This window comes from Cuculus canorus, chromosome Z (assembly GCF_017976375.1).
Source record: "Cuculus canorus isolate bCucCan1 chromosome Z, bCucCan1.pri, whole genome shotgun sequence".
NCBI lineage: Eukaryota > Metazoa > Chordata > Aves > Cuculiformes > Cuculidae > Cuculus > Cuculus canorus.
The window spans coordinates 22,062,170-22,134,258 of NC_071441.1; the positions used below are offsets into that span (position 1 = coordinate 22,062,170).

General features: G+C 38.0%; 1 protein-coding gene and 1 long non-coding RNA gene across 2 annotated transcripts; one reads left to right on the plus strand and one right to left on the minus strand.

Annotated features, from left to right (window-relative positions):
* The first annotated feature begins 3,043 nt into the window (after nucleotides 1-3,043).
* Nucleotides 3,044-32,605, plus strand: LURAP1L (leucine rich adaptor protein 1 like). The gene is made up of 2 exons (XM_054055425.1): nucleotides 3,044-3,534; nucleotides 25,895-32,605. The coding sequence occupies exons 1-2, from the start codon at nucleotides 3,352-3,354 to the stop codon at nucleotides 26,267-26,269; spliced, it is 558 nt and encodes a 185-aa protein (XP_053911400.1). The 5' UTR covers nucleotides 3,044-3,351; the 3' UTR covers nucleotides 26,270-32,605.
* A 28,990-nt stretch (nucleotides 32,606-61,595) lies between these two features.
* LOC128850432 (uncharacterized) lies at nucleotides 61,596-67,706 on the minus strand. The gene is made up of 6 exons (XR_008447868.1): nucleotides 67,538-67,706; nucleotides 65,541-65,611; nucleotides 62,994-63,090; nucleotides 62,368-62,485; nucleotides 62,185-62,265; nucleotides 61,596-61,740 (listed from the first exon to the last, which is right to left on the minus strand). It is a non-coding gene; the product is annotated as an uncharacterized LOC128850432 (long non-coding RNA).
* Nucleotides 67,707-72,089: the final 4,383 nt, after the last annotated feature.

Consider the following 72,089-nt stretch of genomic DNA (forward strand, 5'->3'; position numbering starts at 1 on the left):
TAGGAGGAGCTGTGGACTCCCTCAAGAGTAGAGAGGCCTTACAGACAGATCTGGGTAGACTAAAGAGCTGAGCAATTACCAGCTGTGTGGAATTTAACAAGAGCAAGTGTTGGATTCTCCACTTGGAACAGTTTAATCCTGGTTATGTGTAAAAACTGGGACACAAGTGGCTGGAAAGAAGTGCCAAGGAAAGAGATCTGGGGATTTAGGTTGATGGCAATTTGAATATGAGTCAACAGCGTTCCCTGGCAGTCAAAAGGGCCAACTGTGTCCTGGGGAGCATCAAACACAGCATCACTGTTGAGAGAAGTGGTTGTCCTGATCTACACTGCACTGGTGCAGCCCCACCTTGGGCATTGTGTGTGGTTGTGGGTGCCTCAATAGAAGAATGACATCTAATTATTAGGGCAACTTCAGAGGAGGGTGACCAAAATGTTGAAAGGCCTTGAGGGGAAGATTTACAATGAGCAGATGAGGTCACTTTATCTGTTCACCTTGGAGAAGTATGAGGGGTGCACTCATTGCCATCTACAACTTCTTCAAAGGTCGGCAGCAGAGGAGGAGGTGCTGATCTCCTCTCTCTGTGACCAGCGACAGGACATGGGGAACTGGATGAAACTGTATCAGAAGAAATTCAGGTCAGACATTAGGAAATTTTTTTCTTCAATGAGAGGGTGGTTGGTCACTGAAACAGGGTCCTCAGGGAAGTGGTCATCGCGCCAAGACCATCAGAATTCAAGGAGTGTCTTGACTATGCTCCTAGTCATATGGTTTATTTCTAGGTAGTCCTGGGAGGAGTAAGGAGTTGGACTCAGTGATCCTTATGAGTTCCTTCCAACTTGATATATTCTATGATTCCATAATGAAGATAGAGGATCTGTCCCACAGGATGACAATAAAATTTAGATACTGTTGGTTGTACAGTTTTTTGTTTACATTAAGATAAATTTATTTCCTTGAAATGCAGATTAGTCTACCAAATCTGGTAACCCTGAAGATTTGACAGAGTGGCTTTAACATAGGTGTATCTTTTTATCTTTGCAATTCAAGAATAAACACATTGACTTACTTGCCATTATACTGATGCAAAGCCTGTGGGAGGTGAGAATTCGGCTATCAGATAGTAAAGCATAAATTTATGAATGCATAGGTTACCTTATATTGATTAAATTCTGAATGTTGGATCAAAAGAAATAACTTATTTTCATTATTTTCAGATTATTTACAGTAGGGTTCAAGAAGCTCTTTTATCAATAGGAATGCTGGTTTTTAAACTTTGAAACTTTGGATTATGTCTTCTTACATTTTCATTTTAAAAAGCTTGATAATTCAGGTAAAAAATCTTAAAAAAAAATTCTTTCAGATCTCTTAAAAAAGAAAGTTTGAATACAGTTGAATCATAACTCTTTTCTTAAGGTGGTGATTGTATAGCAAAGAACCCTCCTTTCATAGTTCAATATTGTAGCAACAGTAATATAAATTTAAACTTCTACTTAACAAGATGTTCATAGTCACATAGGAAGAAGTTTGACATGATCTTTGCTAATTTATGGAATGGTACAGATCAATATTAATTTGAGGTTATATAGAAGCTGTTTGCCAAATACCTGTATATTAAAATAGAACTGTAGGAAACATTTGAGTGTGGTCGCAGTAAGAAGGAAGATTCTGATTCTGTGTATGTGGCTGCTTTTGACCTTCTTTTCTGTGAAAAATATCAGGGTTTTTTGGTCATTTGATTTAAACAACCCCAGCAAATGCGAGAGACATAGAAGTTTTTGCACGCATCTCAAGCAAAGGATTTCCAGATGGCCTGATTATATCGATGCAATAACAGCCCTGGCCTAATATCAATGCATTTATAAGACTTTCACACACATCTGTGGGATTTTTGCTTGACTATAATAAACCCTTGCAAAGTTATCTGATTAAAGATGCTTAGATTTTAAAACACTGATGAAATTATTTCACAGAGAACATCCAAGTTTGCTGTGACAGTATTTTGTTTTCCCAAGCTCACCACACAACTTCTTGTGATTCTAATTGCTATAAAAGACCTGGTACGCCTAACATAGCAGTTGTCCTCACTGTCTCAACACCTCTGACACATGTCAGCTGCAGCTCTATGGATTGGGCAATTCACACCCGAAGCTTCACGTCTAAAAAGTTCTTCAGCACTGTGAAAGGTGTGTGCAGCAAGACATGGGCCCAAGGAGCAACAAGGCACTTCCAGCGCTGCTGTCTGCACGGGCAGCTTGTGCTTTGCTATCAGAGTTTCAGCAACTGGCTCAGATAGAAAACTCCACCTTTTAAAGAGGAGGAAGACGTGATTAAGAATAATAGAATAAGAATAAAGCCTGGAGAAGAGAAGGCTCCAAGGAGACCTTATAGTGACCTTCCAGTACCTGAAGGAGACTACAAGAAAGCTGGGGAGGGAGTTTTTACAAAGGCTTCTGGTGATAGGACGAAGGGCAATAGCTTTAAACTGGAGAGGGGCAGACCTAGACTAGACATAAGGAGGAACTTCTTCACCATGAGGGTGGTGAGGCACCAGCACAGGTTGCTCAGGGAAGCTGTGGCTGCCCCATCCCTGGAGGTGTTCAAGGCCAGGTTGGATGGGGCATTGAGCAGCCTGATCCAGTGGGATGTGTCCCTGCCTATTGCATGGGCGTTGGAATTATATGATCTTTAAGATCCCCTCCAAGCCAAACTATTCTATGATTCTACGATGCCAGGAATATGCTTGCCTGCAATAAAACCCGATTGACAGTGGAAACAACATTCACACCGTACATATGCTCCTGTCCCTGTTAGAATCATAGAATCGTAGAATAGTTTGGGTTGGAAAGGACCGTAAAGATCACCTAGAGTCTATTTTATTCCCTCTCTTCTCCCTTTCCCCCCTCCCTCTCCCCTAACACCTCGGCCCCGCGCCCTGCCCGTGACCTGCCGGAGCGGGACGAGGGTTGCGCACTCCCAGCCGTGCGGGGGCGCCCCGACGCTGAGGTGCGGCTGCGCCTCTTCTCCAGGCACTACGGTAGGAGGGCCGCGCCGCGCGCCTTCCACCTGCCAGCGGGGCTTTAAAGTTGCGGCCGGCCGGGGCGCGCGATGACTCGCCTCCCGGTGCCCGGCGCGGGCGGCGGGGCGCTTAGCTGAGGGGAAGCTTTGCTTTTCTCTGTCCACCCCAGTGGCAAAGGGCAGCGGGGTGGGGGTGCGTGTTCGCCCGGGACACCCCCATGCCCGCCGCGGGTCTCCCGCGCGGCGCGGCCGCCGGCCCCGCTGCTGCCGCGGGTCCCCGGCAGTGCCCGGGCGGCCGCGGGTAGAGCCGTGCCGGTGGGTCCTCGAGGAGCCATGGAGCCCGCTGCCCCGCCGGATCTCCGCGACGTCGAGCAAAAACTGGGTCGCAAAGTGCCCGAGAGCCTGGCGCGGCCGCTGCGCGGGGAGGAGCCGCCCGCACGCCCCGCAGCGCCCCGGCGCCGCCGCCCCGCGCCCGCGCGGCTGGAGGCCAAGCTGCACCTCCTGCGGCAGGAGATGGTGAGTGGCCGCCCCGCGGGGTCGCGCGGGGACACGCGGGGTCGGGGCTGCGGTTGGCTTCGGCCCCTCCGTCAGCGCGGTAACGCTGCGTCCGTAAGGAAAACAGCGCGCTGGGCTCGCTCTGTTGTAACTTCGTTTCCTGCGTCGCACCTGTTTTCCTAAAACGTAGGGACGCTGGGTGTTTTGGAGCTGAAAATTTGACGTGGTATTCAGTGTTTTTAGAGACTTATTGAGTTCCAGACAAACTGTGCAGAAGCCGGCCAGAATTTTTGAACAAACAAGTGTTTATAACTTGGCTGAGAGAGTTTTTTGGTCAATTTTCTGTTGCGGGACTGTGACATCTTTAGCTCAAACTTAGAACCATAGAATCATAGAACAGTTTGAGTTGGAAGGGACCTCAAAGGTCGTGTAATTCCATTCCCCCCCCCCGCCACGGGCAGGGATGTCCCACTAAATCAGGCTGTCCAAGGCCCCATCCAGCCTGGCCTTGAACACCTCCAGGGATGGAGCAGCCACAACTTCCCTGGGCAACCTGTGCCAGTGCCTCATCGCTCTCATGGTGAAGAATTTTTTCCATGTCTAGTCTAGATCTGCCCCTCTCCAGTTTATAGCCATTGCCCTTAGTCCTAGCACTACAAGTTTTTGTAAACAGTCCCTCCCCTGCTGTCCTGTTTTTCTTACATGTTTTCTGTCACAGGGCAAGTGCTCGTCCTACTTTTTATGTCGCCATCTCAATTAATTTATTTTCTGATGATGCCATAAAACTGGCTTCATTTTGTTTTAAGGCAAGTGGAAAAAACGCTCTTTGTAAGCAAGCGAGCAAGCAGCAAGTGAATATTCAGCAGATCTGATTCTGACATTGCAGAGTACTTCAGATGCGGAAGCATAGTTGGCTTCCATTTTTGTTAGAGTATAATTGTTAGGTGAGGTCCCAAAGGGCTCTTTTATGTTGCAGTTCTTTCAGACTGATAGAATGACCTGCAGGTAGCCTATAATGTAAAACTGTTATGGATGACGGACTGTAAAGGAAACAAATAGGGTATCTGGAGTTCTTGGCATGACTGTCTAGACGTGTCATGACAATTTGGCCTGTTAAGGTGCAGGGGGAAACAAGTGACTTGCCCTTATAACCTTTTACTTTTGATTTGGTCTATTCACCTACTTGACACTTGTAAGTTTTGTGTCACAATCTTCAATTTGCCTCTTCCTCCTGGCACCCGGTTTTCTTTCTTTTGCCTCCTCATCTTCAGCATGAAAATGTTTTGGTTTCAACATCCTTGACCTCTCCTTCTCTGTGTCATCTAAAATGACTGACTTTCACATCTGAACCAGTTGTTCATGCTAAGTAAGGGGAACTCTGTTACACACCTCTTCCCGTTAAACCACCTAATGCCCATTAAACCACCTAATTAAGGTATTTATAAATGATGAGTTATTGCTACTCTGTCTATGTCTTTCATGTTCTTGGATGTCTTTTGTAATCCAGACCATGAAAGTGAACTATCTTCCTAGGGTTTTCCTCTATCCTTAAGGTTTATTCAGATTCTTAATTTGTCATTTTCCTCTCTGCGCTTTTATTTATGACATTGTACAGATATGGTCAACTTAAGAACAGTATCAGTTAAAAATCACGGCTTCTTTCTGTGTTTCTGTCTTTTTGGGGTTTTTTTTTGCACATTGTTCCAAAAACAAAGCCAAAACTGCTATCTGGCTTCTTATCTCACACTTTGTAGCACATTAGTCGTTGGCTTCACTGCAAGGTCTAAGAGGTCTTGAACATGTAGAAAAGTATTTTATAGCTGCTGCAGTGGTAAACATGCAAAAATTGGAAAATACTAGAAGTTTAGAAAAACAAGTGTCATCCATCACACTATCTCTTTCAAGTTGCAGTATGGTAGCAGCTTCTGCTATAGGAGCCCTCTCATTGAACTTTGGATAGGCACAACTATGCTTTTTTGTGCTTGCTTGCTTCAGGCTTGAGACAAACTTTTTGTAAGCATTTACAAAACAGGGTTATTCAGGCTCTTCTGGTCACATGTAGTAAAACTTGAAACTGGTCACTGTCTGACACCTTGATCTTTGATGCTGACCTGTAGTGTCTCATTATCAACTTGTATTCTTGTTTTTATTAATAAAGATATTTTGGACAGATGTGGCGGTTTGTGGTTTGTTTGTTTGTTTGTTTTTTAGCTTGGCTTTATACAAGTTGTGCAATTTGGTCATCACAAAGCTCTTGACTGTGGTAAGGATATATTTTACTGTTAACTACATTTTCTTGTCACTTGCCAACTTGTAGCTACTATAAAATACTTCTGTGTTTCCCTGACATCCTATTGCTTGACCCTTGGCAGTAAAGAACAAGGATAGCATACTTGAACCTGTTTATAATGTTTGGGAGTAGACACCAAGCCTTAACTTAGGCAGTATATATTTCTTCCAGTGACCAGAAAGAATTCAAATAAACAGGACTGGAAGTAGATGGAAGTTTTTATTCGTTACAACTAGAGGGCCTTTACTTTTATGTCAGTGTATACTTTGTCATTCTAAAGAAACTGAACTTCTGTTCTTCTGTCCGTCTTGCCTTTAAGAAAACAGTACTTATCTTTCTTCAGAATAAAGTAGCAATATCTATGGGACTGGAGACTACTGAGGAAGAGATTTATGGTGGAAGCTGTGAGGACTCTTTCATAGAGTTGCCACATCTTTGCACTGGAAAAGCATAAATAAAGTCATGGAAGTGATTACCTCTCCTATATCATCTGCTGCAGGGGAATGGTAAGAGATAAGCATATTATCGTGTTTTGACTGTGAGTTAAAGCACCTGACAGATTAGTGATGTGTGTGGCAACTAAACATATGCTGGCTAAAGTCCTCAAGGCTTGTATCTCGGTTCCTCAGATGCTTTTACTGTTTCCAGTGTACAGTACTTCTCCCCTCAAGCCTAGTTTTGTTAGTAATTCCAGTCACTGGAATTGCATATGGAGCACCACAGAGTATTTTTTCCTGAAATGTGGACCTGCTAGGCCAGGCCTCCTTCACCTTCTGTACCTTCAGTTTTCCCCATCAAGGCCGTGATGGAGACTGTATTGGATTCTTTGAGGCCTATGGCCATCGAGGAACAGTAGAAGCGAGATGTGATTGCCAGTATGGGTCAAAATGCTGTCCTCTGGTCAGCCTAGGGTGTGATGAGTCCCTTCTACCTGTTGCTGTGTTCTTGATTCAGTATATCACAGTGCTAATGTTAAACTCTTTCCTCCTGTGAAATTTTTAGGTGGAATCTTCCATTGAAGATTAATAATAAGCCTTTATAGCTGCAGCCCTGTAATATGCTCCTGAGGTCACCGTTCAATACATATGACTTCAACAGCTACACACTGCAGTAAATAATCAATGAGCTTCATTATGAAGCCTGGCTGGTTCAAAAGCTTCATATCTCCTTCACAGGTTCTGGGGTTACTCAAAGGGAGCTTTTCCTTAACACATGAACAAAGAAAGTGGAGAAAGTGGAGGGGCTTTTTTTTTTTTTTTTTTCATTCAGGAGTTTCCTAAATAAGCTTTTTATTGCATCTTTGAAAGCTAAAAAAGTTAAGTGGAGTATAGTCTGCATTGCATGCAATAAAAAAAATAGCATGCTTTATAAAAAATAGAAAAGGTAACGTGTGTCTATGAAGTGAGGGGTAAATGGCAGTGCTTGGACTTTTAGATGAGATTCCTTCCAGCGAACGCTGTTGAGGATCAAACACTGTTAGTGAGTTTGAAGGCCGAAATGAGTATTCTGATTCCAGCAGTTTTTAGTGTGGAAAGGTGGAGCAATGGAAACAACCCTCTTGCCAGGAAGCTGAGTGTGTCAGATTTAGGCTAATGCTATTTGAGATAGAGGCATGTTCCTATGATCTCTCATTAGTTGAATTTCCTCTTCCTTTGCTCTCCTAGTTCCATTTTCCTATAAGTATTTCTAAAAGACTAATTAACATGGAGCCCTGACAAAATTAAATGGAGCTAAAAGTACTTGTTACCATTTGGAATTAAGGCAAATATGACTACTGCAATACAATCTTTCTCTTATTCTTTTCTTTCTTTCTTTTTTTCTTTTTTTAACATGTCCCTAGCATGTAGATGAAGGTGCAGGTCGGAGGGCAGAGATGCTGTATCTCTATTCTACAAGCTCTTAAGATTTTAAACAAGTTCAGATTTGCTTAGATTTATTAGAGCCACAGTTGTTAGGGGACTGTCTTTATCACTTTCTTTAAAGGACCATTTAAAAACATCAACTACTGCGACTTGAAATATTATTTTAAGGCGTACTGTAGGTACAGCCTTCCATGCTCACTGTTTTGTATGATGACATCAACTGATTTAATTGAAGCCCAGATTTGTTTCACTGTATCTAGTCAGCAGTACAAAGCTGTGTATCAGGTGCTGGTTTTCTATTAGATTAATTGATTTTTTTGCTGAAAAACTCGATTGAAGATAAAATCTTAAATTAAAGAAATCGCTTGTGGCTAAGCCTCAAGCCTGTGTAGGAGGGTTTGATTAACCTTGGTTTCTTAGTGAGCAGTTATTCAGTGAATCTCTAAGGTGAGGCTTTTCCTAGAAGTAAAAGTAAGGCATGCAGAAATATATATGAATTTACTTCCCCAGGTCCTCCTGAAGTTCACTGAAAAATCTGGTAATCTTGGTTCTAGCTAATGAGTTCTGTCCTTCATGCCTTCCTATTTGCATGATGTGGTAGAGGAGTTTTTGTAATTTTCATATGTAATGCAGATTGGGCAGTGACATCAGGATACTTGGGTTAAAAGGGATTTTTTTAGTTTGGGAAAATCTGGAGAAAGGAAGACTGTCCCTTGGTTGTTGAAGGATTCAAGTCCGCAGAAGGTACAGGCAAATGTATGCTTGCATCATTGGCTACTGCTTGACCAAGAGTCTATGAAAAATTGCTCATACCTTACTTAGCAGTGTCAGTGTGAAATGTCTTAGTAGAAGTGTTGTCTCATGCACTGATCATGACAACGATGTTTGGGATATTCACTCAAGACTTCCAGCTAGACTGCTTGTGTACACATACGACTTTTGCCAGGCTTTACTTCAGACAATATATATTATCATTTTATAATGTTTGCTTCCTGATTAGTTTGTTTCAAGGGTAGAAGCAGCATTTCAGCTTTGAAGTTGCTTTTTAAATACCGATTGCTGATAATTTGTAGTGGAAAAAAATGTAGACTAAACCCTTTCTGCACAGAGCTCTGTAGTTTAAGTGGCTTACAAAAGTTTTTAGCAATCAGACTACAAACTTTCTCATTAAAAATGCAGAATACCATGAGTTTCATATAATGTGCTGAGTTAGAAGGGTCCTCAGTAGATAATCTGATCCAGCCATTCATGTGAAAGGAAGCCTGGATGAGATTATCGAAAACTCTGTCCAGTCACGTCCTGAAAACCTCTGGCAACGAGGACTCCACCACATCACTGGGGAAGCTATTGTAGAGATGATTGTCATCACTCTAAAAAAATTATTTATTATATCAGTATGGAACCTTTCCTGGTGCAACTTATACTGGTTGCCTCTTATCTTCTCCATGTGGCTCTGAACAGAAAATTTTGGTCAATCTCAGAATAAAAGCGGGAATGTTCTGTTACAAAGGCAGACTTATAGCCTTTGTTTTCCAGCTCTCACTCCCCTAGGTGGGGCTGCTAATTATGACTCTACTCGTGGTGGACTACTTTTTTGCTTTTATGTCAGTTTTTCCCAGTGCTGCATTTTGGCTTCAGCCACCCATTTATCCTTGTAGGTGTGGAATGGCAGCTGGTATCTAGTAAGGCAACTGGAAGCTGAGATGGCATCAGTTTGTTTTAGTTGCTTAATTTGAGAAGTCTTTAACTAATTGGATAGCAATGCTCAGGCCACCTCAGATCAGAGGACTGTTCCCCACACAGTCAGTAACTTTCTGTATAGATTTTTTTTTAAATTCTTACTGAAGCACAGGTAACAGGCAGTGCTTGAAACTTCAGCATGGTTTTTGTGAACGCAAAACTTCTGGACTGAAGATATATGGGAAAGTAATGAGTTTGTAAGCTGTGGTGACTCAGAAATACCTTCACCAAATATTTCTCTAAAATAAGTGCAAAAAAAAAAAAAAGCCTTTTTGTGGGCTAGGCAGAAAGCTATTACAGGACAATGGAACAGATCCTCCTAGAAGCTATCCTAAAGCACATGAAGGACAGGGGGGTGATTAGTGGCAGCCAGCATGGGTTCTCCAGTGGCAAGTCCTGTATGACCAATGTAGTGGCTTTCTATGATGGGGTAACCGCAGCACTGGACATGGGAAGACCAATGGATGTGATCTTTCTGGACTACCGTAAAGCCTTTGACACCGTCCCCCACAACATCCTCCTCTCCAAATTGGAGAGGTATGGATTTGATGGGTGAACTGTTCAGTGGACATGAAATTGGATGGATGGTCATATTCAGAGAGTAGTGGTCAATGGCTCGAAGTCCAGATGGAGATCCGTGACAAGTGGTGTCCCTCAGGGGTCCGTACTGGGATCAGTACTGTTTAATATTTTCATCAATGATATAGACAGCGAGATTCAGTGCACCCTCAGCAAGTTTGCAGATGACACCAAGCTGAGTGGTACAGTTGCCACACTGGAAGGATGGAATGTCATCCAGAGAGACCTGGACAAGCTGGAGAAGTGAGGCTGTGTGAAACTCATAAGGTTCAACAAGGCCAAGTACAAGATCCTACACCTGGGTCAGGGCAGTCCACGGTTTCAATACAGGACAGGGGGTGATGTCATTGAGAGCAGCCCTGTGGAGAAGGACTGGGGAGTGCTGATTGATGAGAAGCTTGATATGAGCTGGCAATGTCTGCTCACAGTGCAGAAGGCCAACTGTGTTTTGGCCTGCATCTAGAGAAGTGTGGTCAGCAAGTCAAGCAAGGTGATTCTGCCCCTCTATTCCTCTCTTGTGAGACCTCATCTGGAGCATAGTGTCCAGTTGTGGAATCCTCAACATAAGAAAGATATGGAGCTGTTGGAACAGGTCCAGAAGAGGGCTACAAAGATGATCAGAGGGCTGGAGCGCCTCTGCTATGAGGACAGGCTGAGAGAGTTGGGCTTGTTCAGCCTGGAGAAGTCTCCGAGGAGATCTTATAGCAACCTTCCAGTACCCGAAGGTAGACCTACAAGAAAGCAGGGGCTTGTTTGCAAAGGCTTGTAGTGATAGGACTAGGGGCAATTGGTAAAAACTGGAGGGGCAGATTTAGACTAGACATAAGGAGAAATTTCCTCACCATGAGAGTGGTGAGGCACTGGCACAGGTTGCCCAGGGAAGCTGTGGATGCCCCATCGCTGGAGGTGTTCAAGGCCAGGCTGAGTGGGACCTTGGGCAGCCTGGTCTAGTGGGAAGTGTCCCTACCAATAGCAGGGAGGTTGGAACTGGATGATCTTTAAGGTCTCTTCCAACCCAAACTATTCTATGATTCTGTGATATACAATGCTCAAAAAAATCCAAACCAACCTGTTAATTGCAGCTGTGAAAGCTAACTAAAGAAGGAGGTAGGAGAAACTTGAATTTGGACTGAAGCTGAGGATATCCATCAGCAAGCAGTTCAGGAGACCAAGGTTATGACTTCTGGCCTGTTAGTTTAGTGAATGCTTTGGGGTTGGGCTGAGGGCTGAATGCTTTGGGGGTGGGCTGAGGGGTGAATGCTTTGGGGGCTTGGGGAGGTGTCTGCAAACAAACCAAAATCACAAATTCTGTAAGGCTTTCATATGTTCAGCTGTCTTATTTGGAAAGCCTTGATGTATTTTGGTCACTTAAGAAGTTCTGTCTTGCTGTCCTGTGGCCTTGTATGTACTGTAGTCATTTTCAAACACAGTTTTGAAATGTCATCCTTATTGGCTAACTTCAGTTAATGTCAAAATGGAATTATAGTACTAAGAATTTTAAAGCTGTGAAAGTTGGTCTTTTCAGCCACTTCAGAAAAATATTACATGTTTTTGTGACAAACAGGGTAAGTGATTCAAGGACTGGAGAAGGATTGGAGAGAGAACTGGATAGGAATGACTGTTATAGAGTTTGAGGAAGAGGTTGAAATCTTTGTTCTGAAATGTATGGCTGCAGTAAAAGCCAAGGAGGATATTAATTATTAAAAAAAAATGTTTCTTTAATGTAAAAGATAAAATGTTCTTGCACATCTGTACTTTGCAGTTAAGGATATGACTGTGAGGGGCTATGCCTTTATCATATGAATAGATATAAACCAGATCTAGCTGGGAAATATTCTGTGCCTGCACTCACCATAGTAATGCTGATTATGAACTAGCAAGTTGCTTTCTGAGCTTGAGTTTACTCTCTACCACGATACACCGAGCCATGTGGATATACAAATGACCTTGGTATCTCTAGAGTCAAGTATGCTCTTTTTGTATGCATCCTTTGAAACAGTTGCATTATAAAACAGGTGTAGGAGACAGGAGTCTGACTAGGATAGTTAATTCAGTAGTTGTTGAATTCACAGCTATGTAGTGGCTTCTGTCAAATTAAAACTTTGTAAGGATTGTGTCTGCAACATGTAACCTCTGATTTGTAACCAGTATTGGAGAATGTGGTTTGGGGAGAGATTTTTACTATACTTCTTGAAGTAATCTTCCTTCTTTTTCACAGCTTCTAACACACTTTGTCTTTATCATCAGTCTTTTACAGGTTAGCTGTTAGTGGATGACTTTGTCTCTAGTGAGATCTGTCTTGTGTCTAAAGTGACCAGTGGGCCTGGTAGGTACGTCCTGGGAAATTCTCTTCAATGAGTTCTGAAAAGCTGTTCAGCCATGTCCCTGAGCAGTTTACAAGCTTCAAGAGATGCTTGACTGCATCAGGGAGGTCTTCATAATAACCACCTGAAAGGAACCTTAGCCTGGAGGGTGACCAAAATATATCCTGAGGATCTGTAGGCCACCTTTTATTGCAGCTTTGAAAGGTAGAAACTAGACAGCTCTAGTTTTTTTAAATGTAGACACATATTTGGATGGTCAGTTATTTCAGAAATATCCTGTGCTGCATTCCAGAAGTAAGTCCCTCTAGCTGGCTACCTGTGGATGAGTATGTGAAATAAAATGTGTCTGAGGATTCTGCCCTCAAAGTTGCTCCAAAGGAGGTTTCTCTCCTTGCATAAGAAGACATAAGGAGGAGACATTAGAGAGTATCATGTGTTAAATTTAGCTGCTCTCTTTTGTCAGAACATCCAACATCTCCCCAGGCTTCCATAAACATGGAGAAGAGCAACAGTGGCACAGCTGTGCAACCCTGCTCTCAGCAGTCTAATCCTTCTCCTCTGTCCCCACCAACTTAATACTTATATTTTGTTGAGGGAATGGTATGGCACATTTGTTAATTAACAGGAAACATGAATTAGCTAAAATGCTAGGAGAAGTTACCTGAATCTTTCATTTGCTGTGCTGTAAAATACATTCCACGCACTAGAGTATAGCCCTGTTAGATGCAGTGCAATGTGAAGTACAAGCATTTTGTGCCTGTGAAGCAATACTAAATTGTTATTTAACTACTCTACATTTCAGGATTTTATAAACGCTTTACTGGATTAATTTGTAATTTTGTTCACTCTTGTTACATACCAGCTGCATTCATGACTAAAATGCTTCCAGGAGAGTCATTTTACTGCATTGCTGGTTTGGCCATGAAACCTCCCTCCCTCTAGATACAGCAGGAAGCACACATCGAAGAATTATAATCTAACAAATGTGTGGTCTTCAGCTCCCACATTTCTACCCCAAGGTAGAAAGAAAGGTAGAACAGCTCTGTTGCTTTGTGTATTTCGGTGTTGTTTTTCTATTTCTGTCTTCCTGTGGAATTTCCTGCATTTTAAGCGTATTCTATTTCAAATGGCTGCGGTGCTTTCTTTTAACTCAGATGTGCACTTATGAGACACAGGAAACATTGGACACAACTCGCTTAATACTGTGTGTTTGCTGAAAAGATTTTTTAATTTACAATGCTTCATATTCTAAACTTGACCCTTCCAATAATTATAAATTACTAGGAAAAATAGTCCTGGCGGCAAGGAGGAAACTGTGAAGCATTTTTATGTAAGCTGAAATAAAATCTGCACTGGTTTGCCACCTCTTCAGAAAACTAGTGAAGTGACTATATAGCATCCTTCCTCAGATCAGACCAGCATGTGAGTTTGGAAGGGTGCCTGAAGAAGGCCTGTTCCAGTCCCATCGCAAACCTGAATTTGTTCTCTGAGTTTGGCTGCTAATACAGACCATTTTGGCTGTTGGGTGAAGTCAGATGATGTATGTTTATAACAAAGTACATCATAGAATCACTAGATTGGAAAAGACCTTTGAGATCATCAAGCCCAACCAGACCTGTCCCCAATTAAATCATATCCCTAAGCATTTCATCTACCAGTCTTTTAAATACCTCCAGGGATGGTGACTTGACCACCTCCTTGGGCAGCCTATACCAGTGCCTAATAACCCTTTTGGTGAAGATTTTTTTCCCTAATGTCCAATCTGAACCTGCCTTGGTGCAGCTTGAGGCCATTCCCTCTTGTCCTATCACCCATCACTTGAGCAAAGAGATCAACACCCACCTCTCTACAACCTCCTTTCAGGTAGTTGTAGACAGTGATAAAGTCTCCCTTCAGCCTCCTTTTCTCCAGGCTAAACAACCCCGGTCCCCTCAGCCCATCCTCTTCAGATTTGTTTTCCAGCCCCTTCACCAGCTTCATTGCTCTTCTCTGGACACCCTCCAGCACATCAGTGTCCTTATTGTAATGAGGGGCCCTAAACTGAACACACTGTTCAAGGTGTGGCCTCACCAGGGCTGAGTACAGAGCACAATCACTTCCCTGGTCCTGCTTGCTATACCCTTTTGATACAAGCCAAGATGCCATTGGCATTCTTGGCCACCTTGGCACACTGCTGACTCATATTCAGCAGCCTGTCAACCAACACCCCCACATCCTTCTCTGCCAGGCAGCTTTCTAGCCACTTTTCCCCAAGCCTGTAGCTGTGCACAGGGTTGTTGTGCCCTGAATGCAGGGCTCTACACTTGGCCTTGCTCAACCTCATCCTGTTGGCCTCAGCCCATTGATCCAGCCTGTCCAGATCCCTTTGCAGAGCCTCCCTACCTTTGCACAGATTGACACTTCCTTGCAGCTTAGCGTTATCCACAGACTTAGTAAGGGTACATTAAGTCCCTTCATCCAGATCATTCATAAAGATATTGAACAGGGCTGGACTCAGCACTGAGCCCTGGGGGACACCACTTGTGACCAGCCTCCAGCTGTATTTAACTCTATTTACCACAACTCTATGGGCCTTTCATAAGTCCATGCTGCCTGCGTGTGCTGTGTGATAGCACTCAAGATGACCTGTTTCGTGATCTTCTTCTGAGGCCAGACTGACAGGCCTGTAGTTCCCTGGATCCTCACTGTAGACTTTCTTGTAAATAGATGTAATATCTGCTGTCCTCCAGTCAAGTGGAACTTCCCCAGTGAGCCAGGACTGCTGGTAGGTGATGGGAGTTTGGCAAGCACCTCTGCCAGCTAGCTTAATCCCCTCGAGTGAATCCCGTCCAGCCCCGAAGACTTATGAATGTCTAATTAGCTGAGCAGGTCTCTTAATCATTTCCTCATGGATAATGGGAGCTTTGTTATGGTCTTCTTCCTGGTCTTCTGGCTTGTGAGGCTGAATGCCCAGGGAACATCTTGCCTTACTATTAAAGACTGAGGAAAAGAACATGATGATACAGTGTTCTTAAGCAGTTTGGTACTGAAGAATCCTTTCCATGGGCAGGAAGGTTTTCTGACTAATGTAATGATAGGTCTGTACAAAACCACAATTTTGAGGAGTCATTTGAAGACTCAATGTGAACTCCTACTTTAGACTATTTTTCTAGTCTTCTTGAAATTATATAGTTCAGTGAGGAGGGAAAGTGAAGCCAGAGTAATAACTTTTAGAGGACTTTTCCTCATCTGTGACTACAAGTGCATTTACGGGGCCATTTCAACCACTTTAACCATTAATGGGCTGTGGGGGTTTCCAGAGCAAGCTCAAATATGTTGATGGAGCTACAGCGGCCGTGTTAGAAGGGCACTGTTATGCTTGATGGAACAAAACCATGGCATGAGAAAGCAAGAATTCAGTACACGCAATGAATTGCATAGAGCATTGTGACTTTGTTAAATAAGCGTTTCAAAATATTTTACTGCTGGCTTTTGCCAACAGGTTCCTGTCACAGGTTCCTAGTGCTATAGGTTTGTAGGAGAAAACTCTAACTCCTGCAACAGTAGAGGAGACGGTCTCTTTGCAAGAGAAGAACAATACTGTTAACATGCCAAAGCAGGAGTGATTTTTTCCAACTTCAAATGCCCATGGAATTTTCCTACTCCTTTGTTAGCACCTAGTGCTAGTTGCTGTGACTGGAGTGAGGTAGTGTAAGCAGCATTGTGATTTTCACCATAGGCAGGAGAGGTAGATCACAGTAACCATGCTTTCACCAGTGCAGAGCATCAGTCCTCCTGTTTCAGAGGAAGAAGATATGCGGCACCAACAACAATATGATGTTTAAGGTTCTGTCATTTCACTTTCTGGGTTTTATTGATTTGTACTCTGTTGAAGTTTAATGATAAAATTACTTCAGAAAAGCCTTAATCATCCCTTTTCATACTTCTCCGGTCCAACTCTGTTGTGTCCCAAATTTCCTTGTCTTGTTTTCCCACCTTCCAAGTCACTCTAGATTATTGGCCATATTTGTCATCTGGTAAAAGCCTTGCACCTTATTTCAGCTCCCCAGCTAGCTTAGTAGTTAGTATTTCCTCAGTAGAAGGAGAAATGGGAGATGCAATCAATGGCTTTGATTTCTGCCCTCTCTACTCTTACCTCAAATAACAACATTGATGGTTATGATGAATATTCGTAGCTGAACTAGAATTAAGCCACGGTGCCCAAATCTTTGCTAAGAGCAGGTGTAGGTATTAAAAGAACACTTCGACATGAGCTAGTGCAATGTAGGAGAAGCTGAGATCTGCACCACATGGTGTAGGTGATGGTTATTAGTCAAAGGAGGAATCAAATAATATGGAAAGACTGGTACCTAGAGTGCCTGGTTTTGCCCTGAGGTTTATAGTTCATGACTCATTACTGCTGCTACATTCTCATGAGATGTCTTTGGCTAGAAGTATAGTATTCCTGTTTATTTAATTTTTAATGTATGTATGTGCTGTGTTACATAGATAGTCATGCCTTGTGATCTCCAGAACATATTGCTGCACTGTGTTCCCTAGGAGATAAAAGGGCTTTTGGCTTTTTACACCAAAAGTTGTGTTGGCCAAATTCAGCATTTCAGCTTGCTAAAAATGGTATCAGCCTCTTGTTTGCTTCTAACTTTTTAACCTAGAGATCCTGCTGGATGCTGGTTGGCTGCCAGCTGCCATTAGTTAACTATGTATAAGATATACTGAAGTTTGGAAGTGTATTTTTTTTGGTTGAAAGACTCAAAATAGGAAACTTGGTTTCATTCTGTCTGAAAGATCTCAAATTTGCTAGTACAGTCAGATGGGCGCAAAGCGTATGTATGAACTGTGTTTTATTAGTATGGTGATTACATCAATGAGGTGATTTGGATGAAGTTTTTAATTTAAAGGAAAAAATAAGGCTGAATCTGAAAGACATGTGACCTCAAATAGTGTACACTTTACAGTTAAGGAAAAAAAGCTAAATCTTAACTGATAGATGTTGACTCATTTTCAAACTTATTGAATAAAAATATTTTCCCCTGAATCACAATGTTCATAACTCTTTCATAGGGGAAAAAAAATTAAAAAGCATTTCACTTTCTAGCTTTCTTAGAGCTGTTCTAAGAGGACGTGGTCACTTGTAATTACAAGGCTGTCTTGAAGTTCCTTTTGATTCTTATTTAGGTAAACCTTCAGCAAATAGGATAGGAGGTTGTTGTTTGTAAAGATTTGGTTTTTAGATTAAAAATATGCTTTTAATAGGACCCAGCCTATCTCCAGGGCCACAGAATTATCATAAGTGGGATCCCACTTTGAACTCTGTGGAGAGAGATTCAGTGAAAGATTTGAAATTTTTTTTTTATTTTTTTTTAAATCTTATATGTTGCTGCAGTGGTATTGTGAAAGCAGGCTTGAATTTCAAGAACAGACTTGTTTCCAGTAGTAATATTGTCATGTCTCTGTTCTGACTTAACAAAACACTCCCAGTTTCATTTATTTATTTATTTATTTATTTTCTTCCTTTTAAAGTTAATAATGAGGTAGGGATCAGTGTTGTCTCAATAGAAGCAACATTTTCATACTTTGGATATACCTGTAAGCAAAACCTGATATTCTTTCACTTCTAGTTCTGTGCTGTTAGGAATACTTACACAGTCCCATTATTAAAACTAATTCATTTTAAAGGGGTGAGCAGGTCTGGAGTGCTCACTAACCAAGCCTGATTCAGAAATGAACAGATATTTTTTCTGGGTTTTGCATTGTGTTTTTAAGAGCATGTTTTGATGAAGATAAAATCTGTGGCGGGGCTGGAAATCTAGATGTGCTATGGAGCTCCAGCGCTGTCTCATATTGGTTGGGAAGACACTTACAGTCTTGTATTGTGGCTGGTGTCCAAAACCGTTACAATGATGCTGTGATCGTCCATCTGCTGTAACACTTCCTGACACCCACAGCTGATTGTTACTGCTGCATATTGACCTCAATGTTAGCCATGGTATTATCTTCTCTGTCAACATATCTGGGTCCATAGTATGGATTTTTCTGGACATTTTCACCTCTGTCTTAGTAGATACATTTCTAAGGTCAGATGCTGCCTATACAGCAGCAGTATGCACTATTTGGAAGCATTCAGCAGAAATTTCCTGTAGTAGTCAAAGATTTTTGTTTTTCTAAGACCCCTGCGTTTCTTCACTGCTTCCTTTCACATCTATTCCACTAAGCTTTAAAATAATCAATACCTTCCTTTTATGTAATTCATCCTTCTGATTCTGGATGTTCCTTCCTCTGAATTCTTTAGTGCTTCTATATTTAAATAACTAATTTAGCATTTTATTTGAGTAGGAGGTGAGATCATAGGGACTTAACTAAATTAACTGTTTTTTCTTGCTACTTGCTTTCTGACATACAGTATGTTTCTGTCTGATAATCATCATCGTATCAATTTCATAAGTTTTAAGTTGTTTCTTCCTTTTCACAGTAAAATAAATAGATGCCCAAAAAACTGAAACAAACAGGCAAAAAAAGATTTTTTCCCCTGAGAATTTTCTGTTACACTCAATCATACAAGATATCTCAAATGCAAATGTTAAAAAAAAAATATCATAGGATAGTTTGGGTTGGAAAGGACTTTAAAGATCATCTAGTTCACCACCTCTGTGATGTGCAGGGACACATCCCACTAGATCAGGCTGCCCGATGCCCCATCCAACCTGGCCTTGAACACCTCCAGGAATGGGGCATCAACAACTTCCCTGCACAACCTGTTCCAGTGCTTCACCACTCTCATGGTGAAGAAGTTCCTCCTTATGTCTAGTCTAGATCTGCCCCTCTCCAGTTTGTAGCCATTGCCCCTAGTCCTATTACTACAAGCCTTTGTAAACAGCCCCTCCCCTGCTTTCTTGTAGCCCCTTCAGGTACTGGAAGGTTGCTATAAGATCTCCTCTGAGCCTTCTCTTCTCCAGGCTGAACAAGCCCAATTCTCTCAGCCTGTCATCAAATGGGAGATGCTCCAGCCCCACTGATCACCCTTGTAGCCCTCCTCTGGATCTGTTCCAACAGCTCCATATCCTTCTTATGTTTGGGATTCCAGGACTGAAGGCAATACTCCAGATGAGTTCTCACAAGAGAGGAATAGAGGGCCAGAATCACCTTGCTTAACCTGCTGGCCATGCTTCTTTCTATGCAGCCCAGGATCCGGTTGGTCTTCTGGGCTGCAAGCACACGTTGCTGGCTCATGTTGAGCTTCTTACCAACCAGCACCCCCAAGTCCTTCTCTGCAGGGCTGCTCTCAATAACATCATCCTCTCTCCTGTATTGAAATTGTGGACTGCTCTGACCCAGGTGTAGGGCATTGCACTTGACTTTGTTGAACCTCATGAGGTTCTCACATGTACCCTATTGAGTGAATTGTTCATCCAAATAATTGAGATTTTACTAGGTATTAATGCAAGTGGCAGGCTGCCTGCAGATACTCCACAGAAAAGGATCATGCACAATTCAGGGGGGTGGAAAAAGGCCTTAAGATCCACTTTTCTTACTACAGGCATAATGTAATTAAACAATTGCACAGCTTGGTGATGTGTATTTTCATGTGAAGTCTGAGGGCAATCAATTAGTGTGTATTAAATGAACATATTGAAACAGGGTCTTGTAAGAGAAACATAAATTACCAATACTGTAATTTCCTATACCAGGTGATAGCCATACTATAATAATATTTTATTCATAAATTTGCAAGAAATATCCTTGAACCTTCATTAAATAATTTGCTGTCATTCCTTGTGAGCTAACTTGTTCCCTTCTGAAGTTGTCCTGCCTCCTGATTACTCTTGTGGTTGATCTACATATATCACTGTTGACTGAAATTTAATTTACCTAAATTCAAACACACATGGCATAATAATGAACACTGGAGTACCTACCTCGATTCACTGTCAGTCTCATCTCTGCCAGAGTTTGGTCACCACATCCATTGTTTCTTCATATGAAGAAATTGAAGAAATGAGAGCGCTCACATACAGTGCCCAGTTGATTGGGTTAGCTTTAATTATTTTAGTACCTCAATTGATCCAAGCTAGACTTTGCAGTGGAGTAAATGTTGAACATTCCCAAACAAGGATAGTAGACCTGTGTTCTTTCATTCCATCACATGAAAACTCCTTGTCTTTTTGACAAGTGATGCTGAAGATTGCATTCAAGTTCAAAAGTAAATCTAGGCATTCTGCTTTTTCATCTTGATTCTGAAATGCCGTTGTCCAAAGTGGCTTAATTATATGAAGAGATGAATGCAAACATTCTGAATCAGTGGGAATTTTGAGGTAGGCAAGAGATCTAAAGTCATAAACATGCACATTGCTAATTAAAGTAGAGCAGAGCTCATGAACAGTCTTTAATCATCCTGGGTGTTTAAGGAGGAGACATTTGTCCCTTATCTGTTATTTGTGGTTTTATTTTAGATGTGTTAAATGGAAAAAAAATATTTCTGTTACTCACTAGTGTTGAGACGCTATTGTAATATCATTCTGAGCTTGCTTACCTTCAAATCGCATCCCTCATGCTTTTTGGTGGTTGCTTAATTACAAAGCCTGTATGTGTGACCACACTCATCCCTGTTATAAACCTGTTACCTCAGTGATTTCAGTTAGATAATGCTTGCATTCAAGTATCCTGAATTCTGGACTTTGATTAAGCTGCTCATGGTTGGTTTTCTGTTTTTTTTTAACTTGTTGTGTATATTCTCTCACTGAATTGGTTGATGAGGTTTCATTGATGAGTTTCATATCCTTTTATACGAGTTTCATAAATTTCTATCTTCTTATGAGTCAAATAACTCAGCATTGCCCACAAATGTTTATTTTATTTTACACTCGCCTTTCTCTTTGGAAATTAATTTTATTAGTTGCTTTAAAAATATTTACTCGATGTTTTTAATAGGAAAAGTAGCACTAAGAGAAGGTGGAATAAAGTTAGCTTTTGCAAAGCAAGTGACTTCTCTGAATTCAAAACAAATTATTATTTGGATATTGATTGTTAGGTTTTAAAAAATTTTGTTGTTACATCTCAAAGAATTAATGGGATTCATTATTGCATGGAAAAATGAGGTAATCTGCCTTTCAAAAAAAAAAGTAAGGAGGGGTAGGCATACATGGATTACCATAAAGGTGTTTATCTTGTCTGACATGGGGAAGCAGAAGAAACTGAATTCGAAAGTGGAAAGCTGTCCCTGGCACACCCTAAGAAAACAAAAACAGCAGTAGCACGAATAATGCTAAACTGTGGTGTACACACACACCTGTTTGGCATGGAAAGATTCTAGTGGTTTGAAATTCTGTTTGTATAGAGGTGTGATGGAGATGGGTATGGCAGTGCTTAACAACAGTTGGAATGGCTCCAGTACCCATTTCATGTAGCCTCTTCATGTGCTATTTCTCTTCTGCAAGACTGTTCTGCAACTTCTGAGGGGCTTTCAGTGTAGTACTATATTTTGCTACTGTTGACATTCAACTTCCATTTATTGTGGAATATCTGTCCAAAATTATACTGCTTTAGAAACACAGATTCCAAGTAGCCAGCCCTGGGTTGATATTTGAGTTGTGCTTAAGAATTTATGTAGAGCAGAGCTTCTGAACTGAGTGACTTAAATAGCTTCTGAATCCACTAGCCTGTAAGGTTAACATTTTGTCTTGTAGTGACTTATTTCATGGTACTCTAGCTAAAAGATTTATCTTAAAAGAAAGACCATGTTGTTCAGGCTCACTTATTTCCTTTCCCTTTACTAGCGGTCTCTTTATGGCACACAACGTAAAGGTGTTGAGGGAAAAATAAAACTATTATCTTCTAAATAAATTTAGGAGTATCTTTTCCTCAGACCACATTTTATACTCACCATTAATATCGCTGCAGACTTCCTGTAGTTAAAGGAACTAACAGCAGCATGTGTTCCCAGGAATCTAAAAGAAAGTAATCTGCAAAAAGGAGCTGTAGACAGATTTGATACATTAAAATGATACTAAAGGAACAGAATTTTTGGCATTGTCGTTTTAGGAGGAGAAAGGGACCCACTATGTTTGGAGCTGACTGGAAGCTATGTCTGTAGGACACGCAGCAGGAAAATATAAGTCCATTCTACCCATGATCTGAGTGCAAGTGCGACTTTGATCCACAAGCAAAGACACATGCTTAGACACAATTTCCCTGTGGTGATGCTGTGGTGATACCTTTAACTCTAAAAGCAGCTGTAGAAACTGTTCTGAAATACCTGTTAGATGTGATATGCTCTTCTTAGATTATTTCTGAAATGCACCCATTACTGTGTATAACAAATGGAGCTATCAAACATGATGACATTTTATTGTGCCTAGTCATTTTTGTTTAGCCGTCTTGTAACTTATTTCCTTACTCCAACAGTTACCTGGGTTGCAGCTATATAAAGTGAGTGGTTTTGTGTTATCAAGCAGATGATGAAGTAAACCATGTTAAAGATGACACTTAGTGGACTATTTTTTAATGTTTGCTTTAGGAAACACACACTCTTGATATGGGAGACTTGGAATGAAATAGTGGCTTGTAAGAGGAAGACTCGGGTGTGCAGGAATGCGAAGAATTACTCCCAGTAAGGCTGTTCCACAGAAATGCTGAAGCTGTGGACATGTGTGTAGAGAAAAACAATGATTTCCTGTGCACTGACCCTGAAATATATGAGATATCTACTTTATCTAAAAGGGACTGTTTCATTAGAGGCGTATTGGTGCTGTCTCTGTTAAACAAATCCTTAATCAGCCTTTTGGGAAATTTGCTGTCTCCAAGCTCGCTTATATTCAGCAAGTTGCTGAAGTCTGTAGTTGCACTTGAGAATTCAGGTAATTTGCTGCTTTCATGACAGCCTAGTTGCTGAGAAAATGGTTTGTAGTGATACATGTGTAGGAGTGGAGGAACTGGCTTGAGTAGGAGGGCTGCGAAATGGTCAGTTTCCGGAACCTCACATCTGAAGCAATTATAAATGGCCAGTGTTGCTAAAACTGTGAATGGTAAAGCTGTTTTGCACAGTATGTTAAATCCTGTCGTATTGGTTTGAGGATAAGTCATTCTGTGGACTGGGAAAGAAGATTGGGAATACATATGAGAGTTACATAGACAGTATGTTGCTAGCAAAGTTTGAAATATGCTTGTGTTGGGTTGATCCTGGACAGTAACTAAACATCAACAAGCTGCTTACTCACTTCAATGTCCTCCATCCAGTGGGATGGGGAGGAGAATTGGAAGAATAAAAGTGAGAAAAATTCATGGGTTTAGTAAGGGAAGAAAAGAAAGAAAAAAAACAAGTCATGCAAAGTCAGTCACTCACTATCTCCTACCAGTAGAACCATGCCCAGCCAGTCTCCAAGCAGTGACTGCATTGGGAAGACCAAACCCGCGTGTTTTATTCATAAAGCCAACATTATTTGGAAGTGAATATCCCTTTGGTCACTTCTTAGCTGTCCCAGCCCTATCCTCTCCAAACATCTTTCCTAACCTATTCGCTTAAGAATGCTTTCACAAAGCCTTGTAAAAAGGTTTTGATGGTGTGGAATCATTGTTCAGGAACAGCTGGAACAGTGGTATGTTATCAACACTTTTTTAATCACGGTTATAGAACACAGCACCGTATTGGCTGCTATAAAGCATGCCAGCCAGAGCCAGTACAATCTTCTGCAGGATCTTATAAAAATACATTACAGTATCTTTTTGAACAACTGTACCAGATCAGTGTCGTTTAGGATATTGAGAAGATGACACTTCAGTACAGAAAGAACTGTGTCCAATTGTACTTTTGGTAAAACAAGATACAGTCTTTGCGTCCTGAGAATACTGATTCCATTCTGGTTCATTATGGATGAAAATACAGGTGCTATATTTCTGTGTAATAATTGTGGACTTGGTGAATAGCATAGAATGTCTGTTGTCTGCTGTAACAGATCTTCATTGTTTTCTTATTTCTGAATTGAGTGAAGACGTTCAGTTTTTCTGTATACTTTATTGTCTTTTCTGAATTAATAATTTGAAAGTTAAGATGTTAGTGCCCTATGGAAGAACAGCATGTATTATATATGTATATATCAGACATTATGGCACACACATTTTTGTAGAGTACCACACTCAGATTATATACCAGGAAAAGTATTTTCCAGATGCATGCATTCAAAGCAGTGATATACCTGCATGTAGTATACTTAGTTATTACAATAAAAGGATGTAAGATAGGTGATAAAATATGACACAAATTACATGCTAGATAAGGTATCCTTATGTGTTAAGCTGAAATTACTGGTGTCTTTTTTTCTGGTGGTTTTAAGCATGCGTGCCCTATGTTGGCAGTATGGGAAAAGTTTATCTAGGCAGAGATCTTATTCTGGAGCTGACTAAACTTGAAGTGTCTGTTGTGATGTCAAACATTTAGTGGTGCCAAGGAGCTGCTGGAAAGGTCTGGAGAGTTGATTAGGTCACAAACTAGAGTTGCTTTCTCAGTGTATGCGTGGAAGTAGTTTCTGGCTCCCCAAATTTGATACTATGGTCAACCTAGAATCATCTTCAGTTTGTCAGACTACCTCTCAGTGTTTTTGCTTGTTTCATGTGATGAATAGGAAGTCAAACAGATTTTTTTATTTATTTATTTTTGCTAACACTTGTGATGTTTCAAATGAAAAGAACACAGCAGCCAATAAAACCCTTAGACCTTATGTGTCATTCATTGTGGAAATATGGATAAAACAGTAGCTTATAAAGTTTGTTAAAGAGAGAATGAAGTTAGTTAACTTAAATATGTCTGTGAAATGTAGCACTGTAATATTCCACTGTGCTTTACCATTAACACTTGTGTGTATGTGTCCACCACCAGAACTAAAATGGAAAGTAGGACTTTGTGCTTAATGTGTTTTGGGCTTTTTTTAGATATTTTTTCAAATTGTTGCTTTTATGTTAATCTGTAGTAAGGGGTTGACTGTGAACTTCATCTAGTATGGGTTTAAATAATTTGAAATACACAGTTACAGTACAATATTTCAACCCTCGGATACTTGTACAGCAACTTGCAACATAAACTGAAGTGTAGTGTTGAATAAAAGTTAAAATTCCACAAGCCTTCCACATCGGAAGATTTTAGATTACCCAAGTGACAATAATAAGGATAATCTAGAGTGAATGCCTAGCTGCCTGGATTTGCTGAGTAGCTTGGAGTAATTGTAAATAGAAATGAGTTTGTGTCTTGCTTTTCTGAATAATAAAAAGATGTACGCAAGAGTTGTCATAGCAGCTATGTTTCTCATCTAAATAGCATCGTACTAGCACGAAGACATGCCTTGTCATTGACTAGCATTCCCGTTAGTGGACTGCTTATGTAACCTGATCGGATTCCCACTTGAATTTCATTGAAAGTATTAGTATAGTAACACACTGTTGTTGGTGGTTTTTTTGCTGATTTCTAAAATAAATTAGTCCTAGATGTGAAGGGTGGACCTTTCAGTGTGGGACTTTTTAGCTCATTCTTTGCCTCTAGCCTGCTATTGGAGTTGGGTCCTGGAGAAAATGAGTAATTTTTTTTAACCACTTTTGCCTTGTAGGTTAATCTCAGAGCCACTGATGTGAAGCTTATGCGCCAGCTACTTATCATCAATGAAAGTATTGAATCAATCAAATGGATGATAGAAGAGAAGGCCGTTGCCAGCAGAGGTAGCAGTTTGAGTGGCAGCCTGTGCAGCCTGCTGGAAAGTCAGGAGACATCCCTTCATGGCAGCTGTAACAGTTTACAAGACTGTAGTGATGGACTGGATGGAATATCAGTGGGGAGTTATTTGGACACCTTAGTGGATGATGTCCCTGGTCACCAGACCCCTTCAGATATGGACCAGTTCAGTGATTCTTCTAATACGGAGGACTTACAGCCTCTGCATAAGCATCCCGAACTTGATTCTGATGAGTACTACTGTTTTGGTTAATAAAAACAAGTTCCAGTGGGACATAAATGCATATACTTATCCTTTTTCTTTTCTGTCACTTTATTTCACATGTAAAATCCCCAGACTCCTCTAGGAAGGAAAGCATAATATGATACTTTTGATTCCACTTCATAACTTTTTGTTACTTCTAATATGTTTTTTCCTTGGTGTGTTGGGCTTTCCTGTTCCTCACTTTTCTTTTTCTTAATTTATTGTTCCAATTTTTCTTTTTTTTGTTTTAATATTTTAAAATGCTGTATTTACAGGTCCTCAGAAGTGGTAAAGGAAAAGCTTTATCTTAAAAATGAGACTTCAGGGAATGACAGCAACAATTTTGTATTTGTTGGCAATAAAATATCGTCTGATAAATATATGTTGTGGTAAATTTTCTTGAGTACCAGGTTGGACCTTTCCAAAGACACTGTTCTTATTGAGCCTTAAATCTGAAGCTTGAAAATACCTCTACAGAACAATTTTCTTTTTGAAAGTAATTATATTAGATTTCATTAAGCTGTCTTCACTTCGAATATAAAGTATCATGAACTTTTCTGTGTGGGCTTTCTTCTTGAATGTTCTCATGTTCTCATCGTTGTCTAATTATGATTTCAGATTCTGGGCTTCTTTTGTGTCTTTCAGTGATGCATTCCAGTATTAGAAGCTCTGCGTAAGAGTATATCCCATTTTTATGCTTCATACCTTTCATTTTCATTGAACCTGCTATTTTATAGGCACAGTCTATATAAAAGTGAAAGAAGCATCCCACATTAAAAGTATCCAGTTCTAATAGTTTGGATACTGAGCCAAAATTTCCTCACAGAATTATTTAAAAGATGTAATTTAAAGTCTTGAAAATTTTTACCTTGAAATTTTGTGGGATTTAGAGGGCATTGGTGAAACATTTTGCTGGAGGCAATGCACTAGAAGGCATGTCCTGTTTTGATTTTGTTTGTGCACCTTCATTCTTTACAAGTGTACCTTGTTTTTACTAAAGAGTATTACTAAGAGAAAGTGTTGCCCTGCTGTCTTTTTCCTTCTTGTTTTATCAATAAAAGTTTGCTTTAACCTTTTTGTGCCTACTGGTACAGTTGAGGGCTATGGCTCGTCATTTATATTGGTAACATCTGAGAAGAAAAACAGAAACGCAGTGCTGTGCGGAAAGTCTCTGGCATTGAGATTCTACTTGCCCATGCTTTTGTGGACTAGTTTAGGAGACAAATTCTTCTTTTAATTGCTTTGGAATTGTAAAGAAACAACATTTTATCCTTCTACAGTAAAGAACAGAAAAGAAATTGAACTGGAGACTTGAACACCTTAATCATAAACTCATAGAATCACTAAGTTGGAAAAGATCTTTGAGATCACCAAGCCCAACTGTACCTGTCCACTACTAAATCATATTCCTGAACACTTAATCTACCCATCTTTTAAATATCTTCGGCGTGGTGACTCAACCACCTCCCTGGGCAGCCTGTTCCAGTGCCCGATAATCCTTTTGGTGAAGAAATTTTTCCTAATGTCCAACCTGAATCTCCCCTGGCACAGTTTGAGGCCATTCCCTCTCATCCTATCACTTGGACAAAGACACCAACACCCGCTTCTCTACAACCTCCTTTTATGTAGTTGTAGACAGTGGTAAATGCTAAGCTGCCTCTAGGCTCAGCCACTCCTCATAAGACTTACCGAATACAGGGGCAGAATCACTTCCCTGGTCCTGCTGGCCACACTGTTCCTGATACAAGCCAAGATGCCATTGGCCTTCTTGGCCACCTTGGCACACTGCTGACTCACATTCAGCAGCCTGTCAACCACCACCTCCAGGTAACTTTCCACTAGGCAGTTTTCTAGCCACTCTTCCCCACGCCTGTAGCACTGCATGGTGTTGTGTCCCAAGTGCAGGGCTCTACACTTGGCCTTCAACCTCCTTCAGTTGGCCTCAGCCTATCGGTCCAGCCTGTCCAGATCCATTTGCAGAGCCCTTCTGGCTTTAAGAAGATTGATGCTTCCTTCCAGCTTAGTGTCATCCACAAACTTAGTAAGGGTACATTTGGTCCGTTCATGCAGATCATTCATAAAGATATTGAACAGGACTGGACCCAGCACTGAGCCCTGGGGAATGTGTATTTCCAGCTTACAGAAGTGAAAGAGATATTGATACTTACAAGTGACCTGTCTTGCCATGTCTATAGTCCTGCTACCAGTAAACCATAAAAGTCTCTCACTGGACTTATGCTTGGCTAATATAATACAGGCTCTGTATTTAAATTATCATTTATTCATTCTGATGGAATAAAGTAGTATGCAGCATTTGATGTATGTTGATTTGTTTCATTTTGAGATAAATCAGGATTTATCTCAAAATGAGACTCATCATTTGAGATGAGTCCAACAAGGTTCTGCTCTTCTAAGCCATGTTTCCATGGACGTGTCTCATCCAGACTTCTTCAACATCAAATGAGAAGAAGAGGTGAAAACTCAACTTGAAAGTGGCAGTTTATTCCTTGTAGTAAGCTCCATTACTTCCTAACACAGTAGATGTCTCTGTGCCTCAAAATTAAAAAACAAGATACGCATATTTTGCTTTGGACATCATGATTTATTCAAATAGATTATGGGTGAAGAAATAGGTGATTACCAAGAATGAGGCTTCTCAGTTCAACTACTGAAATCAACCAGGGCCTTTTAGATAGCTTGAATAAAAAGAAAGGCCATACCCACAAATGGCAATGCAATGCTGACCTAATGTCTTTAGGATTTTTGATTACTTCCTCAGCTTATGACTGCAGGACATAGTTTGAAGAAAAAAATCTTAGGAAAAAAATATTTCTTTGTGTACCATTAAATAGAACATCAACTGCTAGTTCAAAATAGGTTTTATTACTCTACTTTAAATTATTTGAACCTAGGGAATACTAACTCCCTGATGTAAAACTGTGTCTCTCCTGGAAGTTTTTCTAGCTTTACTGCCCGGCATGGAAGTTAAACATCAGGATATGTAATATATAATATGATATAATATGATATATAATCCCTCTGAATGTAATGAATGTGCAATATATAAAGGGTTTTCTTCTCCAAGTGAAATTTTGGGCAGTAGGCCAAGACACACATCATTTTTTTTCTACTATAAAGGAAATTCAAAAATATTCTTAACATACCTTCTCAAATATCACCTAAAGTTATGCTGAAATAACTTCAAGTTAAAAACAGTCTGTAGCTGTCACCCACCCACTCACAGTTGTAATACTGGATCAAAAGTAATTACATCAGCGATAGATTTATCATATTATGATTTTAAAAGGTCTTTTAAATGGGAATCAAAGTTGGCAGAAAAAAAGCCAACTACCAGAACTGGTGAAGTAAAACCTGTACATGATTAGAAGCTTTTATTTCTGTATGTCTTTTGTCTGGAAGGGGAGAAAGAGTACAAATGACAAAATAGAGATGCCAGAGGACTGTTAGAAGGAAACAAGAATTTCCAGGTGTTGCGCATCTCATATCAAGGAATGTAAACACATTTATTTTTTATTTTTGAAGCCTGAAAACTTCATGGCTTTAGATTTGACTTAGGTTTCTTAATTGCATTGATAGGAGTTCATAGCCAATAGATAATTTACTCTGACTTCCCACTTAAAGCAGACCATGAAATGTTATTGTGTCCTAAAATTAATCCTATAACTTACAAGTGAAGTACAACTTCACTATTTAGGGAATGAAAAATTCTCAGTGCTCCATAAAAAAAATATTCCCTTTGGGTAATTAATTTTTATTTTAAACTGTTTGTGGAGTTCTTCCAATTTTCTCTTGACTTGGTTAACCTTGGTCTTGGAAAATCTTTGTCCACTAAAAAGGGATTTTATTGCCATCTTCTAGCATTTTACAGTCCTGGATTCTTTTTTTGCCTTGGATTTTCTTGTATAATTTTGTCTTATTTGCAGAACTAAAAAAACAATGTTCAGTAGTGTAGGGCAGATTATCTGAAAGCACTTTACAAGTCCATATCTGTTACAAATGTATAAAAGCAAAAGCTTTTGTTTTTTTTTAAAAAAAAAAAAAAAGTGGTAAGATGGCAACTATTATTCATTTCTGCTCTGTCATTTTCTATTATCTTGACTCTTCTGTCTCTTAGCTTGCTTCCAGGCATGATAACAATTTCGCGATAATTTGTGAAATCCCAGACAATTAATAACATCCAGTCCATTGTTATTTCCATACTACTTAAGAGACTGTCCACTATTTAAGCTCCACTATTTAGGCTGCGCTATTCAGGGATAAAAAGTGATGGTCTGAAAAGATTCTGTATGCTTTTTGTTTTAAGATAACTATTTCCTGCTAATAACAGGAGCCAGCTAGTAGATGGATGTGCTCTGGTTAAAAAACTATTGAAGGAGAGGAGGATGAGCTCAAATTTTTCCATCTGAAAAGCATGGTACTTGAAAGATTCTGCCACGACAGTCTAGCTGTGAAAGTTTCTTGCACTTTTGAAAGAGAAATTAAAATCCTTTGAAATTTCTCTGCCAGCTGCCTGGTCTAGTATTGATCTCAACGTTGCATGACTATTTGTGTTTACACAAATGCTGTGAGAGGATGAAGAACAAATGAGGAGAGCTCTTGAATCCACCAGTAGGCCAGAAACATTGTACTAGGATAGTGAAGGTAGAAGAGCGTCTCTGCCTTCGGAAAGTACACTACCATTATGCTATGAATTGAGACAGGATAGTAAAAAGAAGGCAAGAATCTCATGTATCTTGTTCAAATGAGCTCTGCTGGAAGAAATGTCAAAATGTTTGTTAGTTTGAAATTTCAAAAATCTTTCTCCACATTTTGCTTTGAAAAAGAGAACTGGTTAGTCGAGGTGTGTGACGTGCAGTCTGAAATAAAGTCTGGTTTTACCACATAGTTGCATCTTATGTAATTCCATATAATACACTTACAAACTGTGAGGGGTTTGTTTAGTAATCTTAAGCACTTAGTGAGCTGTCTTAAAAGCCTCTGCTAGTGTTTTTCATGTTGCCAACATTTCTTCTGAACCAAGCCTAAAAGATGTGTATTTGATATAAAGAACTAACATATAGCCAATAAATGTGAGATCAGTAGAAAGGATTCGTCACTTTACACCCAAGGAGGCTTTGCTTCATTTTAAATGTACTCTGTTACAGCAAGTTTGTATTCCTCACAATAGCTATAAATTTACTGTAGAAACAGTAAAAGAGCATCCTGCCCTGAAACAAACAGAAGATTTTTCCTTACATAAATTAAAAAGAGATTAATGCTGCCTGCACTTAACCTTTGCATTGGTCAGAGATTAAATTTCCATAGTATGTATATCTAGAGTGAAACTAAAACAATTTCTTTCCCCTCCTTCTCCCTCCTCCCCCAACCCCTCTTGGAATTTTCTATGCTACGGCATAGCACTAATAAGATAAACAATCTTCAGGCTTTTTGGATAAACGTGTCTGATCTTCAGGACTGACATTTCTCTATAGTCTTGTTTGGTTTTGTTGGTCTAGTCCGGAAAGAAACATGTTTGAAAAGATAGAGCTTTTAGTCATTGTTAGGGGACCACATTATACAAATGTCTGAGAATAATTATTGGTAGCACAATTTGTCTTTTTTATTACTTTTCCCCCAAAATTGCTGCAGAAACAATGTTGGTATTCCCAAGCATATCTGCCCCCCGCCCCCATTTCTGTCTGACGTCCACATGGAAAGAAAGCAGTGGTTTGAGCCCAAAGGTCTGAAATCATGCTTTTACCTGTGGAACGTAGAGCACATTCATACTTCATACAAATTGGTCAGCATTTCTGGGTCCAAAATTTTATAGCTAAATGCTAAAATATTATAATACATTAAAACCATTTCATATGATCACTGAATTGATCGTATTCTGGAAACCTGTGAAACCACAGAAGCCTTTTTAATTTAGAAAAGATACTGGTTTTAGTTTGTGAATGAAAATGTTATTGTTAGAACAGTCTAAATTTTCTTCCATGAATTATGAACCAAAAGGACAAAACACATAATAAAATTAATAATGACTTGTGTTAGGTGTATCTTGTAGAGTAGTCTGTGGATTTTTTTAACACTGTTGGAGAATATTTCTTTTCAATGTTTGTTATACCACTTGAAAATCAAAAGCGGTTTACTTTTTTTCGGATGACATTGTGTGAGTTTTCGTCACAATTCATAAAAGTTGTAAGAGTGAACAGTTGAAGTCCCTTATTTAAAAGAATGTACTAAAATACTGAGTTAAAAATACGTTTTAAGCTTTATGAATTTTAATTGTAAAATAAGTATTTATTGTTGGGCAACATAACTACTGCTAATAATTTCATTTTAAGGAAAAGGGGAAAAAAAAATCCTCATGTTTTACTCTCAAGATCTTTTCTGTTTGCATTGCAAAACAAATTCCAAGAACCAGCACTACAGAAAGATAACAATAAATGCTATATGTGAGAGTATTTGTAGAAAATTACTTGGTTAATTCATTGTTCAAGTTTTGCTGTCAAAAATGTTCACATCTTACTGAATGAGTGCCTAAACAATAACATATATCGTATCAGGCAAATCAGGACTAAGCAATACAGCATGAATTGGTACTTGTAATGAAGTGATTGTGCTGCCTTTTAGCCAGGGAGAGGAGAAGAAACCAATCCCAAACCCCAAAGAACCAAACCCAACTGTTTTCTAGGAAGCGAAAGAAGTGAGTGACACAATAAGAGAGTGACACAATCAAAGCACCCGGTGCTGTGTGCTTCCAAATGATAGCAGATCTCAGTATGTTAAAGGCAGACCTGAAGCTCGTAGGAGGCAGCCTAAATGTTTTACATGTAGAAAACAAATCTGGATGCCTCCTCAGATTGCCACACATTGATTTCCAGTAGACTGCTTAAATGTTTGAAAACAAAGTGCTACAATTGTCTAAAGCAGTACATGATTATAAAAAACTCCACAGTATTTGGTACTTATTTTTCCCCAATCCACTTTTTAAGAGCCATATCTTACTCTTAGCTGATACTGTTTTTTCTAAAAGGCAGATTTTGCCTGTGAACATGAGAGGACTTTCCCAATATTTATATATTTTGCAATCAACTTCTTTTAGGCAAAGTTATTAACTGCACAATTGATATAACAAATGACTAAATTAGGGATAATCCAGTCACTTTTTCTTCAACTCTAGGAATTCTGATTGCTCACAAGACTGTCTCTTTCCCTCAGGAATACAGTGCTTTTTGTTACCTGATAACTGGATATCACACAGTTTGCACAGTCAAGTAATCTTAAAAATATTTTGATGATGGGGGAGGGGAAGGGTGATTGAAATGCTCCTCACTTTTTGCACAGATAGGCTGTGTTTGGAACAGTGACATAATCCTTAGGACAAATATGGCTTTCATTGTGACACCCCACCTCCCCACTGCCTGAAGAAATGTAAATATTTGTTTCAGTTCATGAAGCTACCCAAAGTCATTGCTGGGTCACTTTCTGGTATTCAATATGCTGATACCAGCACAGAGATTTCCAGAATGAGTCATAGTGCTATATGGGAAGATACCAATTTGTTTTATACTTCACATACAACAGATGGCTTCTTTAGAACACCATCATCAGCAAAAGTAGAATTGAGAAAGTCAAGATTATCTTTTGGATAATAATTATATTTTTTTAAAAACTAATGTAAGTCTAGGGATTTCAGTTTTAACATTTCACTTTTCATATTGAAGCTTAAATTACACTGGCAACAAAAAAGTCTTAAGGGTGAGTTTCAGATTGCAATAGGAAACCTATGATGTATTGATGTTCCTCTATGTGGAAGCATAAATAAAAGAGAAAGATACCACCTAAACTCTGAGGAAAATACCATCATTGTAGATTTTCCTCTGACATGAATTCAGATTCAAAATATACTTTTGGATTTGCTGAAGGGAGATGTATTCTCCAGGGCGTATACTTTCTTGTTGAACTGAAACACACAGACGAGGGAGTGAATAAGGAGAGAAAAATTTGAATAAACAAAGTAGGCCTCTGATCCTACTGAAGCATTCATTAACAATGGTCCTGGAAGCCAACTAAAATCTGAACGAATTTCCAGAAGTAAGCCTTACAAAAAGCGGAATTTGATTCGGCATTTGTGTCAAAATTGGACGAAGGTTTGATGGCTGCACGTTTTGAGGTGTGTTGGTGGCTGGTTGGTTTTTTTTTCTCTTACTGAATGCTATGGTAAAAAGCTTATATTGCTACCAGTCTATTGCTTTGATAAATTCCCTTTTTCTGTCTGTATTTTCAAGTGCTTGGCTATCAGAGCCAGTAAGAGGAACTCCCCAGAAAGTTTCGGTTTAGAAAAGCATTCACTGAATAATCCCAATCTGTAACAACTGGTGTTGGACACTGTTAAAATGCTGACATCTCCAGACCTTTAAAAAATCATGAAATTTTATAATACATATTTGATTTCCTCAGTAGAAAATCAGCTTGAAGTACATTTACTGAGCAAGTCCCTGTACTGAGATTTCCTTATTGTTCTTTACAAGGTGAATTCTTTAATTGTTGTAGCTTTCTTTTCGACAATACATTTAAGTCCATTATACAATAAATTATAGAACTTTTTCCCCCTTCCCTTTGTAATTTGGGCCAACAAAATTCTAGCAAGACTGTTAAGCTCTTTTAGTTCATAAAGATGTAAGAATCATTTGGAAAGATGGAAAAATCCACTACATTTTTTTTCTAAACCAGTTAAAAAATTTCATAAGACTTACAAAGCCCGGTCTCATGTCCTTACATGTCCTCAGATCCTTTGCTACGGCAATTAGGGCAATAAAAAATACAAGTTTAGTTTACTCCACATATCTATGTTAATCTTGATGTTATGACAGGGATATTTAAAGCCTGAATTGCCAGTTTTGCCATGTTATCAGGCTGATGAGCCACTGACAATGTAAACATCATATATTGCTGTGGTTTAAGACTAAGTGGCATATGATTCAGTGGGCCTAGGAATGCCTGATTTGTGCTACCAATCCCAAGTGGATTCTTATGCTTTTATACAGATGAATATTAATCAGATAGATCCTGGGGCGGTATCTGGAAAGTACAGTACACAGAAGACTGTGCCATTACAGTCTGTCATGAACAATGTGCAATTCATTCAATTTATTAATGCTCTGTTTCCCCTTCAGGCAAATTATTTCAGCAGTGTTTGATAATAAAGGGCTTCAGTAAGACACTTTTGACAAACTTGACATGCTGTTGGACAGAAGCCATATTCTCAGATATAAACTAAAGGCTTACTTTGCTTTGTTTTTTCACAACCAGGCCTGGAAGAGGAACACAAGTTTTCATCAGTGACAGATTATTTGATACAAAACTTCAGAGACTGTTGGCATGCGTATGATATTGAAGAGAACTGTTTAACGAGAAAGATTAGGAGTTGGACATAGAAGGAAAAGGATTATAACACAGCCAATGACAAAAGATCCCAATTTGGCATCGGTTCTGGACAGTGGTTGAGAACCAAGAACACAAAGCGTGATCAGTCATGAAAGACAGGAACCAGCAAAAGAACTGCATGTAATTTGTCCAGCCTATCGTGTTTCCATTGTTGCAGGTCTCATGGCTATGTACACTTATAGGGCAACCACAAGCCATCATTACTTTTTGCTGGCTGTTTCTACACATATTTAACTCCTTAAAATGCTGGAGCTTACTTGCCTTTGCCTCATGTCCTAAACCTTTTCACTTTTTCACCTTGGGAAGAGCCTGGAAGAAACCCTAACCTGTACCTTTTAACACTCGGAGAAGAGAGACTTGCAGAGAGAGAACTGGTCACTGCTCGACCCACCCTCACTTCTCAGAACTGCGCTACAGGCTTTGGCAGTTGCTCATTTGTGTTAACCAGTACTCTAAATAGAGCTTTATTAGCAAAAAAAGAAAAACAGTGGTGAGGGGGCAAATTTTATACGTTTGCTAATTACTTAACTCAGCAACAGTCTCTATTCTTTTGATGTTTCAGCAGCTTGTAGGCACCCAATAGGGCTTTATTGTGTGAAAACATCACAATAGAAGGTGAGAAAGACTATTTTTTTGCCATGAAGTATTTAATTTAAAAAAAACAAAAACCCCCAAAACAACAGGAAGAAAAAGAATTATCTACTGTTTTGGTATGCAGTAATAAGGTACAAAGGTTTGTCACTTTACCCTGATAATGAGAGAAGTTCAAAGTATGGTTTGGAATAAAGTCCAGAGTACCTGAAGTCACATAACTTTACTAAGGACTGAGGACTACCTTTTCCTACTGACAAAATACTGTTCTCTGCTGTAGGTATCTTATTTCTTATCACAGCTTATGACTCTCATTTTCTAAGGGAAAGAGGTAATGTATTGTGGAAATCTTCATGTTTTCTAAGTATTCCATCCTTTATGTGTAGAATACATTTTTTCTCCCAGATGAGCAGGTTATAGCTGTTTCTTGGACAGTTAGCCTCAGTTTTGAAATCAGACAAGTTTTTGTTCTGTCTACAGGCTCATTGTCCTTTTGGTGTTTAAAATGTTTTTAAATGAATGACTCATCTATGTTTTTGTAACATCTTATTTTCATAATGTTAAGGCATGGACATTGATTTCTCACTTTTGTTGCTCTATTTGAAGTTAAATAAGAATAATAGTACCATCTTCCCTTTCAGCTTCAATTTATTTTCAGCTGAGATTGCTGATCATTGATAGTGGTAGGAGACTTCCTTTCAAACTTCTGGAATAATGCTTTTTGGATATTTTGGCCTTTCTGAAAAACAGCCATGATGAATAACTTTTTGCAAATGTTGCAAATCAATCACCACTTGTTCTTTAATTTCATTTTACAAGTGCTTCCTAGGAGAAGGATTTGCTACAGTCCTGGGCTCACTCTGAGGTTCAAATATGAGAAAATCAAGTCAAGAAAAAAATTGACTCCCTCAACACAGAAGGCGAAGTGGAAAGAGGTTACTCTATGCCCTACACAATTTCCTTAGAGATCAAGGCAATGGACTATTTTATCTGCTTCACCTACTTGCCCCTAGCTATCCTGGCAGTTCAATGGAGTGGAGAAACATACCTTTTCGTGGGAAAGCTGACAGAATTTCCAAATAAATATTACAAAGCTGATTCGTAGACAGTCTCTGGCAACCCTACTATGATTCTGCAAGCGTAGGCTGCACATACTTAAGTATGTGGTTAACTTGAAGTAACTGACTAATCTCATTGACTTCAATGGGACTATTCATGTCCTTAAATGCCTGGCTATATCAGGAACTAAATCTTTCTGGTTATTCTTTCAGCCTGCACAGCTCCAACTGTGCAGACACTGAATCTTTCCAAATGAAACTTTGCCAAACTGTCTTTACTTGGTATCTGCAGTTTGTTGTTTTCACTGCTTCAGAAATGTCTCTGTACTGTCACATTACTGGAAGATAGTTCAGCTTTCAGTTATTTCCTTCTTAATCTTCACAGAGATCATCATGTAGCAATGCTGGAAAATATGCATCGGGCCAGGAGTAGGGGGAAAAGCTAATAATCCAGCCATAGCTAAATTGTTACTACTTTATATCATCGCACCTACTTAAGATGTTTAAAATTTCTAATTTGTTGTTGAGCTTTCTAGAATGAAAAAATAGCTATAAGTGGCTTTCTTTTTCTTTAAAAGGAAGTTGTTTCTATCAAACTGAGACTGCACTTCTCACTTCTTTCAAGGAAAAGCAGTCCTACACATTGCTAGTATGTACTCCTATAAAATGTATGCTAACATACTACAGTGTTGTGCATGAAGACATTACATGTGTAATTAAAATCCAGAAAAGTTAGAGCAGAAGAAGGAAGGATAAATCTATTTCTATTTCTCTAACTGATCTGTATTTTTACTCTTTTACTAATATCTTCATTTCCTGAATTGTCAGCTGGTAGTGACTTAGGTCAAACTGTAAGTAAAAGCTTAATTTTTATTTTCGTTTTTTATTTTCTTTTTTTACTGCTGGAGTTTCATTGTTGTTTCTGTCTACATAAAACAAGCAAAACAACCTCTTCTTTTTTATTCTTTCCTAAGGAGCTATGGGAGAAAGAGCCAAGGAGCCTATGAAGTCATGAGACTATCACATACAAAGGAAGAGAAATGCAGAGGAACTTGCCTTCTGGGATAAAAAAAGGAGATTCCTTTTTTACCTTAAATGGAGAAGAAAAGATTAAATGTATCCTACTTATCGTCATGCTTTCTCACAGACCCAACAAGCAGAAAAAATGTAGACTGTGTATGAGGATAATGTCTTAGTGTGAACTACATTCTTCAGAAATGCTTGAAGACTAACCCTCTTTCTGTCAGCAGCTACACCCTTGCTCAGACGTACTTTTTGAAATAGTCCTGGGGACTTCGACACAATGACTTGTGTGGGACAATATATGGCACACAGTATACTAAAGCTTAGTCCCAAATAGTGTGACCAGTATAATTTGTTGTTTTCTGTGTATTACACTATCTTCTGCTCTCATCTGTATGTTGTAAGGTCTAAAAATCACAGACCTGGTAGAGGAAATCAGACCTTAATCCGAGAGCATACTCACCTACACCCAGTTACTGTAAATTCAGAAGTTGCTGGTAGACTTGGAGCTCCCGGTCTCCTTACAATAGACAAAGTAGACCCAACCTCTTGTTTTACAGATCAAATCCATTTCTCTTATTCATAGGTTGTCTCATTTTAAATGGAAAACTATCTTGCAAGGAAAGTTCCAGCTATTTAATCCTCATTTCTTTAATATAATTATAATTTTAATTAAAAAGGTGATTCACACCAGAATTTGCATCTGTTTTGTTTTCTGTGCAAATGCAAGATTTAATTTGGTGTGAAGCTCAAGGACATTCAGACAAATGGCTAGCCGGATCACATTTAATGGATTATACTAAATAGTATGCAGGAACCAGAAACCTATATAATAGCCTGTGGAATTAAATAAGTAATGACCAGTGCATAAGGAATCAATGGCTGTTGAAAAAAAGAATTATTACAGCAGATTGCATCCCCAGGATATAAGCATACAGGGACATGTGAGTATTTGAGCTTTTGAAGCTTTGTTCTGTTTAGGCACTGGAGCACAATAATAGAAAAAAAAACTTGGAATTATCTGACCTGATTGCTGCTTTCACTAAGAGGGAGAAGCAGGATGGAGATGGTTTTTCTTGTCAAAATATAATAATACCTTTGTGGTAAAAAATATGGGTGGCATAAATTCTTTCAGAATTTTCTGAATGTTTACAATGGCCTGATCCAGTCTGACAAGAGCTGGAACATCTTTAATCACAATAAGACAAAGCCATCAATTTATATTCACTTCAGGTCTAAAATGCTATGAAGTAGAATGGCTCCAGGGCATTGCATGCTGATTGCATAGGAAAAGCTTCCAGATCATTGTGGCAGAAAGCAGAAATATTTTAGGCCAGCATCTCACTGGAGTGCTGGACTAAATTATACATGGTATTGGTGTAGGTAGATAAAACATAATTTTCCTGCCCAAAAAAGTGAAAACAGAACTATCATACCCTCTTCTCAAAAAAATCTGGCATAGCAATGTCCTTGACATTTTTGTACTGCGTTTTGGAAATATTTCTATTTGTGAGGTTCAGGTTTATATTTCCCCTACAGAAAGTACATAGGCTGGTGCTTTTAAAAGAGTATACAATTCAATATGAATCTCTTACATGCTTGATTGCCTTCCTTTCTCAACCGAAATAGATCAATATTGTTTTTCTTTTCTTTAGACTCTTTCAAAGAGTCTACCTCTCACTTGAATAAGTTGTCCTAAAATAAAGGTCAACATCTTCAAACTCTGTTGTCTAAAACTCAGCAAATAAATCCACATTTAGGTACACAAGGAGGTTGTCTAGCTTCCCAAAGCACTGATCAGGAACATGAAACTACATGCTCATCACAGTGATAATTCCTACTTAGCAGAAAGTATCGCCAACTTCTTAGCAGAAATGTATCAATGTCTTAAATTCTCTGTGCCTCAACTTGTGTAACAAGTGCAGCAATGAGGTCCACATAGTGAAGTCCCTGAATTCTATAAAGCAGGCCCATATTAGCTTCAAGATTTTGGCTCAATTGTGTTCATTAGCAGGCCTACCATTATGACTTTGTCTGTTTATTTAACTTTGGTTAGTTGCGTATCACTCATATCCAGACTGAAGATCTTTGCTCTGAGCAATATTAATTTTACTAGCCTTGAGTCGCTAGTGGTAAAGCTACATTCAGAATGCCCATTAACTTCGTATTAGTCAATTAACTGTGCACATGACTGAACAGCTTCATTCATGATTTAACTCCATCAAATACAAAATTGACTTGGACTTTATGAGGATCAGTTAAGCTGTGGATATGACTTGGATAAATGGAACTGCACAGAAATTATTTACAGCCTAAATGAGTTCTATGGTAAATATCTTTGTTTCCTGCCTTGTTTGATAGTTGTCACTGCTGAGAAATGCCAGCTGTGCCACATTAAAGCTATTTATGAATTCGGTCCTAATTCAGTTAGCAGTTAAGGTTGAACTGAAAGAATTATTTTGAAGACAGCAAGAAAGTTCATTTTGACTTTTCGTAGATGGACTGTTACAAGTTTCCAATCTAACCTCAGAAAAGGGACCAAACCCCCATCTTCCAAACAAATAAGAAGGAAGTTCTTCCAACAGACTTCTTCTTGAGGTCCATTATTCAGCTTACCATTCAGATATGAAAATCCTGATTCAAATTCATTCTACCCCTGATTTCAATTTCTTTGCCTCCAGGTACTTCCCTATTGAGTCACATGGTTTATAGGCTAAATCAATCCCATGGGAACGGGCACATCTGTGTTTTGGCCTTGCTGCCAATAAGTAAATAACTATTTTATACAAAATGGAAACAGATCACAAGAAGACCTGAAGGATTTGCATAGGATACCTCCTCAGCTGCTTCTGAAGGCATTGATCTGTGAAGCAGCTAACTTTTTTCCTAATGTCTTCTCTAAATCAAGCTGAAAGGGAAGTAAAATATCAAGCTGGATAAAATATTTAATTTGACCTTTTTTTTTTCTTTTCAGTATGCCCTTTCTACAAACATACCCATTTCTGAGAGGTATTTGAAGTAAGCCAGATCTTCTAGCTCATTCTATTTATCTTCTTCCTTGATGATCACAGTCCTGAAGTGTTTGAAGAATGTATTCATATCCCCCTCCTAGTAATTATTAAGCCAAACCAAGGTATTTATTTCATTTGAGCTTTCCTCATAAATTAATCCCTACAACCTTATGTTTATTTCTGTTTCTTTCTCTGAACTCCCTCCAGCTTGCTGATTTATTTTGGCACAAGGGTGCTTGTAACCATAAGCAGTGTCTGTGCGGTGGTCTCCTTTGTGCTACACAGACTGGAGCTGTCTCCTCCCTAGTCCACAGTATTATGCCTCTACTTGTACAGCCTAAATTTACATTGACTTTTTTTGTTGTTGCATTCCTTTGCGAGTTCCCTTAGAATTTGCTCTATGGTGTCACTCTGAGGGATTTTTGCGGAACCCCTCTGCTACTAAATAGCTATGTTTTAGGTTTAGGTTTTCTACCAACATGCAATAGCCTGCCTATTTTCCAGACAGGACTTCATTTTCTTATTTCATGCTCAAGTGTCTAATGTTTCTGATTTCTCTTCTGGATGTAGTGTTCTTCCTTTACCGCAACAAATCTTATACTGTGTAAATCTCATTTACATTCCATTTCTCATTCTTCTTGGTTCATCAATGAGCATGTTAAATTACATAAAATTTAAGGTGAATCTCTTTTGCAGCTACTAATCTTTCTCTGTTACTGGCTGCTTTGCAGCTTCAAGTATTTGTATGTTTGGGTTTTTTAGTTAACATTTTTACTGTAACTCCAAACAAAGTCTTAACATGTAATATCAATCAAACGTATTTTTCTTGGCTAACTTTTTCCCTGTGATAGCTGGTAAGACAGGAACTGAGATTAATAAAATGGCTTTGGAATTTAGAGGCATAACTGTGTCAAAGAACTTTAACTTAAGAATTTATATTTGCATTTTACTTTTGCGTATAGGAACCTCAGAATTTCAAATTTAATTAAGTGTTCATTATTACCATCCTAACAAAAATGCAGGACACAAAAGATTGAAGGTATGACTAACAGGAAGCTAAGTTTTCCATACTTGGGCCTTACCACTGTATCATATTAATGAACTGGGATTCCTTGTCCAAAGTAACTCCCATAGAAATTTAAATCATAGGAAAGAATGGATAATATGATTTCATTAAAATAAAGCAATGAAAAAGTGGTAAAACAGTTGTGAAAGTTTTAAAAATAGCTGAAAACACAGGAACGAAGAAAGCTGAAGTTCCGCTTATAGAGAATTGTTCCCAGTGAGGAAAAAACTAGGTAACCGAATGTGAGAAGAAGAGTAATGTTACAATAAGGTTTAATTTGCCTATAGGAACGTTAATTCCAAGGTTTACTTCAAAGTATTTACTCTGTAATCATTGTGTTGTTGAAAAATTAGGTTGATGTAATGCAAAATCACCACTCTCTGAGCTACTTTGAGCAAGCATCAAAAGGAGTTTAATAACAGTACTTGCAAAGACTTTGTAGATGAATAACAGCTACAGAAAGACTTGGGTTTTTTTAGGAATGAGAGGTTGATACAGCTTTACTTGAAATGTGGGAAGGTGTCAGTTTTATTAGGTACAGGTCTGGATTTCTCTTTCTTGTTAATGGGGGACCACTGATGAGACAAGTGTCTCTGACTGGAAGAGGAAATAATGTTTTATTTCATGCTCTATTACAAATCAAATAGAGAAATATGCCCCAAACTGTTTCAGAGGCTTGCTTAATCAGCAAAGAAAGTACTGAAATGTTTTCATCAGGAAATAAAAATACAGTGTGCTGCTTTAAAATTGAATTTTTGAAGTGTAGATTTATTGGATAATGGGGTTCGTTCAGTTTGTTTGTTTGTCTGGTTTGGTTTTTTTGAAGAAAAAATAAAAAAAAGTTAAACTCTTGGAAACTCAAAGTGGTTACCTCTGAAAACTGTAATGTTCTGAAACCTTTCGTTATCTGCTGCCACAGAATTTGAACAAAGGTGCTATGGATATTGCCACAAACCTATAACATGTCAAAGGGATTTCCGGAAAGTGGAGACGTCTTTCCTTGGAAGATGTTGATCACAGGCAGTTAGATGCTGCTGTGTTATTAGTACATACACACTGCATAAATGTGTTGTTGAAGGCCTTCAACATACCTTCATGTATAATGGGAAACTCTGAGTTCTTCCTTATGAGGCATCAAATCTCTGTATATTATTTTATCCTGTTATCTCATATGTTATCTTTTTTTCAAGAGATTTTGAGCAATTCCTTTCCCAAGACAGCTTGGAAGCAGAGTTTTCAAAATCCACGAACCCTACAGAACCTTGTGGAGTCACAGGCACATCACAATGGGTTACTGGAATTCTTGCACTGGAATCTTGGCTCCTTTGCCTGACTGCACTGGCATAGGCTGCATCTGTGGCATGTAGCTGGGAACGAGGTGACTTTGTAATCTACTCCAAAAAACAGGTAAATGAAGCCCTGCTGTTTGTTCAATAAGAATTCACAGAACAAAACCTTTTCAGGTTCAAAAAGTTTGTCCACCAAAATTTGAGAGAATATTCTGACCAGATCTAATAATAAATAACATTAAAACATACTTTGTTGCATTTAGTTCTGAAATGAGGCAGACTAAAGGAATTACCATACAGAAAAATCTCAGGAGATGTAGGCATCAGTTCAGTAATTCTGCAGTGAAAGTTTCACACCTATTTTTCCCTAAACCAGAGCTATTTCAGTCAATGTGATTTTACTCTTTTCCACTTTTCTTGAGAAACGGTTTACATGCTGTAGATGTCATTTTAGATTTTAGAGTGTTTACTATAGAAACTAAACATAATGATCCTTTTGTCAAAATATGCTAGATTCTTTTTCAAATATACCAGAGCAACGATCTTTTTTCCTCAAGGAATTAACTTTGAATAATTTACAGAGCTGCTGACAGCTCCTAAAGGGAAAAAAGTCCTGAAATTTGAATGCTTCTGTAACCAGCTCTGTCTTTATCTTTTTTTCAGGTCTTGGACAAGTACTTACTCCTCCAGAGCTTCAATGTGGTGACCCATGTATAAGAATAGCTGTCTATAAAGTCCTACGAGGTGAAACTCAAAAATCATTCTTTGTTATATTTACGTTCAGATTTCCTCATGAATTTTTCTCATCTTGGCCTTAAAAAAAAAACCCTGTGCTTGTTTCAGTATTGTTCTAGGTGTGCAGATCTCCTCTCCTCTCCTCTCCCCTCTTCTCCCCTCCTCTCCCCTCCTCTCCCCTTCTTTTCCTTTATTTCAGATCTCAGGTACCACAGAAGTACTTTCACCAATGACATAACATGAACTTCTCCCATAAATCTGTGTCAACAAGGATCATTCAGATTTAATTGGAGAGAATGTATAAGTGACTTTTCTACTACTATGATCCATCACATTTCCACATATAAGGTCAGGTTGCTCATTTACCTCTGATTATGTCTCTACCACCTGTGTTTCTCGTCTGCAGGGGAGAAAATACGTTAGTCAGTCACATTTACTTTTGAGATTACTACAGTTTTTTGAAAGCCAGTTTTGTTGTGTTTGTTTAGATTTATAGTATGACAAGTGCCTATTTAAATGGGCAAGGTGCTTCTAACGAATACTTAAACAGAATCAGTATATAAAAAAGAAACTGCAAAGTCACATCACATCAGGTCTGTTTGCTTTAAAAGGCATTTTGAGTTTAACTCACATAAGATCTCTCATAAGGCTGAGAAAGATGTGACTCAGAGCATGTCAATGAAATATCTAAAACTTTAATCTAGACTTGACTTACTTCAATATTACCTATGCTGTTACTACTCAGTGATCGCTTTCTGATGCAGATTGAGTTAGCTTTGTAAATCATATTTTGTTATCTATACTCATCTGTTCAAACCACTTTTCCTGTTCAGTTCTGACAGCAATGTTCATGCTGTGTCAGAAAGCTCGAAGTGAACATGTGAAAGCCCACTCAGGATGTTTTAGTTCCGTCACTGTACATATTAAGAGTACTGAAGGCATAGATGGCAGGTACTTTTCTGATGGAGACCACACAAAGCTGTGGGATACACCTGCATGAACTTTATCTACACAGAAATCTCTGCCATTGTATCTGGTCTATGGTCTGGTACTAACCAAAGTCCCATGATCTGAAACTACAGGCCTAATTTCAGCCTGAATAGAGCTGTAACATCAGTGCTATTAGTATTTCCCATGCCTGTGTAAAGGGGAAATTAATTCTCTTTTTATTCTTAAATCAAAATAATCTCTGCTCATATACTGTCAGAGCTGTATAAATGTCTTTGTGGGTACATTCCACCATCTTTTATAGGGTGCAATATATCAATGCATTTAAGAAGATGGTTTTGTCTGATAGGCAGAGGAAGGACACTCTTACTCAGTTCCATACAGAATCATGATGCAAGCACAACTGCTGTCATATTCTTTTACCCCTGATTTCCCACCTATAAGAAAAGATGGGGTTTGGTTTGTTCTGCTTTCGTTTTCAAAGGAAAGGGAAGCACAAGCTCTTTTCTGTAATGTTTCCACTGTGATGATGTGGTGTTAAAAATGCCAGGCCCAATGCTTTATGCTTTCAGGTCCTGCATTTCTCTTGAAGTGAAGAGAAAATAGACACTTGAGGGAACAATTACACCAGGTATTCTTACTAACATGCAATATTGTATTTTTTTCTGTCTGTTTGAATAGCAATGTGATGAGTGCTTGGGCAGCTGGAGCCATCCCTATGTGTGCAGTGAAGGTCTAATATGAATGCTATCAGGCTTTTTCTTCTGTGGCTCATGTGAGTATGCAGTTGCAGAAATTCTGAAAACCTGCTTGAGAGGAATGTGCTACGGAGTAACACTGTGATCTTTATAGACTTAAGACTTCGTGGTTTTATATTTAAAACAGTGCTGCAGGGTAGGATGTTATCTTATCTGTACAGAGAGTCCGAATGAGGGCTTTTTTGACTCAGCTCATATGTTCTGATTTTAAAAACATACCATACAGCCTTTATTAAATAGACAAACTCAGTCAAGAAGCTAAATGGGGAATTTTCATGCAAGGCAGGCCTTCTTAAAAGGTCCACTTTTTTTTTTTTTGAAAAAAGTCCTTAAGATTTGAAAATAAGCTTAAGAAACACATCCCAAATACAGTCTGAGAACAGAGCAGTTGGAGAATTTTAGGAGGAGAAAAATGCTCTTGTCCTTTATAGCATCAGTGAGGCTATATGTCTGACAGACATATTTAGAAGTAACATATAAAATACGAAAAAGTCTATTGAGGTGGTCTGAAGTCTGAATAATTGACTAAATAGGGTAAAAATTATAGACAATTCTACTGTGAAAGATTTAAGGTATCACTCTGTCAAGTAATCCAATAGGAATTTAGTCTGTGAACTGATCTCATTTTCAGAGTATCTACACAGGAGGGATATCTAGATTCTAGCAGGAAAAAAAGAATAAGGAGTTCACAGGAAGGAGGCTGGTAGAGATCAATGCAAACTGAAAAAAAAAGTACTGCGTTAATAGAGGAATGTTTTCTGTGCCACCTGAAACTATTAAATCAATACAAGTTGTCTTTCAGAAGACATAGTATACTTCAAAGAGAAATTACAGTTTTAGTGCAAAGTGCAAGTATTATGCAGTGGTTATGTGGAACTTAATTTCTCCTATGTAAACTGGGAAAGCTTCAGATCATACTTAAGAGCTCAGCCTGTTCCACTACTTGTGGCTGAGATTTACTCACTTTAGGTGTGCACTAATCCAGGAGACAATGCAACAGGCCACAAGTCTTACACATTTTTGCCTCGCACAGTGCTGTTTCTGAGGTCTACAAGCTAACACTGAAGGTACGACGTAGACACTGGGCACTTTGATTCTTATAAGTTATCTAGTAGGTATGTACTTATTTAAGAAGAGGTCACTAGTCTCAAGCTATATGAAATTATTATAGATACTAAGATGTCTCATGGGGTTTGCTCTCTTGAGCTGGACATAACTTTGACAATTAGTTCTTAAGTCATTCAAGCCTGTATTCCTCAAAGTAGAAATAATGGAAATTGTGGGAAAGCTGTTCTGAAGTTTGAAAAACATGATTTATGTTGTAGCAGCAGCATTGTATCCCAGGATTTGTCTCCTGCCCAAACTGCTATTTATTTCCCCAGCAATGGATCTTGCTACATCTTAAACTATTGAACAGCCTTAGTCCTCTGAGTGGCTTCCAGAAGAATTTGTCATCAATCACAATTAAGATATTTCTGATGTTAAATAACCATCCGTTGTTGTTGCAAGAATAGCTGCTATATCACCTGTTAGAGATTTTCTGTCTGTCCGTCGAAAGCCTAGAGATCTTAAAGTATATGTTTTGAGTACTAGGAAGACTAAGATGCTGCTCTGTAACAGTTTTCTTTTGCTTCTGCTGTTGTGGACGTTTTGTACAAACATAGATCATTCAGACAACTAATCTTGATAAACTAATTTTACATAGAATTTTTTTATCTGTTTTAAAATTTTATTTCTAAATTAGTCATTTGAAAGAGAAATAAAAATGTTCTGAGAGTCAATATTCCATAGCCAAGACAATCGGAAAAAAAAATTATTCACCTATATAAACTATTTATTGTCTAAACCTTTGTATTCCTAATCCTCTTTTTGTGTGTTTATATTACTAGAAGGTAGTAAGATGTTCCAAGCAAGTAAGAATTATTGAATTGTTGTTAAAATGTGTTAAGTTTAATCCATAGGTAATTTTAATTATATGGTGAACAGAAAAGGAATGAATAAGATATATTGTGCATTAATACTGTATTTCTATTTGACTGTGCCTTCAGGTGTTGGTGTTGGCTTAGTATTCCTAATCAATAATAAGGATGTTACAAAATAATAAATTATAATACTTAATTATCTAGTAATTTGTTCCTTATTAATGAACACTTGCTTGTAAATTGCTTTGATGAGTGCAATTGAAGGAATAATTATTCAAGTCAGCAGACCAGATCTTTACCTACAAACAAGAATAATGTGTAGAGCAGAAAGGAAGGACTGCTGGATAACAGTGGTCTCACGAGGCTGCTGTCACAGCTGTTTATCAGGGAGCAGCAGGAAGATCTTTCCTCCAATTAGTAAAGTATAATTATCAAAACTTGGCATCCTAGCAGCTGGAGAAGGAGCTAAATGAATCAGTTGTAGTACATTCCAAGGTCCTAGACAGGGGTTTTTCAGTCTTAAGAAAATCAATATTTTAAGAAAAATTACCTTGGATCGAGAAGCAGTCATAAAGGTGCTTGATACAGTTCTGTTTCTGGTTTCAAGATTTAACCTTTCTCTCTGTTTCTCCTAATTGGTTTGATGTCACATCTACTTTGTCTTTCTCTCCATTAAAGAAGAAAAATAAGTCTTATGCAGAGCCAGATGATAAACGATAGAGAAATCATTCATAATTTTAGCACCTCCCTTAGCTTCCATAGTGACAAATGTTTCTGTATCCTGCCAATACATAGGCAAGGAACAGCAAAAATTTTTCTGCCAATTTGTTCCAAATTTAATCAACATACTTAGGGCCAGATAAAGATTTTTTTATAGGACATCTTACAGAAGCCATTCATCTTAACAGTGCAGAATCAGAAGTTACTGATATAAAAGTTACTCTGTAGCCATCGAATAAAAGAGCAAGGGCAACTCCATTTCTTGTATCATTAATCAATTATCTGTTTACAATATTTTCTTCAACAATAGCTTTGGAAGAGAAGAAAAGAAGCATCCATACTCTCATGAAAAGGTTTTCCCATGGTCTACATTCTCCTGACTACAATAGGTATAGATTTTAGGTTATTTTTGTTTGTTTCATTTTGTGCTAGCTTAAAATTAAGAACACAGCCTCATCTTAATAAATGATCCTGTTACAATTTAATAGTATGAATTTAGGTCTTTCTTCGCACACTGAAAGGATTCATGCATGTTAACTTTGCCATCGTAAAAATCTCTGGGCACCAAAGTACTGCAGACTTATAGATGAGCTCAACATTACACTCATATCCGTTCTTCTCTTTATCTTATGTTCCTCACAGTTCACATCTAGGTGACCTGAGATTTTAAAGTCAACCTTAAACTGACATAATGCTATGTCTCATCTGTCCCCACCCAAAAATAAGGAAAAAGATAGAAGACTCTGCATGTCACTGAATGCTGTGCACTTTGTAAGGAAGATACAGCCATAAATAAGAGCCATTTTAGAAGACAAGGTTCTTTTCTTTCATTTCTTCCTTGATGGAACTTGAAAAAAATTATAAATAAATTTGTTCTTAATGAATTCTTAGAAACAATATTTGGAATAATTTTCGTAATGTACACAATATGACCCAGTGGCCTAAAACTTATGACCCAAGTTTCTCCAATTAACTTCAGCTGAAGAGTTACTAGTCACTTGTAAAACAAGACAGAGCTATTATAGTATTGTGGTTTTCATTAGCAGGGAATAGTCATATAAATCTTAATTGTTGGTATAGGATTGGTGATATTAAAATATATAATAATTGATATCCAACCTTATTACTTGCTCCTTGCTCTGCATTTTTCTTGTATCCTGTTCTTCTATCATCTTTACTGTATTTTTGAGAGACTAAGGCTTTTTAGCGTAAAAAGCTTTCCACTGTGAATTGGCATAACTCTGGTTAAAAGGACTACTGCTGATACATGTCAGAGTCATATGATGTTTAGACACATTTCAGTTTACAGCATCTATGCAAAAAAAAAAGGCAATTTAGACTTGATAGGTACTTTACCTGACTTTTTTTTTGCTTTTACCTGCAAGAAGCAGAACAAATCTGGAATCGTTTCTATTTAGAAATTCATGAAACACACCACCTGAATAGTCACTGTGTTTACGTGCCTCAGTGCAAATACTGCAGTCCTGTAAAGAAATTGGACTGTTTATATTCTGAGAAGGAATACTTAGGAATGTTTGACAGAGACTATATCAAAGACAGAACATGCTGCTAAGTGTCTTTTCCTTCTTTCACTCCTTTCCCTCCTTTCCTCCTCCCTCCCAGCCACACTCACTGTCTTGTATTGGTTTTCTGTAGCTGTTTAAATCAAGACAAGAGGGCAACTGCAGACCTGCATGCTTTGAGGCTACTTTATTACAAGTTGAAACAAAATCTTGGATGACCACCTGTGTGTTAATCCTTGCTTCTAAAACTCACACATGATAACCTGAAGAGCCCAGATTTGTTCTCTGTGACTCAGTAACTATTTTCTCGCTTCTGGTTTATATATCTGGTTTTGTCTATAATTCTCAGAGATTAGGCTAAGCCTATGGAGGTAAGTAGTTTTAATTAAAAATATACTATAGTATACCAATGAACTCTAACACAAAATCCTTGTGTACTAAGAGCAATGAAGAACAAATTTAACAACATTTAAACAAATGTTTCCTGTGAACTGCTCTTTGCTTTATTGTACATGGAATGCACCTGTCTTCTATGTTATATTTTACAATTAATTCCTAAAACTCAAAATGTATTGCTCATCCTATGGAAGGCTGAATATTTGAAAAGCCATATGTCACTTACCTGTCATTTGAAAAAGTCATGTTTATTTGTCCAACCCTATGAAATGGCAAATAAGATATAATTTTTAGATGCTGCACAAGGATAGGTCTCTTTCATAAGCATAACAACTAATGGATAGTGTATTGCTACTTATTCAAAGAATTTTACAATGTTAAAAATTCCAGTTACAGTAGATCCTTGAGTCAAAATCTTGAAATACAAAAAATTACAAGACCAGCAAGAATTTCTAGGCGATAACAACAGCCACAGGTCTCTTCTGATTCCTATGCATATCTGTATGCATCACATTTCATAACACAATCATGTAATAACACGATGAAAGACTTTAAAAATAAGTGAGAGTTATTTGACCATCTCAAGGCAAGACAGGGTTCTTTTCCTGTTCACTAAGCTTTCATATAACCTTTTTTTCTCAGTTTCTGTGATACACTGTTTCTTAAATCATGAGTCTTGGATCACTACACTCAGAAATCTAATGAATCAGTGGTAGTATGAAGATAAGCTATCTCAACTTTCTATGGAATGAATAAGAATACCTTGACTTGTACCTTAGCAATCCATGTGAGTCAAACAATCTGTGTTTAAGGAAGAAGTCATGGATTACATTTTGACTGTGATAAAAAATCCCAGTCTAGGACACGGATCCTTCTTGTAAATGTAATTTTGGTCTCCAGGAAACATTGCTGGGCTGTTTCTTCCTGCAAAAGTTGTCTATTTTCTTTTGAATTCAGACTCATAAGCAGGAAGTTGCATTCCTATCTGATATTTACTATTGTAGCCAGTGAGGTTTGGTATTTGACAAATGTCACTTCCATGTTTTCTCATCTAAAATGGGTAACATTATGTACGAGAAAGACTTTGCTGCTTTTCATAACGGCTGTCTCTGCCTTTAACATGTGAAAGCCTGTTACCAAGAAGCTGCATTTTAAGCAGGACACTAAGTAATGTAAGTTACACAAGCTTTCAGGTAGCAGAACGTTGTAGAGTACTTTCCAGGTTATTTCTTCTCCGGACATTCACTAGTGCTGAGTGAGTATCAGATTAAATAAAATTTTGAAATCCCTAATCAACTGTATATTTATTTAAAAGTATAGCATACCCTTGCACTTCCTTGAAATATAGCCCTCACTTGCTGGGTTAGATATTATAAAATGTACTCTGATGAACTAGAGATGGGGATGAAGAACGTAATAATGATTCTGAAAGTCATGGGTAGGAGGAGAGCTAGCAGAAAGCAATTTGAATGAAGGAACTGAAAATCGATGACTGCCCTACTACTAACGCTATAAAGCACTAGATGTGTTTCAGACATAGTTTTACTGCTTTCTAGTTATGATAAGAATCATTACATTATATTCACATTGTGGGTTTTCTCTTCTGATAAATGCAGTATTTGTGGAAAGCAAACTATCCTTCATCTGTAAATTCCAGCAAAACATCTAGCTTTAAAATATTCCAGATTTCCATTTGTTTCCTCAGTAACCTGTGAATTTCCAGGTGGTTCTTCTTGTTGGTACGGCTAATGTGCATTCTGGAAGACTCTAGACAAGAATGACTGCAATATTCCCTTTTTAGGATCAAATACATAACCAGGAAAAAAAATCTTATAAGCTCCTGTTAAAACAGTTATTTCTTTCAGATCTCATTATTATACCCCTACAGGTAAGTCTGTACATAAAACTGACAAGATTTTAGTTTCCATATTATGATTCAAATTCAGTCTTTAACTTTCATGAAAATTGTTTTGTATTAAAGTAACGTTTTTCAACCTTTTCTCCTTCTCTGGATTTCTTCAGCACTGGCCATACTGATTTCAGGAGCCAGTGGCGAAGGTTATGGGATTCCCATGCCTGTGGCTTTTTTACCAGATGCTGGTGTCGTTACATAGGAAATCCAAATGGATTACTTCTGGCACATTACATTGTCGCATGGTTGGTACCTTAAATAATATGAAAGTAATTTAGTTTTTAGACAAGCAGTTTTATTTATATATTTTAAATTAATTTAGGTATTTGAAGACTCCTACAAGCCTCCAGTTGGAGTTTGATACACATCTTAGTATGCTTTCAGTGAAATCAAGGACCACTTTAAAATCAGGTTAATCTTGAACACATTTGTGAAACCAGGCTGCACACTTTAAAAAAGGTCACTATCCACTTAAATACATCTTTGGGTGTTTAAGAACCTGGTACATGGTCTTTAATTATTGAGTAAAACTTGGAGGGAAAGAGTAAGGGTCCCAAAGATTCCTCTCATTTCAAAACTACTTTTGTATTTATACATAAAAAAGCCCTCTTCCAAGACAGAGCTTTAAACCACAACGGAGTAACTTCCCTTTGCAGACCTATGAAGCCCTTCAAGAGTTCCAAAACCAGTGACTTTATAAAGCTTTCACATGTACCTCTTGCAAATTTTCTTGTCTCTTTTTCTCCTTTGCCAGTAGCCCCACAGCCACACACTATTCTACAAAACATGAAGTAATGCAAATGATATTCCAAAGGACTGAGGAAGTGTTAAGGATGTAAATCTTCACCAAATGTCTCTTCAAAGCAATGTTCTGTTTAGCTATTTGGAGGTGCAACAGTCTCATGGCTTGACAGCATAGCAGGAAAAAAAACTTGTGTCATTAGGATTAATGTGTTGTTTCTTTCTTTGTACTCTGTCTTTAGATATCTAAAAGAGTTCACTGAGGGAAACTAGAAGTCTGGAGAGCACACAGCCTCAGTACTCTTCCTTGTTGAATCACATGATATGAAACTTCTTTCTGTATAAACACCGAAATACCAGAAATGCCATCGCTGAAGAAGCTTATCCATGCTGAATTTTACAGTGTCTGTCTGACTGGTTTGTCAAAGAGATTTGCAGATAGAAGGAAAACAGAACAATTTTGATGCCAGGTTTCTTAAAACAGCAGCCAAAGCAATAAGGATGTGTGCAATATAAATCAGAAACAAAGGTTCCTGACTTTCCCCTTTTCACTTTTTCCCTCTTTCTTTTCCATTTCTTTGGCACATCTATGTCTCCCAAGCAGATTAAGTTTCAGATTTCTCAGTTTACATGAAAGGAGAATCTGAAAGTTTCCATACAGAAAGAGGTTTACACAGTCTCCAAATGGTGTGTATGTGACAGGGCTGGTTTTCCCATCATGGTGATTTTGAGAGAAGCCTGAATTTTATAAGTATTTTTTATAACATAGCATTTGCCAGAGGTGTTTATTTTCCCTAGTTGTTGAAAATCTGGGATAGGGAAGCAAAATTTCAAGATAGCTCAGAAACTACTCTAAATCTGTGAATGGAATGTCTGCAGTCTATAAGAAAAGGTATAGCAGTAAGAGGAAATTAAAGGATTAAGCTAAAGAAATTCTCTTTTTTTTTTGTCACTCAGGGTTTTCTGTCTTAAAAAAAACAGCTTAGTTTGTGGTTTCACAGAGTTGGGTATTTCGTTATTGCACTGAGATGAAACCAGAACTGAAAGAGTTGTCTGGCACTCATGAAGCAATAAAATAACTTTTGATTTAATAAACAAGGAAGAAGGATCTGAAATGTCATGGCTTCAGAGACCTGATAAGTGATCAAGAGGTGTGGGGAAGTAGGATGGTTTATTCAGACTTAGAGAGTGGGAAGCAGGAGAAGCACTAACAACTTGAGTCAGGAAGTTGCTACAGATAGCTTGGATTACTGTGATGCAGCAAAAGGCAAGATAGTCATGCTGTTCTACCTGACAGCTGGTGAATGAAAGACTTCAGGGTGAACTTAGGTGAAGAATTGTGGGAAGCATCTACTCCTCTAATAAATATTGACAGAAAAGAGCTTGTACTTCCCTTTCCTTTGAAAATGAAAGCAGAACAAACCAAACTCCATCTTTTCCTATAGGTGGGAATTCCGGGGTAAAAGAATATGACACCAGTTTTGCTTGCATCATGATTCTGTATCGACCTGAGTAAGAGTGTCTTTATAACCATTAATAAACACTTTTTACTTATATTCTCATACAGAAATGTTTTCTCTAATTCTTTTCCTATATACAGCTTTAGGAATTCAAACGTCATTAAGTGAAATTTTAACTATTGTAGTTAAAATTATAACTGCATATACAATTCATCTGCATAGAATTCACTTTTCAATGGCACAAAACAGATCACCAAGGTCAGGTGACTTAAGTATCTTAAAAGGGATAAAAATTATATATGCCTGAGCAGTTTCCACTTTGGGTTGATTAGAATATTTAAGTGTCACAAGTAGAAAACTAAAGGCAAATGATGAAGAGCTTTTCTTCTAATAATCTTAAAAAAAAAAAAAAAGCAAAACCAAAAAAGTGGAGCATTCAATGAAATTAGCAGAATCAGAATATAGGACACAGTAATAACTGTGCTGAAAGAGCACTGATGTAGATGAAATGTTTTGCCTCCTTGCGACTCAGTAGTGAAAGGACAAACACAGAAACAAATTTCTGAGTAGAGATAAGGTCTGAATAAGCTCTATAACCTCTAAAATCTCTCCATAATTAACATCTATGAAGAAAATTTGACTCTTTGCTCACAAAAGCAGTTAATTTTAATGCTGCTTAATGTAGATATTTCTCTTCATTTACTATTATACATTCTCTGTGTAGAAAGAAAAGTTGATGTTGGGTAAAGGGCTGCAGACCTTGGTGAATTACAGTTGTCTATAATTTAAAGAAAGAAAAATCTGTCAAAAATTTTCCATTCATCTGGAGTCCTTTCTAATCTGCAGAACCCTGAAGTTCAAATACACTAGCCCAGTATTAACACCCTTGGCTGTCTTGGACTAAGGCAAGGATCTTTAGCACTCAAAAAAATCAATCTTAATAAATGATCCTGTTACGACTCTTTTAATTAGTTATTCCTGCACATACTCGCAAAAACTTGTTCAAGTGTTTACTCAAACTTGTGACTACATGTTCCTTTATTATGGGATAATTCAGAGCTTTATTTGTGAGCAAGTTCATCACAGATTAGCTCCTCAACATTTTTTTTTCAGATTACAGGGTTTTCCATGACAACAAATCTGCAAACACTTACGGCCTCCTACAACATATCTGATCTTTTATGTGTTCTGTATTTTGACTGTTGATGCTTTCCAGTTCAGTGTGCATCACTGAGGCTATAAACAGAACAGACAGGATGTACAGCAGAGCAAAGAGCTAAGTGGAAAATACAATCAAAACAAGAGATGTTATTCAAAGGTAGATTGTGTTAAGTACTGTAAGGGCTCCACAACTGGACAGGCTTGATATCTTCCTTCTGCTTCATAAATAGGGAGCTGAAATGATGTTGTGCATGCACATGCATATCTGCATTACTCAGGTGAAAGATAAACTTACCAAAATACTCTGTGAAGATTTCAGAACTGTGTTTTATTACACAACCATCCTTTTAGCCAGCAAATTGCAATTTTTAGGGGAGCCTTTGAGCCCCACAAGGTGCATGCCTTTTCTTGTCAGAGATTTTCTTCCTTAGTAGATGTCTACACCATAGGGCACAAAAACAAGTGTACCTTACTGGGTCCAGTAGTGAAGAGCCTGCAGTTTTCCTTAGCTGGCCACAGTCCCCAGGGTATCTATGTGGTACTAGGGAAAATGGCAGGCAATATGAAATCTAGGAAAAGTATTTGTTCTGCCTAAAGAAACTTAGTAATTTTTGAGAGCTAGGCATTGCCTTGCTAGCCTGCCCTCGAGCCACTGATACAGAAATATTTTTAAGCCTTGGCATGCTGGGTGGAAGGATGAAAGCATGGTAAGATTAACCTGTCCTTTGTATTTCTGGATATGTTTGCTATAGGGTTAGGAGAGAGAGAAAGAGGATCTGATGGGGCTGAAAACATTCAGACTCCTGAATAATTACCAGTCCTTTGAAAAATGTGATGGAAGATGACACTAGCTGGGCATCTTTGTGGGCATATTTACTACATGAGCACCAGATGTTTTATATTAGAATTAGAAGATGTTTAGGGTTTTAAATGGTCTTCAATAATTGCTATTACTGACTTTTCATAATGATATGTAAAGCTGTCATTATTAGATATACCACAGTTTAATTTTTCCAGGGAGTCGATTAAAAATACTTTTGTTGTACTTTCTCAGTCATTTATACTTAACAAGGATTGCTAATGAAGTAATTTTCCTTTCTCATAGCAGAAATAGACTTTCTGTGATCAGATATTCATCAGAACCATCAGCTTCATTGTTTCCCTTTGTTTTTACTAAGGCTCTGACTTAATTGAAAAATGTTTTTAATTACATTTTGGAAGTTCTGCTAATAGAGATTCCAACCAAATTCACAATGACCATACAAACGTTGCTGACATCCAATAGGAAAAAAAAAAAGTAAAGTACATGAAAGTTAGGCAAACCTTATCACTTTCAACATAAGGGCATTTCATTTTCAAAAATATGTTAAAAAAATCCCTTTGTAATATAATTTCTTGTGATTGTCAATTTAAAACAAGCCAAAAAGTGTTTGAGTCTGGCTATATCCTTATTTAAACAGGTGAAAGACATGCAACTTTTGCGGAAGTGTATGTAGAGGTAGGAGTTCTATACATCCAGAACATTTATTCTTTTCCCCATGTTTCTGTATTTCTGTCTTCTGCAGGGTTATTTATGCTAGAACTCTTGCAATAGTGACACAACCTTGCTTTCTGATTTGGTCTCATTTATATAGATCTCAGTTTGGTGAAATAGAAGAGCTAATGTTAACATTTATCAATGTTCTTCAGCTGTCTTGGAGCTCTATTTATTAGATCTCTTCAAGGCAAAGTGGAAAGTTTGTGCATGATCAATAAACATTTAAGCAACGGTAGTTTATATTCTTTATTTTTTTTCCACCAACAGTTCATTTAACATCTGAAGGTGATCTGTTGTGGAATACCCTGATTAATATCTCTGTTCCTGTGGAAATATGGAGCTCAGTATAGAATGAACTGCTTAGAAAAAGAAGATAATGAGCTGTATCTTACTTCAGTTTTGATTTTATTTGGAGCAGCCAAATTCCTCTTTGGTTTTTCCTTAAAGAACAAGACAGACAGACAGACAGACAGATAGGTAGACAGAATATATTTAATTCATTAGATAAGGTTATATATACTTATACAGATACAGTAGACTGTATCTTCATGCCACCTTTCCCCTTGGCCACCCACTACATTCGACAGGAAGACTGGTAGTAGGAAACAGTATGGAGGTGAAGAATTGTGCTAGGTCTCTTCCATAGCCAGTGAGAGAAGAATTTTAAAGGAATTGAACACAGAAAATGGTGGTGTCAATTTGTTAAAAATTTTAATTATTGGTTCATTTGGAAATTGAACTCTGACCCTTTAAGCAACAGGTATCTTTTAAAGTATCTTATCAGTAAGTGATCTGTGCTATGCTGTCAGTATCAGACAACAGAAGCGAGGTGGGACATGCACCGAAATAAAGGAAATGCTCAGCCTAGTGATAGAGCTTTGGGAGGAGGTGTCCAGGCTGACTTACTGTTTTGATGATAGCCTGAAGTTCTGTGTTTAGATGACTCACTAAAAAGGGCATGTCTTTTTCTCCCTCTTTAATGTGCTTTGAACAGAATGACTATAGTTTGGCCACGTTTCAAGTGTCCAACCCTGGAATTATGTAGATTGAGCTATATTATCTGTGATCAATTATTCGTAGTGCTTGTGTCTACAGTGCAATAAAATTAAATTTACTTAGATGAGAAGAGTATACATAGTATGTCAAGGTCTTGCTTTTTCAAATGAATTTATATGTTTAGTTCATCAATATGTTTCTAAAGTGGCTCATCAACTCTAGTAAGAAGTTCTTTATGTGTTTAGAAATGTTTTTTCTCCAGAATGGTGGAAGGAGCAGGTTCACCTGAAATACTTTTCCATTTTGTAATATGTGTATGTATGTGCATATATATATATATATACTATAATATACTATTTATTTGGTTTTATTTATATATATGTTTTGATACATGACACATAATGAGGTAAAGCTGTAAATGAGAAACACTAGTTCATATTACAGCCTGAACACACACTATTACCTACTTTATCTTGCTTCTCTCACTGCTATGTTTTGAGCAAATAAGCCTACTAGCACTTCCAGTTAAAGCATGAAACATGAAAGGTGAAACAAAGCAACACGCTAAATATTTCAGATGTACTTCTTCTGGGAAAAGTGCTGTACAGTGTAGGAGCTCCTATAGTTATTTTAACAGTTATCAGTCTTGCTGAGGCAGAGAAGCATCGCTGTCATGGATACATGGCATGGATACATACTTGAGACATCCTCTCTTGGACATATCTTCGAACTCCCTCGGAAATTTATGCTTAATTGCCTCTCTGAGAGCTGCTAGTAGCTCATAAGTCACAAGCAAGTAAATCACTTACTGGTTTTGGTTTTTAGGTAGCAATCTTTGATAACTACAGCCTTCCACTTGGCTAGTGTCAAGGGTTGATATTTTTCAACAACAAACTTCATGAAGACCAGCCAGTGTAAGCAAGTAGTCCTGCTGTCCTGTAAGTCTGACTTACAGTTCTTTGCAGTGTGGTAACAGCATTTAGCTCTCTGCAGAGAGGAGGACCACTGCTGTCAAGAGCTTTTCAACACAGACCCTGCTAGCATCACTGACACCACCACCTGTGCCTGCAAGAAAGAACCACAGCCACAGAGATGTCTCTTGATGTGGTCCAGTTAAGGCTGACCTTTCTGAGCAAGTCAAAAGCTGAATAATGTCAACAGTTGTAAACACAACTAGAGTCAGATGGCATTTGCATTGGAAAAAGTGGGATCAAACAGAATCCCTGAGGTCAATACTACAACCTGCCTTCACCCTTTATGAATGAAAGTGCTTTGTGACCCACAAGCTTTCAACCTGTTCATGGCTACTCCTCAAAGACAGCTCTTCACACTCTATCCATTTCTTGCGATAAGAAGGCAACGCCTCCACCACTCATTCCCAGTCTGTCCCTTCTGAAAAGCAGTCCTAATTAAGAAACAATGTCTATCCAAAATTGTCTCACTGTTTCTTTAACTCCATGTTTATGTAGCAGAATAAATGAAGTAGAGGTCTCGCTTTGGATACCCACAATGAGTTTGTCACCAGGCCATCATTTATTACTGAAAATAATGGAGATTTTTCACCCGCATATCTACAGTCAAATACTAGGACCTGCAACCATTCAGCACCAAATTTCATCTCTCTTTAAGTTCAACTGGCAAGAGATAAAGCCTCAAAATCATGTAAGATGTTTTTAGGACTGTTAAATTCAGTTTTCTGTCATATTACAGCAAAGAGTTTGTTTTTCACAAAGCACGATGCAAGATACAAGTTGAGCTATGGTACCTTCATTAATGCCACTCTCTATTCTAGATTCATTTTGTAATAATAGCAAAGAAAAATGAAGGAGCAGGCGCTGAGGTATTCAGGGAGCATGACATCTCTTTTCTGTTTTAGCACTTACTTTTCACCGTCCAGTCTGTCTTTCCACTGCTTTAACACTATACTATTTCCCTTTTAGTTTAGCACTGGCTATATGCTGACATACTCCATATATTGATATAGGGCTTAAGTGCACTAATAGTTCACAACTTACACTGCAGATGTTAGCATTCAATTCTTTTCAGTGTTATCCCAGTTACCTGTGACTCAGTTTTATACACCTGAACCATTGGCATGTTAATTTTCTTAGATCTCACACTTTGCACTACAGGTGGAGTTGATCTCATTCACCTTCAGCTGTGTAAAAAGAAGTTAACCACTTCGATAGATTCCCAGTTTAGTCATCGGCAAACATCATTTTCAGTATCCTAGTTATCCCAGCCTGAGTTCAGTCTATCACAGGAGGTGCCAATTTCAGTGACTATCTCCCAATAAGAACAAGAGATCTCAAGGTTTGGTATCACTGACAGCATCTTGTCATCCTGGAATTGTTCCTGAGTAGCAATAAGCACAGGTCTACAGTGTCTTTGCAGATCAGCTTTAAGACACAGGTTTTAATGCACGTAAGTTGTGCTCCATCAGAAGGTCTGTGACTGTTTCTCATCTCGGCGAACCTATCCTTAAAGTACCCTATGACAGCTTACGTAACATTCAACTTCCAGTTTTCAGTAGCTACAAATGCCTAAATATATGGGTTGAATTTTCATTTTTTAATCTGAGCTTTAGATGAGCATGAAATAAGTAAAATAAAGTCACAAAGATTCAATGAAAGGCAAAGTTTTAATATACTACTCCAAACATAAGGCAGAACAGATGCAGTTGATTTATAAAACTGTATTTACAGAGAGCAAAATGAGTGGAAGATCCTCTTTTTCTGTCAGTTTATGGAAGAGCTGTAGTAACACAAAAATACAAAGACTTTTGTAAGATGCAGTGGATTTCTTTTAAAAAAATAATTCTTTTTTATAAGAATTTATTTAAAAATTTTAGTGACAATTGGCAGATAAAATATTTTTAGATTAGCAGAGGTATTTTCCAGAAAATTAAAAGGAAAAACTAAACAAATAGCCAGAGGAGATTTCAGTTGCAAATAAGGAAAACGTTTCAGTAATTAAATATGGACTTTGGAGTACAAGAAGCGAAGCAACAAATATAAATTGCTAAGTACCTGTTAGTCATAATAAATGCAGAGAGGAGGCTTTCTGATTGATTCAGTAGAAAGAACAACGGTTTGTTTATTTGGTCTCATGCTCTCAAAATGTTGACTGTGGACATATACGAAAACTCCCTGTGTCTTTGACATTTTAAGTCAATGTCTTCTAAATTAAAAACACACAAAAATACTTTAATTAAAAAAATAGAAAATTGTTACTTATAGATTAAGACTTGAATATGTTAGTTTACACACAAGTGCTTGACAAACACTATTTAAATTTACTTAATGTCATAAGGACCTTTTTGTGGCTGCCTTAAAAAATGGTGCACTAGAAATACTGGAAAGGTATAATCATGGTGGATGGTGTCTTCAGATGAAGTTTCTTGAGCTCTAAGATTCCTGGCCAACAACATCAGCCTTGACGAACAACAAAAATGGTAAAAGGACTATGGCGTCACACATCAATATTTCCCAATATTCTCATTTATTTAGGTATACCTACTTTTGGTGAGTTGCTTCTTGGTATTTACTGTGAAGCTTTTTTACTTTTGAAACTGCTTTAGAAAACAAATGCTGACTATGTGATCAGTAAAAAAGAGGTCATTACCCCTTTCAAGGCTGTAGTTTGAAAGAGCCTCTTAGTTGACTTCCTTTGATACTGACGGTTAACGTAGAAGAGACCGAGCAACTGAAAAAGAAAACTCACGGGATATACAACAAGCCAACTGTAACAACTGACATTTCAGATAAACATGAATTTTCTGATAATCAGTCCAATTTGTAAACTCACTGGAATATTCTTTCTTCTGTCCCGCCAAGTCATTTGTAAACAATCCTCTGTCATCAACTGTTGTCACTTGTATGAGTTTTTCTTCAGATTTTACCAGGATTTACTTCATAAGTTAAACCTATGCAATGGAGTTACAAGAGGTATATAAAATTATTTATCTATTACCCGCTCCCTCCCACTAACCACTTTCTTACAATGGATGTAGATTTATTTACTGCTGTCTGGGATCCTTTCAGTTATTTATGAATTATTGTCTAGGATACTACCTGAATAGTTTGAATTATCTTTCAGGACAGTTTGATGATGTTTCTTTAATCTTCGTGTATTTTGTTCTTAGTATGAAGATGCCAAACTGAATGGGACCTCTGGGAAGGTACTAAGACCCATCCTAACACTCTAGTTCAACCTCCACTGTCATAACCCAGGAAATGTTTCTAGGAATCAAGGTCTGATAATTCCTAATAAGTAACTTCTCAAAGATTGTAAAAAAATTGATCAGCCTCTTCAACAATAATTTTCCTCAAAACTCTTAGTATAAACCATTGACTGAGATGGAAGTCATGTTGCAGTGACAGAATTATCAAACCCTACAGAAGAAATGGTCAAGTTCTGTTTGTTTTTCTTACCTGCAGCTTATTGAGGTACTTCACTTGAGAACTAGAGGTCATTTTGTTGAAAGAGTTCACCAACAATCTCAGGATGGACATCCGCACTTTTTTGGCCCTAAAAATGAAACTTCATTGTGACATTGGAGCTACAGCAAACTCTAGGTTGTCGGAGTGGGAGGGTTACTCTACCAGGTTGAGATATTCAGCTTCCTTTGTCAGTGGATGAGGAAGTGATGAAATATAAATTTTGCTTGAGGGTTCCCCACATGCTTTCTTAGCGTCAGCCCTCAGGTTCTCATTATTTCCCACCTTCAAATCATTTGTGTCATTATCAGGGTGTAATCAATCTCTTCTTTCCAGAACCACCTACTGACTGCCTTCCCTCCCTTAGGAAGATTAATGTGTTAGCATTGTATACCAAGAATGGATAATGTGCACCAAAGAGAAGCTATCACACAGAAAGATTCACAAGAACAAATAGAGAACAATACACTTCATTTTGTTACTCAAATTGCATTGTATAAAAGATATAAAAGTCACTGGAGGATGAGTCTTGATAGCTCTACCGGCCTTCAAAACGTAAAGCCTTTTTTTAAGCCTTCAAAGTGACTGAATGCCTCTGCAGTATAATTTACACTAAATCTTAGTTACAACTCTCCTTTTCTTTCAGGGCTGTGTATCAGGAGACCTTGAAAGCCAACAAGGCGCATCTACACAGCTCAGAAAAGGTTAGCTTTTTAGAAAATGAGACACTTTTTGCAGTATTTGATGCTCTGACCTGAAACTACGTAAAGCACTTCTTCATTGCAGACTACACAATTTTTTATTCAACCTGGAATGAACCATTGTCATATTTCAGACCGTGTGGCTACACTCTGGGTTAATTGTTTCACTTGAAGTCTGATCTATGGCTAGACTACTAACATCAATAGTACCCGATTCCCACGTTAGGTCTTCTGACATGATAGAGCATCCTAGGGGCAAAGTATATGCTGGACTTCCAAGGCAGCATCAGTCCTGCCATCATAAGCTTACTTTGCTAAAACTTCCCATGCTCCTCTGACATTTTGCATCAGTATGTGAAAATCTATATTAGTGAAAATGTTTCTTCTGTTTCTGAGAGTTTGTGAGGAAAAATGAGCTAGCTGACCTGACTCATGTTTTGGCCCTATGTATTGATGTCGTCATATATCTGTCTGTCTATCTATCTATCTATCTATCTATCTATCTATCTATCTATCTATCTATTTCTTTATCTATCCCTGTATCTCTAGATGTCTACAGACAGATAAACAGACACTTACATCTATACATATGTGTCTCTCAGTCTGTCTCTATGTATTCATTTTGTATAAATTATTTTAGAAAGCTGACTCAAGATGTCCAAAGGTAGATGTAGGAAGGCAATTGTTGGAAAGATCAGAAACGGTCACAGCAACTTTTCTTAGACAGATTTTTGTCTTTTGATGCATTTATAGTATCTTCAAAAGCTGTTCACAAACAGCTATTGTGTATATGAATCATGTTTTCAAAAAAACAATTCTGAATCTTGCTTGGATTATATACAAATAGTTTTCTATTGCTTTGTTCTCCTGAGAGCAGCATTTTGCAAATCTGAGATTGGGTAACAAGAGGGAGTTGGACAAACATGTCTCAGTCTACTGGACCTTGGTGAGGCAAAGAATAAATTTAAATTATAATTTGTAAAGCTAATTATGAATTAAATGCAGTGTAAGGCACAAAAAAAGACTAAAGTAAGAAAATGAATAAATTTATTCACACGTAGAATTCAACCTACTCTATAGAGGCAGAAGATTTCTGGGCTTGAAGTTCTCCAAGAAGAAGGAAGAAAAGTCATCAGATGAGCCCAAAGGAAGATTGAGGTTGAAAGAGGCACAGCTCAGTCAAGCTTACTAAAAATAAGCGGAGGATCACACAGTCATGAATAGTTGAGGACTGCGATCTAAGTAGCCGTTCTATCAGTAAGGACACTAACAAGAAATTGATTTCAGACTTTTAGATTCTTCATGCATATTAATTTTCCTTGTAAGAAATATATATTAAGCTTGTTTTATAGAGGAGTAAGTCACAGTGAGATACTCACTCACAAACCTAAAACTCAGCAGTATCCAAAGTGTGGAGACATATACCTATAAACAGGTCTTTCTTGTTATAAGGTTTAGATATGTCTCACAAGAATTCAGGACATTCTCAAAGTTTAAGATTTTCTCTGTTCTTATAACCAGCAACAGATTTTCAGATTCCACTCTGCAATAGGATGTACAGTCTCTGGAAGTTCTGTGAAAGTTAAGATATCTAAATATTATGATAATTCTTCTGTTGACAATAAACAAAAAACCAAAAAAGACAAGCAAATGAAGTAAGTCAACGCGATATTCACTGATTGTTTACAGCAAATATGGAACAAAGTCTTCTACATGAAAATACAACTACCTGCTAGACATTTTGACCTAAATTCTGGTAGGGGTTATACTAACATAAATTTAAGCAAAATCCATGCAGTTAGTATAAATTCACACAAATGCAATTGAAGCTGAAGTTTACCTGGCCGAAGAGACTTGCTTGGCATCTGAATTCTGGCTTTCTCCCCAGACCCTTCACTAGGTGTGTTCTGACTGCAAAATTCCACATAAAAGTTGTCAAGAATATAAATAGTGTGGAAGGGATGACTTCTTAAATGGTTATACCTGCCAATACCCTGGTTTTGCACCCAATTTTGAGAAAACCTACTACCTTGAAGTCTGGCTTCCAATGGCAAAATACATTCCTCCCCAAATACTTCAATTTGTCATAGTGATTTCCACATAGAATAATGTATTATATTTTTTCTGTGTTACTATAAAATCAACTCGACTTGAAAAGTAGTAAACTTTTGAACCAAGAAATTTTGTTTCAGCTGACAAAAAAATGCCAGAGAAAGCAAATTACCTGACTACAGAATATTTCAAGAGAAGACAGGAAGTTCGGGGCTTACTGTACCTCCTGCTCTTCTCCTATCCTTGCAAGAAATGAACACGTGAGAGATTTATGAGTAAAACTTGAGTCTATTTATTTCTCAGCAGCAGCCTTCATTAAGGCTACTGGCACAAGCTGTGACTGGGTGTGTTATAAAACAGTTTTAATGCAGTTCTGTCTCTCTTTTGGGGTATTAAATCAAGATTTTCCCCACTGTATCACTAAGTACATCAATCCATTTCAACAAATACCATTAGTGACATTAACGAGTGTAAGTATGTTGAACAAAGAATAATCCATAAAATCCACCAATCCATTTCATGGTTTTCCCATCTTCCTTTGCAGCAGTGTTTTTTCACCCACCAAACTTATCACCATACTGAGGTAAATCTTACTTTAGACTCCTACTGCAAATCCAGCCAGAAGACCATAATCAGCCTAGTGCTGAAATATCTCACAAGTCACTTGTGTCTTTTTAGTTTCCATCATTTCATTTTTACTTTAGGGCAGCATCTGAGAATAGCAGTATAGTTTTCTAGGAAGTAATGTCTCTATTTCAGCACAAGAAATACCAAATTGTCAAGTGCTAGCAATGCTATTGCTGTATTGAGGTAAAAAAAAATACCAAAGTCATTGAAGTAATTTTGTAAAATATAGTGCATATTCAAATATCAATTGCCACTTAACCATCTCATATACATGAGATATTATAAAGACTTATGATGTTTCCCAACCTTTAGCTATTTTAAATTCAGGGTAGTTTTTCTCATTACTCTTTATCATAGGGTGACCGGTGCTCAGCTGTTTTCCTGTAGGAAACAGGAACTAGAATTAAAGAATGCTCTGCTTAGTTTAGAAAACAGAAGTGCATTTACACTTTGCTGGAGACAGATTGTGAATTTAGTTTACTGCAGATGGTTCTATAACCTACTTTCCACGATTAACTTGAAGAAACTGGAGGTAGAGATTAGTTTTAAACTTCGGTGTTTCACTCTCAAACACACAAAGAAGAAAAGAAACTCGTCTTAAAAAGGGCCTAGTTGTTGAGTTTCAGTGACAGAGTTAAATCTCTTTCACAGTTTTCACTACTGAGGACTTCTGTCTTTCATTAGTGAAAACACAATGCCTAAGGTCTCCATTTACTTTCATTTATGATTTTCTCAGCAACATTTCCTGTAAAAAACTCCTTTAAAACTCATTTTCTATTATCTGTAAAGAAAAGTAAGGTGAAATAAGATTCTGATTCATGTTTAAGTGACCATTTGATTTACAGCAATTAAATACCTCTTTTCAGAAGGTTTCCAGTATCAGAACATTGTCATGATCATCTTCTGTGGAATATTTGTGAAACTAAATTCAGCATTAGTTTGATTGTTATTACATTACAGGAATCCTTAAATAACAGAGCAGAAAAAAATTGGAATGCCATAGTAGTCCTCCTCTTTTTCCCATTTTGTTCCTCACTCAGGGGCGGTCTGCACAATAATCTTTTTTTTATCCTTTATTTCAAAGATGATATATATGCCGTTAAAAAATACAATGTTTTGTACATTGACCAATATGTTGACCAACACAATCTCATTTACCTTGTGTGCTTGAGGAAGAATTAGAATCTCTTTTCCATAAAGTAGGATTATGAATGGATTTGGAGGAAAGCTGAATAAATCATACACTTCCAATTTGTTGCATTGGTCACTATTTGTAGTTCAGTGCAAGCATTTTCAATCTCATCAGAGCAAGTGAAACACAAGATATTCGCACTTGAGAATGAACAGAGAAAATGGAGATAGAAAAGAAAATGTATGAATCTCTTGCAAATTTAGTTCTTTCTTTGCTTATCTTAGTTACATTTTAAATATTCCATTTCATTGTAAACATTGGAAAATGAAAATTGTCAACCTGAAAATACACATCATGCATTTTCTGTCATCTTAGGTGTGCAATATCAGTAACTGTAGGCCAGTAATATAGTTACATCAGCTTCTCTCTCTAGACAAATAACTAATCCCACTGAAACAAGTAGAACTACTTATGTATTTAATGCCTTGTTAGTATATGGTAGTCATCTTTCCTAGTACGCTAGCTAAAGGAATATGCATACCATCATAAGCCTACCCATATTAAAATGCTAGTTTGAATTACCTTAATAAAATTAATTCTGCTGTATGCTGGGTGAAAAATATGTAGAACCATTAGGGGAGACACCCATTGATACAAGGCAATATATGAAAAGTTTATATTTAAATATCTGTCTCTCTCTTTGATCTCTGAGTCTAATTATCCCACCTACCACAAACTCAGAAGAAACAACTGGCTTTGAAGTTTAATAAGTCTCCTGACATCTTAGGATTCTAGACATGGAAAAAGTGCATTAAAAACATCTAAAAGTTATTTCAAGTCAGTTCAAGCTAAATATTAATGTTCCAACAAGTTGTATTTGTTTCACTATCGAAATAAATATGTATTCAAGTTAAATAGCTCCAGGATACACACGCAGCACTTCCCTTATTTAACTCAAAACGGCTGAGCTTCCGAAGTGGGCTCTTTAGAGCAAAACTCTCATACACTGGCCCTTTGGAGCTTTGTTGTGGACTCACTGGGGTTGTCTTAGCTACCCCCTACCCTAGAAGCATGCCAAGCATATCTTCTGTCCTAGAGGAAGTGGAGATGATCTCACAGATTCTTTGAATGGGCAACAGAAGATCATTTCACGATTGGCTGAGTCAGTTGGCAAAGAGATTCTGCCCAGATCTGTGAGAGTTCATCTATGCAGAGATAACTTGGAACTGTTCAGATAATGTTATGATTGCTGTATGAGTCGGTCTTCACCGCCAGTGCTGTTCAACATTCCAGAAGCTACTGCTTTAAGGAAGTGAGACACAGTAATTAGCACGTTGCAACACGTTTTGAGTAAAGCTGTATCAACTTGTTCACAGACTATAGAACAACTTTACAGGATTCATATGTCTACTGAACCAGTTTTGGCATGACTCTGTTTTATTTTTAGGATGTATTTACATACCGTAGCACGCTATGATGCTATTACAAAGTGCATCAGAAACAAGATTTGTCAGTGAGTAAGGCTTTTACTTATCCGCCTCAATACATGATAGAAAGATAAAATAAAAACTCGTAGTCTAGAAATGATATCTCTGAAACACAAGTTTAGTTTAGAATTACAATAGTAACCTAGAATAATTATGAAGACAGAGATTTTAAAGAATTGGTTCAGTATGACAAGAAATAAAATAGAAGCCAGTAATATATAAGCAGTTTATTGGAGTCTATCAGCCTGAATTAAGGCACCAGAGAACATAAATCTCTGGTGACCTCTGGGCCAGGACATCCCAAAAGCTAACCAGCTTGCCGACCATATATTGCATTCTTAGCTGTTCTATCCTTGATTCCTAACTGTAAGCCATATTTTGTCTGTATACTTGCATATCATGACAGTGTAGCAGTCATAGCCTAGGAAAAACCCCATAGAAGTATGGTGCTCTGTATGGGAAAGGAACTGCCCCCTATCATCTGCATTAAGAAAACGTGATGGGAAGCAAGTTCTGAACCATAACATGCTATTCAGAAATTATTAGGCGTAGAGTCTCCATGTGCTGTTCTTTTGTACCTCTGTTTTTAGATAGAAAAATAACTTACTTAAAGTCTACTTTAACATAACAGGGTAATGTTGGTATTTTCCTTACTCCATCTCTACAGATAAGTCTAATGACTAGGCAATAACTATTATTGAGAACTATTATTATAACTATTATTGAGAACGATCTGTTCTTCCTTTGGAGCCGTAAGCCACAAAGCAGGATCATACAGAAAAATCTTTACACCTGCTGATCTACGAAAAATACATGTCTGATTTTACTGCGGATTTAACCTTGTCTGTGATCAAGCACACACACAGCAGCTCATAGAAAAAAAAGACAAAATGATTCCTGAATGAACGTAGGGGCAGTTTAATATATGAAGAAAAATCTTTGTGTGTAAGCAAAGCAAAATAAGGCAAGCACTTTTCCACTTCCTTGAAAGCAGAGCTTCATTACATGTGGGAGTTACTTGGGAAGACAAATGCCATAACCGTGAACAACCTCAATTCCTTCTGCTTCTACCACCTTTAATTCCTGGTTTCATACGTTATGGGATAACCCTTTGGTTAATTCAACTCTTCTAGCTGTGTCCTCTCCCAACATCTTGTGCACTCTCAGCCTATGCACTTTTGGGGCGGAGTGGGAGAAAGAAAGCTTCAGTGCAAGCATCGGTCATCTGCAACCAAAACACTAGTGTGTTATGAACATTGTATTTGTCACAAATCAAGAAATTAGCATCATACCTAGTCTGCTGTGAACAAGGTCAATACTATCCCAGCCTAAATCAGCCCAGATTTCAGCTACCCTGTAGCAGCTAGGACAGAGAAAGGTAATAGTGGCTTCAGCATAAACAAAACAGAAAAAAAAGGACATACCTCATTTAAAGGTGAGATAAGTGAGAGAGACCACGGTGGCTGGTGAGCTGAAAACACTACTGAACACACAGACCAATAGTCAGTAGTCTCTGAGAATATTAAAAAAAGTCTTTTGGCAGATGTTAGGTTTGGGAACTATTTGATATTCAAGGTGTTGAGAAACAAGAGCAAGGCATGCTACTGAAACCTCCAAGCCTCGGATGCCGGCTGTTTTGGAGAATGTATTTATCAGTGTTCCACTTGGCAGTTGTCCTCCTGGGAGACTGTCATGGATAAGAACACTAAGCTCAAAGGTCTTGCTTCATTTTTGTTGCTTGAATACAGGCAGGGAGAACTTTATCCAAATTAAATACCTGACAATTAATGTATAAAGTGTGTTCACATAAACACACATGATCATGTTCCCTATACTGCACATCACTGTCTCACATCACTGAAATGTGCCTGAGTCTACTATGTGCTTATGGAGTGAAATATCATCTCATTAATAATGCACTTCTTAATTTAAAGACAAAACACCACAGTCAGATTTCAAAAATTATAGCCATTATATATAACACTGAAAAAAAAAAAAAAAAAAGGACATCCTTAATGAAAAACGAAGAGGAAATATAGTAGATCACAGAATCACAGTGTGGTCCAGATTGGAAGGGACCTATGGACATCATCTAGTCTGCACTTCCGCTAAAGCAGGTTCACCTAGAGCAGATTGCACAGGAACAAACCCAGGTACGTTTTGAGGATCTCCAGAGAGGAAGACTCCACAGTAGCCTATTACAGTGCTCTGTCACCCTCACAGTGAAGAAGTTTTTCCTTATATTCAGATGGAACTTCCTGTGTTGCCATTTGTGTATATTGCCCCTTGTTTTTTTGCTCGGCACCATTGAAAAGAGTCTGGCCTCATATTCTTGATATCCCTCCTTTAGACATTTATTAGCACTGAGAAGATACCCTCTCAGACCTCTCTTCTCCAGGCTAAAAAGACTGATCTCACTCAGGCTCTCCTCATAAGAGAGATACTCCAGTCCGTTAATCATCTTTGTGGCCCTTCGTAAGACTCCCTCCAGTAATTCCTTTTCTTTCTTGAGCTGGAGAGCCCAGAACCGGACACAGGTGTGGCAGAGTAGAGGGGAATAACCTCCTTCAACCTGCTGGCCACAGCCTTCTTAATGCACCCCAGGACACCATTGGCCTTCTTAGGCACAAGGGCACATTGCTGACTCTTCATCAATTTGCTCTCTACCAGGAGTCCGAGATGCCTTAACAGTGAGAAATTGCCAAGAACTTTATACAGCCTTTCATATTTTCTTCAAAAGACAGAAGGAATATCAATTCATCATTTATAAGGAAGATGGCGTTATTTTAATTTAGTGCTTGGAAAAGAAAAAGATTTTTTTTTAATTTTTTTTTTTTAAGTATTAGGATATTCTGGAAATATATTTCAAAGCTCTAGAAGTCTGAGCTCCTAGTTTTTCTGGTAAAGATTTGCAGTTCATCTATAAGAAAAACTTGATAAAAATGTTCCATGACTAAGACATGAAAGGGAGTTCTGCTTCAAGTAGTTTTGTACTATAAACTTTAGTCTCTTGAATGATTAGGTTATTCAGTTCTGACAGATACAGATGTAAAACCAGTATTTCCAAGTACCTGTGTAACAAATACTTGAG

Coding starts and splice junctions, on each gene's coding strand:
- LURAP1L (XM_054055425.1), top strand. CDS start 3,352: ATGGAGCCCGCTGCCCCGCCGGATCTCCGCGACGTCGAGCAAAAACTG. Junction 3,535..25,894: donor ACCTCCTGCGGCAGGAGATG/GTGAGTGGCCGC, acceptor TTTGCCTTGTAG/GTTAATCTCAGAGCCACTGA.